This window comes from Bos indicus x Bos taurus, chromosome 15 (assembly GCF_003369695.1).
Source record: "Bos indicus x Bos taurus breed Angus x Brahman F1 hybrid chromosome 15, Bos_hybrid_MaternalHap_v2.0, whole genome shotgun sequence".
Classification (NCBI taxonomy): domain Eukaryota; kingdom Metazoa; phylum Chordata; class Mammalia; order Artiodactyla; family Bovidae; genus Bos; species Bos indicus x Bos taurus.
Window position 1 is genome coordinate 33,086,892 of NC_040090.1, and position 63,828 is coordinate 33,150,719.

Below are 63,828 nucleotides of genomic sequence, written 5' to 3' on the forward strand. Positions count from 1 at the left end.
TTGAGGGGAGGGCAGAAGCCAGTAGGGTAGGACCTAGGGCACAGGGTTGCCTGCCAGATGAAGCACCAATCCTGATGCTTGCTCTCTCGGCTATTTGAGTTGCAATTTAAAAATCTTTAAATTATTATTATTTCTTTTAAATATTTTAAACGGTAAGACCCGGGTTTGATCCCCAGGTCGGGAAGGTCCCCTGGAGAAGAAAATGGCAACCCACTCCAGTACTCTTGCCTAGAAAATTCCATGGATGGAGGAGCCTGGTGGGCTACAGTCCTGCTGCTGCTGCTAAGTTGCTTCAGTCGTGTCCGACTCTGTGCGACCCCATGGACTGCAGCCTACCAGGCTTCTCCGTCCATGGGATTCTCCAGGCAAGAACACTGGAGTGGGTTGCCATTTCCTTCTCCAGGGCTACAGTCCATGGGGTCGCAAAGAGTCGGACATGACTGAGCGACTTCACTCACTCAATATTTTAAAAAGAAATTTTAAATAATAATATTGTAATATTTCTTTACCATGTTGTGTTTCTGCTGTACAACGAAGTGAATTAACTGTATGTATACATATATCCCTCCCTCTTGGACACCCTCCTCCCTCACAATCCCACCCATCCAGGTCATCAGAAAGTGTCCAGCTGAGCCTCCTCTGCTTTATAGCAGGGTCCCACTAGCTAAGAGCAACTCTGAGGGCTTGAGGCCACTGTCTGAGGCTGGTGGCACTAAAGAAGGTCTTGGCTTTAAGATTTGTGGATGCCTCACTTGAATTTTTCCACCTTATTACCCGGCAGTAGTTTATTTTTCTCAACGACTATTTTTTTCTATGGAAAAGACTCTGATGCTGGGAGGGATTGGGGGCAGGAGGAGAAGGGGACGACAGAGGATGAGATGGTTGGATGGCATCACTGACTCAATGGACGTGAGTCTCAGTGAACTCCGGGAGTTGGTGATGGACAGGGAGGCCTGGCGTGCTGCGATTCATGGGGTCGCAAGGAGTCAGACACGACTGAGGGACTGATCTGATCTGAACCTTAAATCCAGTTAATCTCCACCTCTTACCAAAGGGAAAATAACAAAATCAATCTAGGATGTCTAAGCCTCATTTTAAAGCCTGTACTTTTACTTGTTAGCCTTTATCGGTGAAAATATCCTGGGTCTCAGGATGTGCATAGCTCCCCAAGTAGCATGACTGTCTTGGGGAGCACAGTCTGTGGCCACAGGGCCTGCGTGGACTCTCAGGAACATGTGCCCATCACTTACTAGACCAGGGCTCTGCTTGTGATCCTCTGTTTGGCCTCAGGCATTCAGAGTGGGGGCCTAGTGCTGCCTGTCTCCCTTTTTGCTGCATGCATCCTTGTTCCGTTGGTCCAGAAAGCTATAACACTATCCCTCTGCAAATAGCTCATCTTTCCTAATACCCACTTCATGCTGTGCTGCCTCTGGACTGTGCTGCCTGCTGTCTGTATTGGCACCTCCTGGTGTATATTTGCAGATGGCTTCCTAACAATAGTAGCCTGCATACCATGCACTACTCCACTCTTCCTTCCCACCCCAGCCCCACCCCCAGACTGCTGCTCTTGGTCAGGGTCATGTTTGACTGGGGTGGGATAGGGAAGCTTTGGCTGCTATGTAGAAGAGGTCAAGAAGTCCAGTCCTGGCTAACAATGAAATTTGGTCAAGAAGTTACCTCTTTGGGGACTTCCCTGGTGGTCCAGTGGCAAAGACTCTGTGCTCCCAGTGCAGGGGACCCTGGTTTGATCCCTAGTCAGGGAACTAGATCCCATATACTGCAACTAAGAGTTTTCACGCACAACTGAAAAAAGATCCCACATGCCGCAACTAAGACCTGGTGCAGCCAAATAAATAAGTAAATAAATGCTAAAAAAAAAGGAGTTACCGCTCTAACTCTTTAACATCTCGTATTTTATAAAATGATTTTTATTTTCCTTTCAAATGTGCAGGCCAACATTAAGGTGTGAGTTCATGGATCGCAAAGGAAATTTACCTCCTTTTTAAGGACCCACATCATCATCTAAGATTGAAGTTGGCTGCTTGAGGACCTCTTCTGAGATTATGATGAGGGTGGTAACTCTGAAGGAGGGAGTTCTCAGGAAAGGCCTGGCTTTGGGGGCCGGCTAGCCTTTTGGGAATTAGGGATTGGATGTGGTGTATTAGAATGGATGGCGGTGCTGTTGTGGCTCCCAGGCAGAATTTGCATGGGGCAGGGGAGGCAGCTCTCTAGGCCCTCTGTTGCCCTCTGCACGTGGCCTAGCCTCTAAGGTTACAACCGACATCGTACCTTTTGACTCAGTTGTGATGAAAGTCACTTGACCGCTTTGGGTGGCAATTATGGCCACTCTGTTCCTGAAGGTACAAAGCTGGCACTGGAGGCAGGTTCTGTCTGGAGTCTGGGGAGACCCACCCCAGTGGTACTGTTCTGACAACTCCTCCCCACCCGCACAAACAAAACCCCTGCATGGAGCCTGGTGTACTTTTAGCTCTGCCCAGAATGATCCTGTCTTTATTTTTTTTTAATATCAGTTTTATGGGTAATGATTAAACTCTCTCTTTTTTCAAATTTTTATTTAGTTAGTTAATATCATTTATTTTTGGCTGTGCTGGGTCTTCGTTGCTGTGTGGGATTTTCTCCAGTTTGGGTGAGCAGGGGCTACCCTTCGTTGCGGTGCACGTACTTCTCATTGCGGTGGCTTCTCTTGTTGGAGCATGGGCTCTAGGGAATGCGGGCTTCAGTAGCTGCGGCTTCCAGGCTCTAGAGTGCAGGCTCAGTAGCTGCGGTGGGTGAGCTTGGTTGCTCTGCAGCGTGTGGGATCTTCCCAGACCAGGGATCAAACCTGTGTCTCCTGCATTGACACTTGGATCCTTTACCACTGAGCCACCAGGGAAGACCTTGATCCTCTCTTTAGCCTGTATTGGTTCCCAAGGGCTTCGGCAGGCCTAATGCTTGGTCAGGACCCACATCTTGGCAGGAACTGAGGAGAGACACTTCTTTTCTGCTCAGAGGGAAGAGGGCCCTCTCCTGGGTCTGCAGGGCTGTACCTCCACCTGTGCTAGGAGGAAAAATGCACCAGCCAGGAGTCAGATATGCTTGGTCTCCCACTCACCAGGGCCTTGGACAAGTCAGTTCTTCATCCTTACCCACATCTTGGGCAGAATAGTCCTTCAGGGATCTTTCATCTCATGAGTCTCCTTCCACATTCAGGTGTAGATTGTATAGTGTACTTCACAGCAGAACCTGCATGAGGAGGGCTCGGAGAAGAAGGGTTGAGTAAGACCCGGGTATGGGATTGAAGAGTTAGTGATTCTTGGCTGACAGAGAACCTTCAGGTTCTTTCAAGATTTATATAAATGACAGCTGGGGGGGGGGTTGGCAAGCTCTGTGTCCCCCCCCCGCCCCACCATTCTTATCTGGCACCAAACTCTTTATCACAAGACTCACATCTAATTGTGACCATGAAGGTATAAAGCTGGGTAGAAATACAAAGACAGAGACCTGCTTTGTCATGGGCAAGGCTGGGGTGTCATTAGTATTTAGGATCTGGGGAAAGAGATTGCAGCATGGGTGGAGGGTTCACGCTCCAGTCCTCTGCCTTGGGGGGGCTCCCCATGTGGGGGGACCAGCAGTAGGGTGTCAGGAAGAGCTCGAGCTGGGGAAGGGCAGGCTGGATATTCAGCCTCTGTACCATGTACGGCAGTACCAGTTACTACTATTAGATACTGTTTGGAAATGGCTGGAGCCCCTAGGTCCCAGAGAACCCCCAGCCACCTTGGGCCCCATCATTGGTCAACCTGGGGCCCGCTGGCTCACACACGGTCAGCACTGCTGTCCCTTGGCTGACCCTGTCTCTGTGTGTCCACTGACTGGGGTGTGCACCTGGACCTTGATGGGAAGACCGCTTCCCCAGAGATGGTGCTGGAGTTCCCAGATGCACTCGTGGGCCCCCGAGGCTGTGGCTGCGGGGTGGTGCCAGAGTCACTCTCATTTGGCAGTTTGTGGGAACTCCTGCCTCCGCTGTGAACTGTATCTGTTGTTAAGCTTGTTTGTTTTTGCTTTTGTAAAAGGTGCTATATCTTCTGTCCTTGGAGAATTCCTATTCTTGGAGTATAGTTGGTTTACAATGTTGTATTGTATAACAAAATGAATCTGTCATATATATATATATATATACACACATATATATATGTATGTGTGTATATATATATATATATATATATATATATATATATATACATTTCACTCTTTTTTGGATTATTTTCCTATATAGTTCAGCAAGGTGGGAGACCTGGGTTTGATCCCTGGGTTGGGAAGATCCCCTGGAGGAGAGAATGGCTACCCATTCCAGTATTCTGGCCTGGAAAATTCCATGGACTGTATGGTCCATAGGGTCGCAAAGAGTTGGATGTGACTAAGTGGCTTTCGTAGGTCATTAAAGAGTATTGAGTAGAGTTCCCTGTGCTATGCAGTAGGTCCTTATTAGCTACCTATTTTGTATGCAGGGGTGTGTATGTGTCAGTCCTAGTCTCCCAAGTTATCACTCCCCCGATTACCCTCTGGTCGGAGAAGGCAATGGCACCCCACTCCAGTACTCTTGCCTGGAGAATCCCATGGATAGAGGAGCCTGGAAGGCTGCAGTCCATAGGGTCGATGAGGGTCGGACACGACTGAGCGACTTCACTTTCACTTTTCACTTTCATGCACTGGAGAAGGAAATGGCAACCCATTCCAGTGTTCTTGCCTAGAGAATCCCAGGGACGGAGGAGCCTGGTGGGCTGCCATCTGTAGGGTCGCACAGAGTTGGACACAACTGAAGCGACTTAGCAGCAGTAGCAGCAGCAACCATGTTTGTTTCCTACATGTGACTCTATTTCTGTTTTGTAGATTCCACATATGAGTGATATCGTATGAGGTTTTATCTTTCTCTGTTTGACTTACTTCACTCAGTATGATAATCTTCAGGTCGATCCATGTTGCTGCAAATGTCATTATTTCATTTTTTTCCCTAATTTTTGGCCACACTGCAAAGCATGCAGGATCTTTCCCAACCAGAAATGGAACCCATACTCCTTACATTGGAAGTATAGTTTTCCAACCACTGGAACACCAGGGAAGTCCCAATTTCATTCTTTTTTATTTGGAAGAGATGATGCTAAAGCTGAAACTCCAATACTTTGGCCACCTCATTCGAAGAGTTGACTCATTGGAAAAGACTCTGATGCTGGGAGGGATTGGGGGCAGGAGGAGAAGGGGACGACATGGCTGATGGCATGTGGCTGAATGGCATCACTGACTTGATGGACGTGAGTCTGAGTGACCTCCGGGAGTTGGTGATGGACAGGGAGGCCTGGCGTGCTGCAATTCATGGGGTTGCAAAGAGTCAGACACGACTGAGCGACCGAACTGAACTGAATTGAATATCCCATTGTATATATGTACAATCACATCTTTATCCATTCCTTTGTTGAGGGACATTTAGGTTGCTTCCACATGTTGGCCATTGTAAAGTGCTGCATCCAATACATGCATTGGAATGCATGCATCTTTTTGATTTATGGTTTTCTCTGGATATATGCCCAGAAGTGGGATTGCAGGACCAGGTGTGTGTATGTGCTAAGTCGCTTCAGGTGTGTCTGACTCTTTTCAACCACATGGACTGTGGCTACCCAGGCTCCTCTCCATGAAGTTCTCCAGGCAAGAATACTGGAGTGGGTTGCCATGCCCTCCTCCAGGGGATCTTCCTGACCCAGAGTCTTCCATGATTCCTTCATTGCAGGCAGATTCTTTACTGTCTGAGCCACCAGGGAAGACCTGCAGGATCATATGGTATTTCTATTTTTAGTTTTTTAAGGAAACTCCACACTGTTCTTCATAGTGGCTGTACAATTTTACATTCCCACCAACAATGTAGGAGGGTTCCCCTTTCTCCACACTCTCTCCAGCATTTATTGTTTGTAGACGTTTTGGTGATGGCCATTCTGACTGGTGTGATACCTCATTGTGGTTTGATTTGCATCTGTATGATCAGTAGTGATGTCTCCCATCTTTCCATGCACCGTTAAGTCTTTTAACAATCACTGATAGATAAGGGTGGGGACAGCAGGGTGAGGAACTCTGTTCTGAGTGTCTGGTCTGTCCACTGTGGGGACAGAGTGGCAAAACCTGGCAGGTCCTCAGCTGTAGTAAAGGGGTTGTGAGTGCCAAGTCCAGCCCACTGGGGTTCCCATAGGCTCTGGCATCTCCTCTCCTGGGCAGGGCCATCTGTTTGGCAAAGCACACCCCAGTTGCCTGGGTTCCCTGCTTGCTGTCCCTGGCACAAGCCCCAGGCTGCAGTCCTGGGAGCCTAGTCCTGCTGGGAGCTGGTGCCTCCTGGAGGCGGTGGGCCATTTCTTCCTCTGCCCTCTGCGGGTGGAGCAGTTGGCAGGCTGAGTCCCTGCTTCTCTTGGCCAGTTCCTGCCACAGCTAATATACTCCCCGTGGCCCGCTCCTGGCAATGAGCCCTCTAGGGCAGAGCTGCACATGGGGTATCTTTATGAGGGAAGCCTGCTTCCATCACTGGCAGGGACCCATTTTTCTGGAATCTTTCCTGGGTGGTCCCATTCCCTGTAGTATTTCCCTGGGGGCCTCCAGAGCACCTCTCTTGCTAGTCCAGCACCTGGTCACTTTCCTGGATTTTTCCCCTTAAACTCTCCTGGTGTTGGCAGGGTGCTTTAACTGTTCACAAAGCACTTTCTTTTTTTTTTTTTTTTAAACATTTATTTATCTATATCTTTGGCATATGGGATCTTCCTCACTTCAGGTGGAATCTTTTGTTGTGGGGCGTGGGCTCTCTGGTTGTTTTGTGTAGGCTCCAGAGAACATAAGCTTTGGTAGTTGCCACGCTTGGGTTTAGTTGCCCCACACCATGTGGGATCTTAGATCCTAGACCAGAGATCGAACCTGAGTCCCCTGCCGTGCAAGGTGAATTCTTAACCACAGGGCCACCAGGGAAGTGCCTCACAAAGCACTTTTGTAGTTTATCTCATCAGATGCTCAGTTCAGTTCAGTTCAGTTCATTTCAGTCACTCAGTCATGTAGGACTCTTTGTGAGCCCATGGACTGCAGCATGCCAGCCTTCCCTGTCCATCACCAACTCTCGGAGTTTAATCAAACTCATGTCCATTGAGTCAGTGATGCCATCCAACCATCTCAATCCTCTGTCATCCCCTTCTCCTGCTCTCAATCTTTCCCATTATCAGGGTCTTTTCAAATAAATCAGTTATTTGCATCAGCTGGCCAAAGGATTGGAGTTTCAGCTTCAGCATCAGTCCTTCCAATGCATATTCAGGACTGATTTCCTTTAGGATGGACTCGTGGGATCTCCTTGCTGTCCAAGGGATCCTCAAGAGTCTTCTCCAATACCACAGTTCAAAAGCATCAATTCTTCAGCACTCAGCTTTATGGTCCAACTCTCACATCCATACATGACTATTGGAAAAACCATAGCTTTGATGTGACAGATCTTTGTTGGCAAAGTAATGTCTCTGCTTTTTATATGCTGTCTAGGTTGGTCATAACTTTTCTTTCAAGGAGCAAGCGTCTTTTAATTTCATGGCTGCAGTCACCATCTGCAGCGATTTTGGAGCCCCCCAAATAAAGTCTGTTACTGTTTCCACTCTTTCCCCATCTATTTACCCTGGAGTGATGGGCCTGGATGCCATGATCTTCGTTTTCTGAATATTGAGTTTTAAGCCAACTTTTTCACTCTCCTTTTTCACTTGCATCAAGAGGTGCTTTAGTTCTTTGCTTTTTGCCATAAGGGTGGTGTCATCTGCACATCTGAGGTGATTGATATTTCTCCCAGCAATATTCATTACAGCTTGTGCTTCATACAGCCCGGCATTTCACACAATGTATTCTGCATATAAGTTAAATAAGCACTCTGACAGTACACAGCCTGGACGTACTCCTTTCCTGATTTGGAACCAGTCTGTTGTTCCATATCCAGTTCTAACTATATACAGATTTCTTGACCTGCATGAAGATTTCTCAGGAGGCAGGTGAGGTGGTCTGATATTCCCATCTCTTGAAGAATTTTCCACAGGTTTTTGTGCTCCACTCAGTCAAAGGCTTTGGCATTGTCAATAAAGCAGAAATAGATGTTTTTCTGGAACTCTTTTGTTCTTCGATGATCCAACGAATGTTGGCCATTTGATCTCTGGTTCCTCTGCCTTTTCTAAATCCAGCTTGAACATCTGAAAGTTCATGGTTCACATACTGTTGAAGCCTGGCTTGGAAAATTTTGAACATTATTTTACTAGCATATGAGATGATTGCAATTGTGCAGTAGTTTGAGCATTCTTTGGCATTGCCTTTCTTTGGGATTGGAATGAAAACGGACCTTTTCCAGTCCTGTGGCCACTGCTGAGTTTTCCAAATTTGCTGGCATATTGAGTGCAGCACATTCACAGCATCATCTTTCAGGATTTGAAATAGCTCAACTGGAATTCCATCACCTCCACCAGCTTTGTTCATGGTGAGGCTTCCTAAGGCCCACTTGACTTCACATTCCAGGATGTCTGGCTCTAGTTGAGTGTTCACACCATCGTGATTATCTGGGTCATGAAGATCTTTTTTGTACAGTTCTTCTGTGTATTCTTGCCACCTCTTCTTAATATCTTCTGCTTCTGTTAGGTCCATACCATTTCCATCCTTTATCAAGCCCATCTTTGCATGAAATGTTCCCTTAATATCTCTACTTTTCTTGAAGAGATCTGTAGTCTTTCCCATTCTATTTTTCCCTCTATTTCTTTGCACTGATATGTGAGGAAAGCTTTCTTATCTCTCCTTGCTATTCTTTGGAACTCTGCATTCAAATGGGTATGTCTTTCCTTTTCTTCTTTGCCTTTTCACTTCTCAGATGATCAGAAGCCCCTCAAAGAGGAAGTGATGCTGTAAGATCGAAGGCCCAGGTTTCCTGACTGATTTGTTCTGACTCTGCCTTTAGGCCCTCAGCCAGGGCTTCGTGGGAGCCTGTGTCCTGAGGGTCTTGATGGGGCACATGTGTGGCTGTCTATTAAGGGTGTCCATGGGGCCTCTTCTTTCGGAGAAGGTATCAGAGGGGTGAGAAGAAGCTGCAGCTGCTGTGGGGCCCACTGGGTGGATATGAAACTGACAGGGAAATTCTCTTACAAGAGCAGCAGCTTGGCAGTTGATCTATAGGGTCCGTGAGAAAGTGCAGTCAGGCTGGCCTCCTGGATCTTAGGCCTCATGGGACATTCGGGGCTGGGAGTGGCTGGGAAGCTGCCAGATGAGGGGCACTCATAGACACAGGTGAAGGTGGTGCTGGGGTGGGCTAGCTGACCCAACAGTTGGTTCTGCACCACATTCTTAGTGCCAAAATTTGGGGAAATGCTGTTTCCCCAAACTAAAGGAGGCAAACTGAAGTTTGCAGGACTTGGTGAACTAGCTAATCCTTCTTGGGTGGTTTGTTAGCAGGCTGCTGCCAAGACCGTTTCAACCAGATTCTGTGATGATTCAGCGATGACCTTGGCTCCCTAACCTGACCCTCCCATCCTTCAGTGGGTCTGCCTGGCCCCAGGGCTGATGGGGGCTTTGTGGTGTGGGGGTTCTTCCTCTGGTGTGCCCTGAGGATTTGGGCCATCCTCTACCAGGCCTCCCACAGCGGGACTGCATTCCATCAGGGCTGCCCTAGTGGCTCAGAAGGTAAAGAATCTGCCTGCAATGCAGGAGACCTGGGTTCAATTCTTGGGCTGGGAAGATGCCCTGGAGAAGGGAATGGCTAGCCATTCCAGTATTCTTGCCTGGAGGATCCCATGGACAGAGGAGCCTGGTAGGCTAAAGTCCATGGGGTCAAAAAGAGTTGGACATGACTGAGTGACTAACACTAACACTTCTACCAGGCCTCCCACGGTGGGACTGGTTCCAGCAGATCAATTTGTGGACTCCGGGGCTTACTTCCTCCCATCCACCCTGCTCCGCCACTGCATCAGGACCTGAGAAGAACTTCTCCTCCACCAGAAGAGGAGAGTGGTGTATTTGTCGCCTGAGGTTAGCTGCTGAGAGGCCAATGGGTGTGGCTGAGGCAGGTGCTGCCATCCAGGCTGAGAGGAAGATGCCAAGGTCCAGAGGACCCTTATGAAGGTGGTGGGGGGCAGTGTGGAATTGACAACTCAAGGAGGGAGCTGGGACCCTAAGGATGCAACTGTTCACTGGGAGAAGCTTCCTTTCCTTGGGGGTGGTGGGTCCAAGGGGGACCCTTGGTGCTCTCCTTGGGCAGAACTCAGGCCCCAGTCCTCACTGAGGTCACCCTGAAAAGCCACAGTCCAGGTGCAGTCCTGCAGCCACTGCAGGCAGCTCTCAGCTCCTACTCGTCCTGTTCCCCTCGTCTCTACTCCCCTCTCCCCCTACCGGTGTAGGTGTGTGTGTGTGTGTGTGTGTGCTTGCTCAGGTTTGGGGTGGGTCCCTATCCCATTGCTATGGGAGACACGAGGCACTTTGGTTCACGGTGGTTTACACTGAAACCCAAAATCTCTAGCAAATGGTTAGATCTTTAAATAAGACTTGTTTGGTGGGTGAATGAGATGACAGGGAGGTTTGGGACCCACCTGGGGATGAGGCCACCCTGCAGTGGTCCTGGCGCAGTGGAATCTTGGCTGATGCTGGCTCTAAGTTCTCACTTACACAAAGGTGAAACCTGGGAAAGCTGATGATTCCTCTGACACCAGCTATGTGCCTATTGATGCTGCGAGTGTGTGTGTGTGTGTATTAGTCACTCAGTTGTGTCTGACTCTTTGTGACCTCATGGACTGTAGACCGCTAAGCTCCTCTGTCCATGGGATCATCCAGGTCAGAATAGTGGAGTGGATAGCCATGCCCTTCTCCAGTGGATCTTCCCGACCCAGGGATCAAACCCAGGTCTCCCACATTGCCGGCAGACTCTTCAGAATCTAAGCCACCAGGGAAGCCCATTGGAGCTACAAAGAGGAAGATAATTAAAACTCTCTGCCTTCCATAGTCCTGAAGTCTGTGCATTGCCCTGGCCTGTGTTCCTAAACAGAGGAGCAAAAAGTCCTGTCCCAGGTCCATGATTCAGGGGCTCCTAGAGGTGTGCGAGTTTGTGGGGTAGGAGATTTGCTGCTTATACAAACATCTGGACGAGCTGTGGTCCCACCTTGTCACCCTTCCCCCCACATCTAGGCAGGCACTGCAGAGTTGAGTGGGTTGGTGGTGCTGGCCAGCGGTCAGCGTCTGTGCTGTGAGCATGGGGCAGGTGTTAAAGAAGGAGATGGATGTGATCAGCTGCCCCAGAGTTGGGGGTTTACCAGAGCTGTCTGGTGGTCAAAAACCCTCCCTGCTGTGTGTTTTGTTTCCTGAGATCATACTCTTCTTTTTCCTTACGCATTGTATTTATTATTATTATTTGGCCATGCTGGGTCTTAGCTGCAGCACTCAGGATCTTTGTGGCCATGGGCAGGATCTTTAGTTGCGGCATACGAGATCCAGTTCCCCAAGCAGGAATTGAACCCAGGAGCCCTGCATTGGGAGTGTGGAGTCTTAACCACTGGACCACCAAGGAAGTCCATATCCTCTGATTTTTCCTTCCAGTGTTGATACCCACAGTCTGAATCCAGGGCTGCTCCCACCACTGCCAGCCTGGAGACAGAGAAGGCAGGGGCTCCCCTCCCAGTAGCTCCATGGGCATTCCTTTGTCTCCCAAGAGTGGGAAAGTGAGATGGAGGAGGACTGTTGTTTTTGAAATGTCACAGTTAATCACATATGGTCTGTGCCCCTTCTAAGGGGTTTCTGGAAGCCACCTTCCCCCCATCTGCCCAGGTCTTACCCCTGAGTTTGAGCTCCTCTAGGCGGGCTTCTGTGTCCTTGTGTCATGGCTCCATCCTTCTCTAAGCACTTCCCTACTTTAAGGCATAGCAAGCTATTCCAGGGTCATCTTGTACTTTCTCTGCCCAAGCTCTTTAAAAAGGAATTTTTCTAAATAATGCTGTTGCTTGTTAGTAGAAAATTAATGTTTACATATGTGTATGTGATCTATTAATATATTTAAACTCTATATATTCTGGAGAAGGAAATGGCAACCCACTCCAGTATTCTTGCTTGGAAAATTCCATGGATGGAGGAGCCTGGTAGGCTATAGTCCATGGGGTTGCAAAGAGTCACACACAACTGAGCGACTTCACTCTCTCTCTCTATCTATATACACAAATATATAGTTAAATATACACACACAAACACAGTTACCCACATTGATCAATCATCTTATCTATTTTTCTGTGTATCTTCTCTCTATCCATCTTAACAAGAGGAGTCCATACCTCCAGGTCCAATCAAACAACTAAGATTCATTTTAACCTCCTCTCTTCCCACTTATGTCTTTTCTTTCTCTAACAGTGAAAAATCAGACTCCAGTTATCTACAATATATTTCCATGTTTGCTTAATCCTAGAATATACAGGCGGAGAAGGCAATGGCACCCGACTCCAATACTCTTGCCTGGAAAATCCCATGGATGGAGGAGCCTGGTGGGCTACAGTACATGGGGTCGCTGAGGGTCAGACACGACTGAGCGACTTCACTTTTACTCTTCGCTTTCATGCATTGGAGAAGGAAATGGCAACCCACTCTAGTGTTCTTGCCTTGAGAATCCCGGGGACAGGGAAGCCTTGTTGGGCTGCTGTCTATGGGGTTGCACAGAGTCGGACACGACTGAAGCAACTTAACAGCAGCAGCAGCAGCAGAATATACAGGATGTAGTTTCAGACTTGCTTACTCATTGTGCTGTTGAAACAAAATCTACTACCTAGAACCCAGTATTTGTTAGAACCTGGAGGTTTCAAGGCAAAATGTTGGTTCAAAACTTACTTTTTCGTCCCTTTTATTGTAAATAAAGTTAGGTTCACTTGTCCCCATTTGTATTCTACATTAGGGTTTCTCCGTTTTCTCTTTGATTTTTATTCATTGAAAATTAGAGTATGTGAAATATTTGCATAAACTCTAAGAACATAAAACCATACATTCTACTAACTGTCACCCTTCCACCTTTCTTACCCTGTGTTACCATCTTATTCTTTTCACCCATTTCTACCCACTCCCTGGATAAGATCAATCTCAGTAGTTTCTGGGTTACGCCCCCCCCTTTTTTTTTTTACACTTGTGCAGATTGCAAATACATTTTCTTTTTTTCTCCCTTCTATCTTTCATAAAAAGTGAGCACACCATAATATTTTTCTACTTCTGTATGTTTTTCAAAACCAAGCATACTTTCACATATTAGTTTTTAAAAATTTATTCGTGTATTTATACATTTTTTGGCTGTGCTGGGTCTTTATTGCTGTGTGTGGGCTTTCTTTAGTTGCAGTGCATCTGGGTTTCTCATTGAGGTGGCTTCTTTTGCTGTGGTGCACAGGCTTAGCTACCCTGAGGCATGCAGAATCTTCCCAGACCAGGGATTGAACCCGTGTCCCCTGGCAGGTGGATTCTTAATCACTGGGCCACCAAGGAAGCCCCACATATCACTTTGATAGTGGCCAATGAAATATAACATGAAATAAAAAAGAGCTAGGAGGCCTGCTAAGCATTTATTCAAGAAATTAAATTTTATGAATGTGTAAATCAATATGAGTACTGAGCCAGGAATCTTTCATGCACCATTTCAGATCCTCCTGGCTCATCCACTTCTTTTTCCACCTTCTTTGACAGTGGCTGCTGAGGCCGGCACCTCTGTCCAGCTTCACACAGCCTGGTAGCGCCTCTCCAGCCTGTGCTGTGAGCCTTTGAGTTCCACCTGGGGGCCTCTTTATTGAGGCTGTTGCTGGACTGCCCTTACAGTTCAGTTCAGTTCAGTTACTCAGTCGTGTTCGACTCTTTGAGACTCCATGGACTGCAGCACGCCATGCCTCCCTGTCCATCACCAACTTCTGGAGTTTACTAAAATCCATGTCCATTGAGTTGGTGATGCCATCCAGCCATCTCATCCTCTGTCCATCCACTTCTTCTCCTGCCTTCAATCTTTCCCAGAATCAGGGTCTTTTCCAATGAGTCAGTTCTTCACATCAGGTGGCCAAAGTATTGGACTTTCAGTTTCAGCATCAGTCCTTCCAATGAATGTTCAGGACTGACTTCCTTTAGGATGGACTTGTTGGATCTCCTTGCACTCTCAAGAGTCTTCTTCAACACCACAGTTCAAAAACATCAATTCTTCAGCTCTCAGCTTTCTTTATAGGCTAACTCTCACATCCATACATGACTATTGAAAAAACCATAGCTTTGAGTTGATGGACCTTTGTTGGCAAAGTAATGTCTCTGCTTTTTGGTATGCTGTCTAAGTTGGTCATAACTTTTCTTCCAAGGAGTAAGCATCTTTTAATTTCATGGCTGTAGTCATCAACTGCAGTGATTTTGGAGCCCAAAGAAATAAAGTCTGTCACTGTTTCCACTGTTTCCCATCTATTTGCCACCAAGTGATGGGACCAGATACCATGATCCTAGTTTTCTGAATGTTGAGTTTTAAGCCAACTGTCTCACTCTCCTCTTTCACTTTCTTCAAAATGCTCTTTAGTTCTTCTTCACTTTCTGCCATAAGGATGGTGTCATCTGCATATGTGAGGTTATACAAGGACTGCCTTTGGTGCTTGTATATAAACAACCTGCGATGCAAAACTTTCATGCCCCATGCAGTAAACCTCTGAGCAGTGAGGGATGAAGCCTGTGGGTGCACTCTTCACTGTTTCACCCGTGGATGGTCTGGAGATGCAATTTAGAAAGATTATGTAACCCTCACCCTTGCTTACTCTAACAGCTACAACTGCCTCCCTGCTCTCTCTCTCTCTCTTTAGAAGTCTTTATTGATTTTGTTACAACATTGCTTATGTTTTATGTTTTGTTTTTTGGCCAGGAGATAAATGGGATCTTAGCTTCTTGACCAGGGATCAAACCTGTGTTCCTGGTATTAGAGGGGGAGGTCTTAACCACTGGACCACCAGGGAAGTCCCCTCCTTGCTGGTTTTTGAATAATTCAGAGATGATTTCTCCCCAAGACAGTTGGTATGACTGGTCTTTCTTCCTGAAACTATGTTCCCCAGGACCGACTTGGCTCTCTCTCTTCCCTCTAGTCTTACCTTAAATCTCATATTCTCAGGATATTGACTCTGACCCTTATTTATTTATTTTTTAAATTTTATTTTATTTTTTAACTTTACAATATTGTATTGGTTTTGCCATATATCAAAATGAATCCGCCACAGGTATACATGTGTTCCCCATTCTGAACCCTCTTCCCTCCTCCCTCCCCATACCATCCCTCTGGGTCGTCCCAGTGCACCAGCCCCAAGCATCCAGTACTGTGCATTGAACCTGGACTGGTGACTCGTTTCATATAAGATATTATACATGTTTAAATGCCATTCTCCCAAATCATACCACCCTCTCCCTCTTCCACAGAGTCCAAAAGACTGTTCTATACATCAGTGTCTCTTTTGCTGTCTCGTATACAGGGTTATTGTTACCATCTTTCTAAATTCCATATATACGCGTTAGTATACTGTATTGGTATTTTTCTTTCTGGCTTACTTCACTCTGTATAATAGGCTCCAGTTTCATCCACCTCGTTAGAACTGATTCAAATGTATTCTTTTTAATGGCTGAGTAATACTCTATTGTGTATATATACCACTGCTTTCTTATCCATTCATCTGCTGATGGACATCTAGGTTGCTTCCATGTCCTGGCTATTATAAACAGTGCTGCAATGAACATTGGGGTACACGTGTCTCTTTCCCTTCTGGTTTCCTCAGTGTGTATGCCCAGCAGTGGGATTGCTGGATCATAAGGCAGTTCTATTTCTAGTTTTTTAAGGAATCTCCACACTGTTCTCCATAGTGGCTGTACTAGTTTGCATTCCCACCAACAGTGTAAGAGGGTTCCCTTTTCTCCACACCCTCTCCAGCATTTATTGCTTGTAGACTTTTGGATTGCAGCCATTCTGACTGGTGTGAAATGGTACCTCATAATGGTTTTGATTTGCATTTCTCTGATAATGAGTGATGTTGAGCATCTTTTCATGTGTTTGTTAGCCATCTGTATGTCTTCTTTGGAGAAATGTCTATTTAGTTCTTTGGCCCATTTTTAAAAAATAAGTTAGCTTTTAAAAATTATATGTTTACATGTCTATTTAAAAGAAAAAAATGGAATAGAAGGGTATAAAATGTAAAGCAAAAATCCTTTTCTCTTCAAATACCACTTCTTGGGCATTTTGCTAAAAACAATTTAAGAAAATTTTCAGAAATTTTCTACATTATTTCTATTGTTTGTTATAAACAAACATTTATCAGAGGTGCTCTATGCTTTAAATTTTTTCTTTCCTTTCTCCCTCCCACCTTCCCTCTCTTACTTCTTCCTTCCTACCTTCCTCACTTTCACAAGAAGACTCTTATTTTATGACTTCAAAAATTTTTGGACACAGAATTAGGTAGATTTGAAGCAACTGACAAACAACTAATCTCAAAATGGGCCATTGGCCCATTTTTTGATCGGGTCACTTATTTTTCTGGAATTGAGCTGTAGGAGTTGCTTGTATATTTTTGAGATTAGTTGTTTGTCAGTTGCTTCATTTGCTATTATTTTCTCCCATTCTGAAGGCTGTCTTTTCACCTTGCTTATAGTTTTCCTTTGTTGTGCAGAAGGTTTTAAGTTTAATTAGGTCCCATTTGTTTATTTTTGCTTTTATTTCCAATATTCTGGGAGGTGGGTCATAGAGGATCCTGCTGTGATGTATGTCAGAGAGTGTTTTGCCTATGTTCTCCTCTAGGAGTTTTATAGTTTCTGGTCTTACGTTTAGATCTTTAATCCATTTTGAGTTTATTTTTGTGTATGGTGTTAGAAAGTGTTCTAGTTTCATTCTTTTAAAGTGGTTGACCAGTTTTCCCACTACCACTTGTTAAAGAGATTGCCTTTAATCCATTGTATATTCTTGCCTCCTTTGTCAAAGATAAGGTGTCCATAGGTGCATGGATTTATCTCTGGGCTTTCTATTTTGTTCCATTGATCTATATTTCTGTCTTTGTGCCAGTATCATACTGTCTTGATGACTGTGGATTTGTAGTAGAGCCTGAAGTCAGGCAGGTTGATTCCTCCAGTTCCATTCTTCTTTCTCAAGATTGCTTTGGCTATTCGAGGTTTTTTGTATTTCCATACAAATTGTGAAATTATTTGTTCTAGCTCTGTGAAGAATACCACTGGTAGCTTGACAGGGATTGCACTGAATCTATAAATTGCTTTGGGTAGTATACTCATTTTCACTATATTGATTCTTCCAATCCATGAACATGGTATATTTCTCCATCTATTAGTGTCCTCTTTGATTTCTTTCACCAGTGTTTTATAGTTTTCTATTTATAGGTCTTAAGTTTCTTTAGGTAGATATATTCCTAAGTATTTTATTCGTTTGCAATGGTGAATGGAATTGTTTCCTTAATTTCTCTTTCTATTTTATCATTATTAGTGTATAGGAATGCAAGGGATTTCTGTGTATTGATTTTATATCCTGCAACTTTACTATAATCATTGATTAGTTCTAGTAATTTTCTGGTGGTCTTTAGGGTTTTCTATGTAGAGGATCATGTCATCTGCAAACAGTGAGAGTTTTACTTCTTCTTTTCCAGTTTGGATTCCTTTTATTTCTTTTTCTGCTCTGATTGCTGTGGCCAAAACTTCCAAAACTATGTTGAATAGTAATGGTGAAAGTGGGCACCCTTGTCTTGTTCCTGACTTTAGGAGAAATGCTTTCAATTTTTCACCATTGAGGATAATGTTTGCTGTGGGTTTGTCATATATAGCTTTTATTATGTTGAGGTATGTTCCTTCTATTCCTGCTTTCTGGAGAGTTTTTATCATAAATGGATGTTGAATTTTGTCAAAGGATTTCTCTGCATCTATTGAGATAATCATATGGTTTTTATTTTTGAATTTGTTAATGTGATGACCCTTATTTAATACCCCCAATCCTCTTACCCTCTATTCTATTTCCATAGCTCTTATTATCTTCGAACACTTGACACAAGTTGCTTATTTTTGTTTTATTGTTTATTCCTCTGTCAACATGATAAGCATCACAAAGGCAGGATTTTTTTCCCCCAAAATGCCCCGTTTCCACTGATAACCTCCAAAATGCTTAGAATAGTGTTTTGATCACAGCATGGGCTAAATTAATTTTTGTCAAGTGAATCACATTTGTAAAGTGATTAGAATAGTTGCTGGTGGAAATCAAATAGTTTCTTAAACAAATTCAATGTATACTGTAAGAAAACTGTGTGCTTCAAAGCTCAGTCTCTTGAGCTCTCTGCAGGCATGCCTATGTAAGTCACTGTCGTAGAAGCTCAATAAATATCACTTAGGAACTGTATCCATCTCATGTGGTGAAACAACCTCCTGTTCTTTGAAAGATCATCTCGGTGGCACAAATTTCGGTTCAGTGAAGGGCTCCTTTCATTTCCCCCTCAGGGCCTCTCACTGATAACTTCTGCAGCCCCATGATGCCAGCTGCACCCCGCCCACCCCCTCCGCCCACCCCCGCCCACCAATAGAATTGACCAATTGCCAAGAAGTCCTCTAGTCTCAGAATGGAGGTGGTGGTGGGGTGTGATCTTCAAAAAATTGTTCATGAGAGCACCCTGAAGAGGGGGAAAATTGGAAAGAACAGACAGTGCTTGGAGAACACATTTTCTGGACTCGCTGGTCCCAGGGCCTTGGCTGTGATGGTCATGCCTCACCAAAGCACAGGTCCCATTGCATGTGGAGCCTTTGCCAGTATCTGCAGTGCTCACATTCACTTCAGGGGCCCCAGAGGGAGACCAACACACAGCCCCCATATTTATTCCTTTTAAGCTTCTCCCTTTCAAGGCACCAACTGGATGCTGAAAACTGATGAGCCCCAAACACTTTAATACATCCTTGGTTAAAAATTCAATTCAAGATGGAGAATACAAAATAAAATAATATTTTATGAAAAGCATGAAAAGGAGAGATAGTAACATAAGCAGATTTGAAATTCAGTCCTCTGGGAAAACTTATCCTTTTTTTGTGACAGAGAGTTACAGATTATTTAAAAAGTCATAAAAACAGCTATGGGCTTCCCTGGTGGCTCACTGATAACGAATCTGCTTGTAATGCAGGTGCCATAGGAGACTCATATTCAACCCCTGGATTGGGATGATCCCATGAAGGAGGGCATGACAACCCACTCCAGTATTCTTGCCTGGAGAATCCCATGGACAGAGGAGCCTGGCAGACTCCTGGTAGTCCAGTGGGTTGAAAAGAGTCGGACACAACTGTGCTACTGAGCCTGCAGGCACAAAAACAACTATAACATTATTGAGGTGGGAGTGGGACAAAGTTCCATTTATATTAGATACATGCATATTCTCTCCCTTGTCATCATAAAATTGATTCCCAAATTAATCCTTTTGCAAGAAGTTTTCTTGTAATAAATTTTTATTAAATTAAAAAATGCATTCATTGTGAAATGTAACCCTTCATACTAGGATTCAAAGATTATATGGATGCTTATAGTAGGAAACTGCATTTATGAAAATTACATATTAGAGAAAATAAACTATAGAGAAAGGATCTTGCTCACTTGTACTGAGCTTCACTGGTGGCTCAGTGGTAAAGAATCTGCCTGCCGATGCAAGAGATACAGGTTCGATCCCTGGGTCGGCAAGATCCCCTGGAGAAGGAAATGGCAACCCACTCCAGTATTCTTGCCTGGAAAATCCCATGGACAGAGGAGCCTGTTGGGCTACAGTCCAATGGGCCTGCAAAGGAGTCAGGCATGACTTAGCAACTTAACAACAACAACATATACATCCTTATTTATTTATTTATTTATTTAACATTCTCTTTCTTTATGGGTGATTACAAGATATTGAGTATATTTTCCTGTGCTATATAGTAGGTCCTTATTGATTATTTGTTTTATATATAGCACTGTGTATATTTTAACCCCAAACTTCTCATTTATTCCTTCCCCCGCCTTGTAATCATGTTTGTTTTCTATGTCTGTGAATCTATGTCAGTTTTTTCAAACAAATTTATCTGTATTCCTTTTTTAGATCCCATATATAAGCAGTATTACATGATATTTGTCTTCGACTTACTTCACTTAGTATCATAATCTCTAGGTCCATTCATGTTGTTACAAATGGCATTATTTCACCTTTTTATGTCTGAGTAATATTCCATGGTATATATGTCCCGTCTTCTTTATCCAGTCCTCTGTTGATGGACATTTAGGTTGCTTCCACATCTTGACTATTGTAAACAGTACTGCAATAAACACTGGGGTGCATGTATCCTTTCAGATTACGGTTTTCTCTGGATATATGCACAGGAGTGGGCTGGCTGGGTCATGTGGTAGCTCTATTCTTAGTTTCTTTAGGAATCTCCATACTGTTCTCCATAGTGGCTGTACCTATTTACATTCCTGCCAACAGTGTAGGAGGGTTCCCTTTCCTCCACACTCTTTCCAGCATTTACTGTTTGTAGACTTTTTGAGGATGGTCATTCTGACTGATGTAAGGTGATACCTCATTGTAGTTTTGATTTGCATTTCTCTAATAATCAGCAATATTGAGCATCTTTTCATGTGCTTTGGGGTCACCTGTATGTCTTCTTTGGAGAAATGTTTATTTAGACCTTTTGCCCATTGTTTGATTTATTTTTTTTCATATTGAGCTGTATGAGCTGTTTTTATGTTTTAGAGGTTAATCCCTTGTGGGTAACTTCATTTGCAAATATTTTCTCCCATTGTGTGGGTTGTCTTTTTGTTTTATTTATGGTTTTCTTTGCTGTGAAGAAGGTTTTGAGCTTAGTTAGGTCCCATTTATTTATTTTTGCTTTCATTTTCATTACTCTAGGCGATGGATTCAAAAAAATATTGCTGAGATTTATATCACAGAGTCTTCTGCCTATGTTTATCCCTGGAATAAGTTCTACTTGATCATAGTGTATGATCTTTTTATTTATTTATTTATTTCAGTGGAAACAGTGGCAGACTTTATTTTTTGGGGCTCCCAAATCACTGCAGATGGTGACTGCAGCCATGAAATTAAAAAATGCTTACTCCTTGGAAGAAAAGTTATGACCAACCTAGACAGAATTTTAAAAAGTAGAGACATTACTTTGCCAACAAAGGTCCGTCTAGCCAAGGCTTTGGTTTTCCCAGTAGTTATGTATGGATGTGAGAGTTGGACTATAAAGAAAGCTGAGCGCCAAAGAATTTATGCTTTTTTTTTTGTTGTTGTTCATCGCAGCACTGTTTATAATAGCCAGGACATGGAAGCAACCTAGATGTCCATCAGCAGATGAATGGATAAGAAAGCTATGGTACATATACACAATGGAGTATTACTCAGCCATTAAAAAGAATACATTTGAATCAGTTCTAATGAGGTGGATGAAACTGGAGCCTATTATACAGAGTGAAGTAAGCCAGAAGGAAAAACATAAATACAGCATACTAACGCATATATATGGAATTTAGAAAGATGGTAACGATAACCTGGTGTACGAGACAGCAATGGAGCATAATTACTTTTATTTCATTTTTTAAAATATAAATTTATTTATTTTAATTGGAGGCTAATTACTTTACAATAATGTATTGGTTTTCCATACATCAACATGAATTCGTCATGGGTGTACACGTGTTCCCTATCCTGAACCCCCCTCCCACCTCCCTCCCCGTACCATCCCTCTGCATCATCCCAGTGCACCAGCCCCGAGCATCCTGTATCCTGCATTGAACCTGGACTGGTGATTCGTTTCATATATGATATTATACATGTTTCAATGCCATTCTCCCAAATCATCCCACCCTCTCCCTCTCCCACAGAGTCCAAAAGCTGTTCTATACATCTGTGTCTCCTTTGCTGTCTTGCATACAGGGTTATCATTACCATCTTTCTAAATTCCATATATATGCATTAGTATGCTGTATTTGTGTTGTTCTTTCTGGCTTCTTTCATTCTGTGTAATAGGCTCCAGTTTCATCCACCTCATTAGAACTGATTCAAATGTATTTTTTTAATGGCTGAGTAATACTCCATTGTGTATATGTACCACAGCTTTCTTATCCATTCATCTGCTGATGGACACCTAGGTTGCTTCCATGTCCTGGCTATTATAAACAGTGCTGCGATGAATATTGGGGTACACGTGTCTCTTTCAATTCTGGTTTCTTCAGTGTGTATGCCCAGCAGAGGGATTGCTGGGTCATATGGTAGTTCTATTTCCAGTTTTTGAAAGCATCTCCACACTGTTCTCCATAGTGGCTGTACTAGTTTGCATTCCCACCAACAGTGTAAGAGGGTTCCCTTTTTGTATGATCTTTTTAATGTTTTGCTCGCTTGATTGATTTTGATAGTATTTTGTTGAGGATTTTTGCATTTATGTTCATCAGTGATACTGGCCTGTAATTTTATTTGTTTTTATGATATCTTTGTCTGGATTTGGTATCGGGATGATGGTGTCCTCGTAGACTGAGTTTGGAAGTGTTTCTTCCTCTGCAATTTTTTGGAATAGTTTAAGAAGAATAGGTGCTAACTCTTATTTAAATGTTTGATAGAATTTGCCTGTGAATCCTTCTGGTCCTGGACTTCTGTTTGTTGGGAATTTTTAAATTGCAGACTCAATTGTAGTACTTATAATCGGTCTCTTCACATATTCTATTTCTTCCTGGTTCAGTCTTGGGAGATTGTACCTTTTTTTTTTTTTTTTTCTTTTTTAAAAATTTTATTTTATTTTTAAATAAATAAATTGTACCTTTTTAAGAATGTGTCCATTTCTTCTAGGTTGTCCATTTTATTGGCATATAGTGGTTTGTAGTAGTCTCTTTTGGTTCTTTGTATTTCTGTGATGTAGATTGTAACTTCCTCATTTTTATTTTCCACTCTTATTGATTTGAGCCCTCTCCCCCTTTTTTTCCTTGATGGATCTGGCTAAAGATTTATCAGTTTTATTTATTTTCTCAAAGAACCATCTTTAAGTTTATTGATTTTTTCTATTGTTTGTTTTAAATTTCTATTTCATGTATTTTGCTTCTGATTTTTATGATTTCTTTCCTTCTGATAACTGTAGGCTTTATTTGTTATTATTCTCTACTTGAAGTAGATGTATGATTATTTGTTTGAGATTTTTCTATAGCCATTTTAAATAGAAATAGAAAAATAATCCTAAAATTCATATGGAACCTGAAAAGACCCTGAATAGCCAAACAATACTGCATGAGAAGAACACAACTGGAGACATAACACTTCCTGATTTCAAAATATATAGAAAGCTACAGTATGGCACTGGCAGGTACTCATCTTTAACAAGGGTGCTAAGAACACACAATGGGGAAAGGATAGTCTGTCTTCAATAGTTTTGCGAAGACTGGATATCAACATCCAAAAACATAAAATTGGACCCTTATCTTGAGTCAACTATTAACTGGGAAAAGTCAAACAACTGCACTACAAAACTTTCTGTAAGAAATTCAAAGAATTCACATGAACACGTGTAGCTTTAAAAAATTTCAGTTCACTGATGTCCCAAAGTACATGAGGCATAAACTGTGGTCTGTGTTCTTGAAGTAATTTGGACATAAACTATTCAGCCACAGAAATACTAATACAAGAGAGTGTCTACTGACTTCACATAAAAAAGTGTTTGGAGAATATGGATTTTTTTGTAGGAGTAATTACAGAAAGATATAAGGATTGTGAGGGCAATGTACTTTTTCCAGAATAGACTTTGAAAAATTGAAAAAAAAAAAGTAATAATAAAGACACTTATAACATTCAAAACTTACTGGCTATAGGGAAAAAAAAAAGCTTTAAAAATTCGAAGTCTGGTTGATGTACAATATTGTGTAAGTTTTCAGGTGTACAGCAAAGTGATGCAGTTGTATACATACAAATACATGTTTCCAGATTATTTTCTGTTTTGGGTTATTTCAAGTTATTGAATATAGTTCCCTGTGGCATACACTCGGAGAAGGCAATGGCACCCCACTCCAGTACTCTTGCCCAGAAAATCCCCTGGACGGAGGAACCTGGTAGGCTGCAGTCCATGGGGTCGCTAGGAGTCAGACATGACTGAGCGACTTCACTTTCACTTTTCACTTTCATGCACTGGAGAAGGAAATGGCAACCCATTCCAGTGTTCTTGCCTGGGGAATCCCAAAGATGGCGGAGCCTGGTGGGCTGCCATCTCTGGGGTCGCACAGAGTCGGACACGACTGAAGCGACTTAGCAGCAGCAGCAGCAGGGGCATATATTAAATTTTTGTTGCTTATCTATTTTCTGTATAGTAGTTTGTATCTGTTAATCCCATACTCCTAATTTATACTCCCCCCTCTTTTCCCTTTGGGAAACATAGATTCAGGTAGAGGAAACCCAAGCCTTCTCATGCCCAAAGACGTTGTTTTTTCAGGTGGCTGCTTATCATTCAGATCTGAGGGACCATGAACAGTAGTAACATACAATGGCTACTGTTCCTCATTCTTTTACTTCAAGACTGTCTTCCAGCCAGATCTGGGCTTATTTCTGAGGTTAAAATCTGAACTATGGCCTAGAACCCATTTTAGTGTCTCAAGGATCTTTTCAGGGATAAGAGTGTTTGGAACTCAGGAAGCTGAGGAGAAAGCTGACAGAAAAAAATAATTCTGAATACTTGTGGTCAATTTAGATTAATTCCTTGTACAAAATGACAGTGTTTAATGTGGAAGGAAAAATTAGAAAAAAAAATTAAATGTTGGTATGCTGGTGCATCCATTGGTATATCTATGTTGTTTCAGAAATTCTGCATTTGGGGCCTCAAACAAGTGGGGAAATGTTTTTATTGCAAGAAAACAATGATTTTCTTGTATTTCTACTCACTGCAATATTCCAGCTCTATACTGGATGACATCCTAACATGTGAGCTTTTCTTTCAACTCTCTGACTGTCCTTCAACTTAGGAGGTTGAACAAGAAATTATGGTTAAAGTTGAAAACCTGGGCTTTCCAAGGTTTGAAGTAGATTTTTCGGAGCTCCAAAGGAAGATATATATGATGAATTCCTGTTTAGTTTCTCAAAGTTCAGTTCAGTTCAGTCACTCAGTCATGTCCGACTCTTTGAGACCCCATGAACGGCAGCACGCGAGGCCTCCCTGTCCATCACCAACTCCCGGAGTCCACCCAAACCTATGTTCATTGAATTGGTGATGCCATCCAACCATCTCATCCTCTGTCCACTTTTCCTCCTGCCCTCAATCTTTCCCAGCATCAGGTTCTTTTCAAATGAGTCAGCTCTTCGCATGAGGTGGCCAAAGTACTGGAGTTTCAGCTTCAGCATCAGTCCTTCCAATGAATATTCAGGACTGATTTCCTTTAGGATGGACTGGTTGGATCTCCTTGCAGTCCAAGGGATTCTCAAGAGTTTTCTCCAACACCACAGTTCAAAAGCATCAATTCTTCAGCATTCAGCTTTCTTTATAGTTCAATTCTCACATCCATACATGACTATTGAAAAAACCATAGCTTTGAGTAGATGGACCTTTGTTGGCAAAGTAATGTCTCTGCTTTTTGATATGCTGTATAGGTTAGTCATAGCTTTTCTTCCAAGGAGTAGGTGTCTTTTAATTTCATGGCTGAAGTCACCATCTGCAGTGATTTTGGAGCCCAAGAAAATAAAGGCTCTCACTATTTCCATTGTTTCCCCATCTATTTGCCATGGAGTGATGGAACTGGATGCCATGATCATAGTTTTCTGAATATTGAGTTTTAAGCCAGCTTTTCCCCTCTCCTCTTTTACCTTCCTCAAGAGGCTCTTTAATTCCTCTTTGCTTTCTGCCATAAGGGTGGTGTCATCAGCATATCTGGGGGTATTGATATTTCTCCAGGCAACCTTGATTCCATCTTGTGTTTCATCCAGTTTGGCATTTCGCATGATGTACTCTTCACAGAAGCTAAATAAGCAGGGTGACACTATACAGTCTTGACATACTCCTTTCCCAAATTGGAACCAGTCTGTTGTTCCATGTCTGGCTCTAACTGTTGCTTCTTGACCTGCATAGAGGTTTCTCAGGAGGCAGTAACTGTCTGGTATTCCCATCTCTTTAGGAATTTTCCACAGTTTGTTGTGATCCACACAGTCAAAGGCTTTATTTGTAGTTAATGAAGCAGAAGTAGATGTTTTAATACTTAATGATTCAACTATTATTATTTAGTTTTGTTAGATGGTTTGTTCTCCTTTATTTCTGCATTCTCTTGCTTCATTGATTAAGCTTATCTTTTAGCTAATTTTTTTTTCACAGACAAAGGCAGGCCGAGGACATAGTGGGGAAAGACCATAGGGTCCTGTTCTGTTTCACTTTGAGCCCAAGATCTTGCTATACAAGGTTTGTTAGACCCCTTCAGGTTTGTGTCACTACTCTAATACAATTTCATGCTGTATGTACCTTCTGACTACCTTTTCATTTATGCCTCGTGTTTCTTTGACAAGATTTTTCTCTTTTGAATGTCCTGCTTCCCTTGTATTCTTGATGCCCTGTTTTGAACAAATTCTCACAGCTTCCAAGTCCAATCGAGGCTCAGAAACCCCTGCTTTGGATCAGTTGTTCTCACACCTTGGTGTACATTGTGATCATCTGACGGGCTTTGTACATCCCAGATCTCTGGGCTTCACTCCCAGATTTTCCGATTTGGTGGCCTGGGGTCCAAAGTTACCTTACCCATCATTCTGGGTCAATGTTAATGTCCTGGCTTTGGGATTCATACTTGGAGAAGATCAAGTGTGTTCACTGAGGTAGGACTCCTTCAATGTGACAATTACTACAATTGACAGAGGCACAGAGACCAAAATCTGTGAGTTTCTAAATGGGTGTTACTCCTGAACCATTTTGAAGGAATAAGACTGTCTCTCCTTATTGTTTGGTGTATGGTTCATAATTTTTAAGTCTATATCCTGGCTAGGTAAACTCTGTAAATTGACAAAAGAAATGGAAATGAAAATTACTATATTTCATTATAGAGTGTTTGGACAGAGCTGTACTTGAAAACTGGAGAAGGCAATGGCACCCCACTCCAGTACTTTTGCCTGGAAAATCCCATGGATGGAGGAGCCTGGTTGGCTGCAGTCCATGGGGTCACTAGAGTTGGACACGATTGAGCGACTTCCCTTTCACTTTTCACTTTCATGCATTGGAGAATGAAATGGCAACCCACTCCAGTGTTCTTGCCTGGAGAATCCCAGGGATGGGGGAGCCTGGTGGGCTGCCGTCCATGGGGTGGCACAGAGTCGGACATGACTGAAGCGACTTAGCAGCAGCAGCAGCAGTACTTGAAAACATGGGAAAGCCATGGAGGTGACTTGAGTCCCTGGAGAAGCATCATGAATTGAAGAAAATCAAATGCAGGATGTGTGTGTTCTTGAAACTCCTGCCACACTAACAGGAGGGATGTTTTCCAAACAGTTGCTTTGAACACTGGTGAATCTTCTTATTTGTGGCCAAAATTATGTGTTTCTGCTGTAATTTAACAAAATTACAATTCTAGATTATCAACTGAGGGAAATAAATGTGAAAAAACTATTGCAATTCTATGTATAATGAATTAACTGTAAGTTTGAAAACTTCAAACATACTTTCCACATGCATGTTCTCAGGTCACTAGAGAGATGGATGACAAACCTGAAAGTAGTCTGGACAAGTCTAAAATGCTTAGTAGCCTCTTGCAAATGTGACCCAGAGGACAAAGCGGAGACTATAAAACACTCCCACATGGGAGGAGGCCAGGGTGGAGAGCAGATATTCAGGTGATTGAATTGCCAATCTTAGCCTCATACACACAGGCACGTACAGGGTTAACTGTACCTGGCAAAGGACTCTGGGGTGGCAAGGGAGCCAGATGGACACCTACTGGCAGTTGAATTGGGTGATTGGATCACTGGGTTGTCCTGGTCACCCCATTGGGTCCACTGTCTAAATCCAATCACTCAAGAGTTAAGCCAATCACCAGTCAAGAGGTCTCCGCCCACCTTGGGCCCATGCCCCCATATAAAGGCCTTCTCTCTTCTCTGATTCAAATGCTCATTTCAAAACTGGACCCAGCCGGTCATCTCTCTGGCCTTCAGAGTCCCCCTCAGACCCTGAAGTCCTTCTGTCCAGCTAGAGTCCCAAAAGGCTGCAGCCATGCCCTCCTCCCCACTCAGGGTGGCCGTGGTCTGCATGAGCAATGTCAACAGGAGCATGGAAGCCCACCATGTCCTCAGCAAGAATGGGTTCCATGTCAGGTCTTTTTGGAGCCGGATCCCACGTGAGGCTCCCAGGAGGGGCACGCAAGCCACCCGTGCTCTACGACTTCTCCACGTCCTACAAGAAGATGCACAGCGACCTCTCCTCTAAAGACCAAAAGCGCTACAAAAGGAATGGAGTCTTACACATCCTGAAAAGAAATGAGAGAATCAAGCCTGGCCCAGAAAGGTTTCAAGAGTGCCCAGATCCCTTTGACGTCATCTTCACCTGTGGGCAGAGGGCCTATAACTGGGTGGTAGCCGACCTGTGTGCCAGGGATCAGGAGACCTGGCAGCCTGTGCTGGTCGTCAACGTGGACATAGACGACACCCTGGAGGCAGCCAGCCTTGGAGCCTCGATCATCTGTGAGCTCTGCCAGGGTCTCCAGCAGGCAGATGACACGCAAAGTCGTCTGGCCGAGCTGCTCCAGGCAGCGAAGGAGAAAACAGGAAGGAGCTTTCTGCACACGGTCTGCTTCTACTGAGGAAGCATCTTGGCTGGTTTCAGCTCCTTTGTTGGTAAGAACCCGTGCCTGGACTCTTGAGCTGCTGGGTATTTTCTGGGAGAGGCTTCTTCAAAGCCGTTTCTGCTAAAGGCCATCTCTGTATGATCTGTTGTCAGGTACACCCCACCCAGTGAAGGAGGTGGAGGAGGAGAGCATCACACGGCACGGGGAACATGGAACACTGGTAGACATGCGAACCCTTCCAATGTGGGGAACGACAGTGTGGAACTGGACCTGGAAGGAAGAACTCAGTGCTCACAGGGTTCTGCAAGGAGGTTAATCTCGAGGACTCTCTTTTCTGGATGGACTATCAAGGCTGATCACAGAGCCCAGGACAAGCAATGCATTGAAGGATATTCTGAGAAAAAGGAACAATGTCTATTTTATTGATCTATATGGATACTAATTTCCTTCTGTCCTTTTGGCGTGGTGTAAGTGGGATAGGAATACATTGAGTGGAAATTATATTGAATTGGAAATATTTTTGTTTTTAGAATGTATGTCTTTGATGAATGCCTGCTTTATTAGAAACTCAGGGTAGATCATGTGTAGCTTTTTTGGGGAAAATCCAAGCATGATTTGTTTAATCCAATAGCGTATTTATGAAACAAAATTATAAATTGGTGTATTCCATGGTCGCATTTATTACTAAAATCCAAGCCCTATTTGTTGAACTATGTAGCTTATTTAAACAAAACAAAATGAAATAAATCAAAATAATACTCTTTAATTTAAGAAAAGGTATCCTCTATGACACACTTCCCAGAATATTGGAAATAAAAGCAAAAATAAACAAATGGGACCTAATTAAACTTAAAAGCTTCTGCACAAGAAAGGAAACTCTAAACAAGGTGAAAAGACAGCCTTTAGAATGGGAGAAAATAATAGCAAATGAAGCAACTAATAAACAACTAATCTCAAAAATATACAAGCAACTCCTGCAGCTCAATTCCAGAAAAATAAACAACCCAATCAAAAAATGGGCCAAGGAACTAAACAGACATTTCTCCAAAGAAGACATACAGATGGCTAACAAACAGATGAAAAGATGCTCAACATCACTCCTTATCAGAGAAATGCAAATCAAAACCACAATGAGGTACCATTTCACGCCAGTCAGAATGGCTGCGATCCAAAAGTCTACAAGCAATAAATGCTGGAGAGGGTGTGGAGAAAAGGGAACCCTCTTACACTGTTGGTGGGATGCAAACTAGTACAGCCACTATGGAGAACAGTGTGGAGATTCCTTAAAAAACTAGAAATAGAACTGCCTTATGATCCAGCAATCCCACTGCTGAGCATACACACTGAAACCAGAATTGAAAGAGACACGTGTACCCCAATGTTCATCGCAGCACTGTTTATAATAGCCAGGTTATGGAAGCAACCTAGATGTCCATCAGCAGATGAATGGATAAGAAAGCTGTGGCACATATACACAATGGAGTATTACTCAGCCATTAAAAAGAATACATTTGAATCAGTTCTAATGAGGTGGATGAAACTGGAGCCTATTATACAGAGTGAAGTAAGCCAGAAAGAAAAACACCAATACAGTATACTAATGCATATATATGGAATTTAGAAAGATGGTAACGATAACCCTGTATTCAAGAGTGCAAAAGAGACACAGATGTATAGAACAGTCTTTTGGACTCTGTGGGAGAGGGATACGGTGGGATGATTTGGGAGAATGGCATTGAAACATGTATAATATTATATATGAAACGAATCACCAGTCCAGGTTCGATGCATGATACTGGATGCTTGGGCCTGGTGCACTGGGATGATGCAGAGGGATGGTATGGGGAGGGAGGTGGAAGGGGGGGTTCTGGATGGGGAACATGTGTATACTGTTGTGGATTCATGTTGATGTATGGCAAAACCAATGCAAAATTGTAAAGTAATTAACTTGCAATTAAAATAAATAAATTTATATAAAAAGAAAAAAATAGAAAATGTGTCTTCTCATTTATGGTAGGGGATGGATCTTACCAACTGGGTGTCTTGATTTCCTTTTTTTCAAAGCCTATAAATCCCATGTAGAAAAGCATTCTTTTCTCTTGAGAATTTACTTCTTGCTTCAAACATTTGTTGTTTTGTGTTTTGTGTTCCTCTGAAAATGGATCCTCATTGCTCGGCAGTGAAACATTCTTGGTTCTGAACAGCTGTGCCACCAAGTCCTATATGACTCACAGGAGAAAATAAAGGAGAGGTAGTTGGGATGGTGAAGTAGTTTACTCACTATCAGAAAGTAAGTGCGGACTTTGTTATCCGTGTAGGTGGCATGGAGTGCCATGGTTCTGGAGGGATCAGGGAGTACAGGACATCCTGAGGACAGGAGTGCACTGAGCAGTAGGGAGGTGGCTCTGCATAGGGGGAGAAGCTGTGGGAGCAGAGGCAGGTGCTGGAGTTGAAAAGACTTGATGAAGAGAAGAGAGAGGGATGGATATAGAAGCACTCTCAATTTCTGTCTTTCCCCACATGTGAGCATGTGCATCTATATCTGAAGGGGGCAGTGGTAAGGAGATGACGGTTTTCTTTCCTGGTAGAGTCAGTGTTATTCAAGATCAATCTCTCATCTGAGGATGGAGAGTCACGGTCAGGAATGGAGAGGGAGTAGGAGTCGGCTGAGATCATCTTTTCCAATGATGGGACCACAAAATTGAAGTAGGGAGATTTAGGAGCCCTTTGAAAGAAAGAGAAATGATTTGTCCAGGTGAACTTATTTTGCCAGAAAATCCACATGCAGAAAAGCTGTTGGTTGAATTCCTCGCCCGGAAAGACTTCAAGAGTGCCGAGATCGCTTTGACGTCATCTTCACCTGTGCGGAGAGTGTCTACGACAGGGTGGTGGAGGAGCTGTGGGTCCGAGAGCAGGAGACCTTCCAGCCTGTGCACGTGATCAACGTGGACATGGCCGACAACGCGAAAGACGCCACGCTTGGGTCTTTGATCATCTGTGAGCTCTGCGAACGCCTCCAGCAGGCAGGCAACCTGGAGGACTCTCTGGTTCAGGTGCTCCTGGCAGCCGAGCGGAAAACTGGCAAGAGCTTTCTGCACACGGTCTGCTTCTACTGAGGATCTTGTCTGCTTGCAGCTCCTCTTGGTAAGCACTTGTGTCTGGACTTTGGGCTAGGTGGTTATTTTCTGTCAGAAGCGGCTTCCAAGGCCTTTCTGCTAAAAGCCATCTACATGACTTTTTCCAGGTACACTCCAGCCTGGGAAGGAAGTGGAGAAGGAAATCTTTTTCTGCAAAAGTAACATGAATGCCCTGGAGGCATCCAAGCCCTTCTACGGTGGGGGACGATGGTATGGATTCTTGACCTGGAAGGAACACTTCAGGGCTCACAGGGCTCTTCGAGGAAGTTAACCTAGAGGACTCCATTATCCACATCAAGAGACCAAGGTTTACAATGGACCAGTGATGCACTGAAGGACATTCTGGGAAGAACAAACAAACCCCACACCATTTCCATTCCATCATTTGTTTTTATTTCATCATTTTAATACAATTTCCTTTGTCATTTTTGTATTGTGCATCAGTATAAATGAATTTTTCTTTTTAGTGAGATAGGATTATATTTAATGTTTGAACTTTAGAAATCTATTTTTAGATTGTATGTATTTTGGTAACTGCAAGTTTCATAGAAACTCAGGTTTGATAATAGTAGGCATTGATTGCTAAAATTTCAGCATAATCTGTTCAATTCAATATTCATGGAATGAAATAAAAGCTTCTAGTTTATAGAAAATGGATCTCCTAATTTTTGGTAGGGGTAGGATCTTACAAAAGGAACACTTTTGTTTCTTACTGTTCAAGCTGAATGAATTCTACAGGGTAAAGCGCTCTTTCCTCAAGTGGATTTTCTTCATGCATAAAAGGTTCATTGAGTATTGAACTCCTCTAAACATGGATTCTATCTGTAGGGAAGTGAATCATCTTGGGTCTGACCAGCAATGACACCTAGGCTTGTGTAACTTACAGGAGAAAATACGGGAAAGGGGAGTTGTCCTGGTTGAATGAGGTATCTTGCTATGTCAGAAGGTTGATGTGGACTTTATTTACAGAGCAAAGGCAGGATGGAGCAAGGGTGGACCTGGTGGCATGGGATGAGCTAGTAGAGGATTTCCCGAGGAGAAGTGTGGATTGAGCAGTAAGGTAGAAGCTCTGGACAGGGGGAGAAGCTGTGGGATCATAGGAAGATGGTGGAGTTGAAAGGACAGAACATGCTGAAGAGGAGAGAGAGGGAAGAATTTAGAAACAATGTCAATTTTCTGTCTTTCCACACTGGTGACGGGGTGTACTTATCCACATGGGGCAGTGCTGGCGGTAGGGAGGTGAGGGTTTCTTTCTGGGTAGATTTAATGAGCTTCAAGGTCAGTCTTTCATCTGATGTTGAGTTAGTCAGGGAGGAATGGGAAGGGGATCAGATGGTATGTTGAGATGATCATCTCCAATGATGGGAACACAAAATGGAAATAGGGAATGTTGGAAATTTCTCTCCCTTTATAAGAGAGAGAAATGATCTGTCCAGGAGATCTTACTTTTGTCAGAACATTCACTGGAAGGAATTGAGAAAATATTTTTGGTTGATTTCCTGTCTGTAGGGGTATGGAGGAGGCAAATATGATAAAGCATGTAAAAGTGCAGCTGGTGTTCCAAAGGAGTGACTCCAGTGAGGAAACTCAACATAGAAAGTGTCCATGGAAAAGTTAAAGGGAATGGGACTGGATGAAATGGATGGTGGGACATGGTTTGTCTAAGAGTCCTTAGAGCTGCAAAAATAACAAAAGATTGGAGGGTTGACAGTTGAAGGTTGATGAGTGTCCTGCTTCAGATTTAGATGTAGTGCAGAGATCTGGATGGATCTTGGGAAGTTGCTGTCTTGGGGGAGGGTGTAGATAAAAGCAGTTGGGCAAATGTAACAACACTGAATATCTTTGGTATTGAATGGGTGATCTTTGTGCTGGTTGGGTTTGCTATGAATGGGACCTGTGTCTAGTCACTTCACATAAAGAATTGTCAGGAGAATAGGAATCCTCTCATTGACATATGGACGAAGACCCCCAGGATGCCACCGTTGGGTCTTTTACCATCTGTGAGCTCTGCGAATGCCTCCAGCAGGTGGACTATGTGGAAGACCCTCTGGTTGAGGTGCTCCTGGCAGCCCAGTGGGAAACAGGCAAGAGCTTTCTGCACATGGTCTCCTTCTACTGAAGATCTTGTCTGGCTTCAGCTTCTTAGTCAGTAAGAACCTGTGCCTGGACATTGGGCTAGGCGGTATTTGCTGTGCAAGGATCTCAAAGCCGTTTTTGCTAAAAGCCATCCTTATGATTTTTTTCAGCTGCACCCCACCCAAGCAAGGAAATGCAGGGGAAATGCGTTATATGGATAATGGAACTTGAATCACTGGAAGCCATCAAAAACCTTCGAACATGAGGGATGATGGTGTGGGGACTTGACTTGGAGGGAACAGTTCAGTGCTCACATGGCTCTGCAAGGAAATGAACCTGAAGGACTGTGCTTTTCAGATCAACTAATGAAGGCTTATAATGGAATGGTGGGTGTGTTTTGTTCAGTATAATCAGGAAAGAAACTTGTCTATTTCATCATTTTAAAACAATATCCTTTTTTCTCTTTTGTAGTTTTATATAAATATGTAAATTTTTATTGAGATGTCATTCTAGTGAATTGTTTTTACTTACAAATATATTTATATTTAGATTGTATGTCTTTTACTAATGCCAATCTTAAGAGAAACAGCATAGATTATGGGTGGCATTTACTAAGATCCCATCATGATTTTTTCAATTAAATAGCTCCTGACATTAAGTAAAATGAAATAAAACCCTCTGAATTATAGAAAAAGTGTTGTCTTGTTTGTGGTAGTGCAGGGATCTTACAAAGTGAACCCTCTGGTTTCTTATTGTTGAATCTACGTGAATTCCATGGAGAAAACACCTTCTTTCCTAAAAAGTTCTTTCTTCATGCTAGTTGAGTTCCTATGTGTTTGGGCAAGGGATGGCAAAAATGACAGACAATTAAAATGCTGCAGGTACTGCAATGGAGAGATAACAGTGATTAATTACAAAATATAAAGTGTATATAAAATAGAAAACCAATAAGGACCTTTTCTGGGCTTCCCAGGTGGTACTAGTGGTAAAGAACCCAGTTGCCAATGCAGGAGACATAAGAGATTCAGGTTTGATCCCTGGATCTGGAAGTCCCTGGAAGCGGGCATGGCAACCCACTCCAGTATTTTTGCCTGGAGAATCCCATGGACAGAGGAGCCTAGTGGGCTACAGTCCCTGGGGTTGCAAAGAATCCAATATAACTGAGTGATGGAGCTTGCACGTGCTCAAGGACCTTGTCTATAGCACAAGGAACTCTTCTCCACTCTGTAGTGACCTATATAGATATATATGGATAAAGAAGGTTGAAAAGAGGGGATATGTATGAGTGTGTGTATAACTAATTCACTTTCTTGTACAGTAGAAACTAAAATAACATTCTAAATCACCTATAGACCAAAATATATATTTTTAAAATTTACTTAAAAACATACAATGTGTCTGTGAATAAATTAAAACAAATGGGATGGGGGATAAAGTAGATTGTGGAACATGGTTTGTCTAAGTCGCCTTAAACGTCATAAAAATATAAAAATGTTTGGGGAGTTAGAACTTTAAGGTTGGTGAATTTAGTGTTTCACATTTTGATCTAGTGGTAGATTTCTTGTGGAACTATAGAAGCTGGTGTCTCTTGTAGAGTTAGAAAAATGCAGATGAGGAAGTTGTCAAAACCCTGAACATTGTGGGCATTGAGTGGGTGAACTTTTGGTTGCTGGAGTTTCTGTGAATTATAACAGAAGGTGAGTAAAAGTTTGCTGGGAGGCTGACTGGGTTCATGTTTCCTCCTGAAACCCGCAGCACCTGGGGCTTCCTTGTGTGGAGAGTTGGAGACAGATTAGAGAGGGTGATGGGAACACAGAGATCATTTACGTGGAGTGGTATGTGACCTACAGAATTTGGCCAGGACTATGAACTGCTGGTTGGATAAGGGCATAGCAGCCCACTCCACTGTTCTTGCCTGGAGAATCCCATGGACAGAGGAGCCTGGCAGGCTACAGTCCATAGCGTTGCACAGAGGCAGACATGACTGAAGTGACGTAGCATGCACGCACTCATGAACTGCCGGCAGCATTCCAAAGGTATTTTCCAGACTTCCTCAAGGTGATTGCAGTCCCAGGATGCTGAGTCCTGATCTTTGCCGTTGGATGGTCCTTTTACCAGCCTCTTAGGATGCTCCTCACAGTGGCAAGGTCTTTTCAGCTTCAGATCCACCAAAATCAGCCACAGTTTGGACCAGAGTGCTGGTACATTCTCTGCAGGACTTCTGGCACTCCATTAAAAAAAAAACAACCCAGACTTGGGGGGCTGGGACTAGAACAGGTGTTGTTAAATATGGTGAGAGAATAGTTTCCAGTGGTATTAACACCACTGGTGTTGGTGGTTTTGCTAAAGGGAGGGGAAATTTGTCATTTTTAATGCTGCTGCTACTGCTGCTAAGTCGCTTCAGTCGTGTCCGACTCTGTGCGACCTCAGAGACGGCAGCCCACCAGGCTCCCCTGTCCCTGGGATTCTCCAGGCAAGAATACTGGAGTGGGTTGCCATTTCCTTCTCCAATGCATGAAGGTGAAAAGTGAAAGTGAAGTAGCTCAGTCCTGTCCGACTCTGAGCGACCCCATGGACTGCAGCCTACTGGGCTCCTCCATCCACGGGATTTTCCAGGCAAGAGTACTGGAGTGGGGTGCCATCGCCTTCTCTGCTAACTAACAATAATATGTTTGTAAGTGTGAGGAATGGAAAAATAAAGATTTAGATGTGCTACCAGATACACAGTGATTTCTTGACTAGACAAATGTAATTCCAGTTAAGACACAGAAGCAAATGAAATATTCAGATGGTTGTTGTAGGTGAAGTGGCAGCATTTGAATGCAAATTGTTGAAAGACATGAATGTACATGTAATAAGATATGTTAAGTATGCCAGTGATAGCTTTGGGACTCTTTGACAGGGCACGTGGACATGGCTGTGGGTATGTCAGAGCAAGTTGTATTTCATGCTTTGGGTGATATTGGACTTTGTATCCAAGAGCCAACAGCCTAACAATATGTGTGTCAGTAGCTTCATTCATGGTTAATTTATTTAAAATCCCTCATTTCAGTTGTTTCTTGATGTATATATCCCCCTTCTGATTGTTTTTCCTGCTTCACTTCACTCTGAATCCACAGGGCAGAGGATATAATACTTCCACATTATTCCACTGGCCAAAAAAAGTCATGAGGCGATCACAGGTGCAAGGGAGTGGGGAACAGACTGCACCTCATGAAGGAGGAATTGGCTTGTGTGGACAGTGGAGGGGTTGGGTAGGGAAGGATTATTGGTATTCATCTGTGCAGATAGTCAGCCTTATTGGAAACACTATCCGACTGAAAATGTCTGAAAGCTTGACAATATAGTCTGAAGGCATCGTGTGAGGACTAAGTTACTCTCAAATATTGCTGGGAGGAATGAAAAATAGTATAGGCTGTACAAAGGGAATCTTTCCACATAAGACAAAACTACAAATGCATTACCCCTGGACCAAGGTGCCCCCACTTGCAAAAATAGACCCTAGATCTTTCAACAGAGTTATCCAACTGGAGAAGAGAGAGAAAATACAGAAAAATAGAGAGACCTTTTTTAAAATATATATTTTTAATTGGAGGATAATTGCTTTACAATGTTTTGTTGGTTTCTGCCATACAATGTGAATCAGACATAAGTATACATATATCCCTTCCCTCTTAAGCCTCCCTCCCGCCTCCTCCCTGTTCCACTGCTCTAGGTTATCACAGAGCACCACGCTGACCTCCCTGTGTTATACAGCAGCATCCCACTAGCTATCTATTTTACAAATGGTGGTGCATATATGTCAATGCTACTCTTTCAATTTGTCCTACCCTCTCCTTCTCCTGGGCTTTTCTGGTTACTCAATGATAAAGAATCTGCCTGCAATACAGGAGACACAGGACACCACTACGCATCTTGTTGTGGTTCTTTCATTACATCTTTAGTTGTGGAGATGCTTTTCTGCTGGTCTTAGGGTCATTTTCCTTGATAGCTGTTCTGTAAATGGTTGCAATTTGGGATTGCCCATGGAAGCAGGTGAGCTTAGGGTCTTCCGACTCTGCCACATTGGCTACACCTCTACATATATCAGTGTGTTTTTCATGTGTGCTTGCTCAGTGTACTCTTACATGTTTGTACTGTATTTGCTCTCATGTTGAATACTTTCTTCCAAACAGTTGATAATATAAATAAAATGAAAGAATTAGTAAACATTTGCTATGTTTAATGTTTTGAAAGGATAAAGATTTACTGATACATATGTTCATTATTTATGGTAACATTGCATTAATGGTGAATACATATGAATTTTAAGATATATATGAATTTTATAATTGTCTACAAAGCAAAAATATGAAGAAAGCTACAACATGGGGGCAAATGGCAGGAAAATGTCTGAATGAGAGGAATAAAACAAATGTAGCCATTCAAAGCATAGAATACCCTAATAAATAAGAGTTTAACAATTACCCAGGAAAGGTCACTGTTTCCAGGTCATTACATTCTAACCTCCAGCCTAGGAGTAGGGAGGTGAACTAATCTAGTTATGAATTCTATGTATAAGAAAGTGAACTAAGACCCCAAAGGCACTGATATCTAATGAGTTATTAAAGACATTGCAAGAAACATTTACAAACCCATCCCTGATAAAATTGCTCTATGACAACAAGATACAGATTATTTGATTAGTATTTCCACTGTACCCTTCCACATCTTGATACAAAAGCTAACCTAAAGCATGATGAGCATTACTGAGGAAAGCACAAGGGTAGTTTCCACTATTATAGTCATATCTACTTTGGAAAGAGCAAATGAACTACCAGGTCCCAAATCTGCTTGGTCTTAATCCCATGAACCGTGGGATTGAATGTAGGTGCAATAAGAATATAGACATTGGCCAGAAGAATGTAAATACGGAGTGGAATGTGGTATCCAAACCACTGAGTGAGAACTGAGAAGATCCCAGGTCCATAAAAGAGGATGATGACACAGATATGGGAGCCACACGTGTTGAGAGCTTTGTGAGGAGCATCTTGGGAAGGGATGTGGAGGACAGCTCGGAGAATAGGCATATATGAAACAAAGATTAGCACAACATCTAAGACCAAGGTCGACATTAGGACAAAAAATCAAACCAGATGTTCTGTGTGAAAGTCACTCAGATGTGTTCGACTCTTCATGACCCCATGGACTATACAGTCCATGGAATTCCCCAGGCCAGAATACTGGAATGGATAGCCATTTCCTTCTTCAGCATTTTGTTGGATATCATTGCAGGAAATTTTTGCCAGGACAATGTTTACAAGCAGTGTTTGGGAGGATGTTACTTTTATAAAAAGTCAGTCTTTTCAGAAGAAATACTACAGTAAAACTGTACAATAACTTCTTAGGAAGATGGATATATGAATTTTCCCTATCAGTGTATGTGTAAGAACAGTGGTGTATCACAGGGGGTAGCGTATGGCAGTGTAGCTGTCAAATGCCATCACCAGCAAGATCCCAGACTTGTAAATAAAAGTGGAAGAGAGGAAGAATACCTGACAAATGCAGCGATCCAGGGAGAGCTCTCCAGCATGGAACCAGGGGATTGCCAAGGCCTGAGGGACTCTGCACACAGAGAGGACAAGGTCTGCTCCAGACAGCATGCAGAGGAAGAGGAACATGGGTTCATGGAGGCTGTGCTTGGTGAGGATAATGAAGAGGAACAGGCTGTTTCCAAGCAAGGCAGTGGCATAGGAAATAACAAAGGGGATGGAAATCCACATGTAGTGGTCTTCAAGGACAGGGATGCCCAGCAAGCAGAAGACTGTGTGGCTAGCTCCAGTGTGGTTTAAGGTCCTCATACTTGAGAAGTTCTTCCAGAATCTCATGCCTATTCATGGAGACAGAGGAATTCAAAAATACATACAAATGTTTCTTTCGAATTATCATTTGATTTTGGTTCCTACTTCATCCCATTCCATTCTGATGATGTCAGGAATTTTGGATATATACATAAATAAAGATAAGTAAGGTATGACTTGCTATCTGAATGAAGCCTTAATTTCAGGAGCAAGATAGACTCATAAAGCAGTAGAGAAAATTAAATGAGTATGGTAATGATTAACATCTTGTTGTCCAAAATTAAGCCAATACACAAACAGAATGGAAAGAATAATTTATTCTGTATTTGTGTTGGTTTTAAGAATGAGTTACTTATGAACTTACCTTTGAAAATACTTTTGTGACTATGGGTAGGGAATCAGGGGAGGAGCAGAACAAAGGCTTTCCCTGAGCAGGTAGCTATGTCCTATTGTTTTGACTACAGAATAAGGAGTAGGATAGTATAATATGAGTTTTGAAACCTCATCAATATTTAATGTGTCCCTTGTCAATTTTTTTCTAGGCAACAGTGAAAAAATTCTGGTAAAGACCTAAAAGACTTGTGCACCATGTATCCAGGCCAGCTGAAGGCTGAGGAGTTCATAATATAGTCTCGTTATCTACTGTCGGAGAAGGCAATGGCACCCCACTCCAGTACTCTTGCCTGGAAAATGCCATGGATGGAGGAGCCTGGAAGGCTGCAGTCTATGGGGTTGCTGAGTGTCGGACACGACTGAGCAACTTCCCTTTCACTTTTCACTTTCATGCATTGGAGAAGGAAATGGCAACCCACTCCAGCGTTCTTGCCTGGAGAATCCCAGGGACGGGGGAGCCTGGTGGGCTGCCATCTATGGGGTTGCACAGAGTCGGACACGACTGAAGTGACTTAGCAGTAGCAGTTATCTATTGTACTACATAAGAAAGAGGAGTTGTGAGGTCACATGGAAGGAGGAGCAGTGGTCCCAAATTCTAAGAGCTAATGGAGAAGAAGAAAGAAAGGTTCAATTGTTTCAGTTTCTAGAAGAAACACAGGTGGTTTAGTGGACAAAGGTCTCTTTTTCCCCTGAATCAATATCCAAAATTGCTATTTGTAAAAGAAGTGTTTTTATACTATGAAGGCCAAACTCAAGGGCTTACCCTTTCCTTGCCCTGTCTCACTATGACTGAAGTTGACTCCCAGGTCATCTGCATTCTCAAGAGAGGAGCTTGGTGCAAAACTCAGGGAGTTGCAAATTCAGGAATCTGTGAAATAATGAAGTATTTTGATCAACAACTTTCAAGATCTGCATTTTTTACAGGGAATAAACTGAAGATCCAGCACAAAGTAAGTCACAATGAGTGTTTTCTGCCCTTCCAGGATTGATACTTCTCACCTCTGAATTTATTTAACAGATTGGGAAAACCCTGTCCTATTTTTATTCCTGTACCTTTTAAGCAGTGACTAAAGTTGTCCTAAAAATATAATCGTGAACAGAAACCCAGTAGAGGTGTGTGAAGATGTTCCTGCTGTGGGCAGCTACCAAAGCCAGGTCAGTCTGTGACCAAATAGCCATTCTGAGAATAGATTGTTCCCTGAGGAAGCCCATCCTCCTGAAGGAGGTGGAAGACACCAAAATAGACATGAAAATGCCACTGGGGGGCAGGAGAGTAATGTGTGTGCCATATGCTGAGAAGCTTGTAGCAAGAAAAGGTTATAAAAATGAAGCAACATAAATGTTATGTGATTATTAAGAGGAGCCGATGAGGACCAGCTTAGAGATGATGATGGACACTGGATATTTGGGAATAAAGAGGAATTTTTCTTCTAGGAGCCAGAGGAGAGATGCTGAGGAGCTCAGTGTTTGTGGTGTGGTCTGTGGGTACATTGTGAGTACTTGATAGCTATTTGTTTACTGAATCAAATCTAAAGCAACTTCTCCAAACTGGCCTCATGCTGGTTCCCCCAGACTGGATCCAGAGAGCTTCAGTATCATGGAGAATTTACTTGCTTCTCCCTGCTGTGTTCCCGAGAGAGCTGACCCTATTCAGGATACTGTTCACCATCTGCCCACTATGTCAGCCATGTGCTTGTGAAAGTCTTCTCCCCATATGTCATTTATTTCCTCTGATTTCATAAGGGATCTAATCATCAAAACACATATCTCAAGAATAGGAGAAAATTTGATTACCTGACAATGTTTCTTGTATTGATTTTAAACTTTCTGTGGTCTGGGAATTGTCTTCTTCCTTTGTTCTAGACCTCAGCATATCAAGGCCAAGTGTAGCTTCTCAAAGTGCTTAACAAAGCGAACAAATGACAAATATCAGGTAGGTGTCCTGAAGGATCAGTTCGGGGTGGCCGTGAATAACCCTCTTTAACGCCTCAGATACTGACACCAGTGAGGATATGGGGCCAACATAGAACCTCCTCTGGAAGCTCTTAGGGATCCCTGGCACAGTGCGAGCTAATGATGGTTCCCACTTCTTACACTCTCCTTTCTCAGACAGCACTTTTCATCCTACTGGGACAGCTCATATGTATGACAGTGGTTCAGTGGTGTGCTGGTATCCCAGCTCAAATGCACATATATATACCTAATATGTAGTTAATAAGTAAATGAATAAATAGTCCTGATTTGCAGTGCTTGCCAATTTCTGTGTATGTACTCCCCCAAGGTGTATTTCATGGTACAAGGTGATATCACTGAGTGTGGAGTTGCATGGAATGGGCACAGGGGCAGGTACAAGTGGATCCGGCACACAACTGCTCTTGTCTCTCTAATCTGTTTCCTTTACTCTAGACAATGGTCCTAATATTTTCAACTACTTTCTTTAGGCTGCATAACAAAGATCATCATATAGTCCACTTGTTTTTAAACATGCTTGCTTATTAGAAACACATCTGGTGTTTTGTAGAAGAGCAGCAGTAGCTGGACATTGGTATTTTTTAAAATATTTCAAGATAATCCTGATATGCATCTGGACTTTAAAAAGTGATTACAAGTTTTTCTATTAAATGGTAGTTTTAGTGAAATAGAATTGTATTATTTTCTGTTGACTGCCGGGGTCCAGCCCCGGCTGATCCAGGGTATTCGAAGGAGAGACGGCTTCGGCGACTATTTATTTATTTATTTATCAAAGATATAAAGAGTAATAGAATGAGGATAGCTCAGTAGGAAAATTCAGTGGAGAAAAGAGGCTGAGTAGCTTGGTTTACGCGGAAAATCAATATAACCCGTGACACCAGGTTAGCTCTGACCATGGAGGCCGCAGGCACCCTCTCGAATAGCGGAAGGTGCCCCACCTTAGACACCTTCTCGAGTGGGTCTTAGAAGCCCAGGCAAATAAATGGTCGCAGAGGATATCCACGCTTCAGATGGAGACTCAGCTGGAATTTGAAGGGAAGAATGACATGGGGAGACCAAGCATTGGTGAGCAAGGCCCATAGCTTTATTTTCAACAGGGGCTTATACACCCTGAGTTACACATAGAGGATAATAGGGGATGCAAAGTCAGCAGTTTTTGATCATTATCAAAAACCAGGGTTTCTTTCCTGCAAATTTATCGTATACAAATGGTTTAGGTGATTTACATCATCTTCTGGCCAGAAGGCCTATTAACATTTTATGACTCTTGACAAGGACTTATCAACCGTAAGACTTATTTTCTCTAAGAGTAATTATTTTAAGGTTTGGCGCCATCTTCCGAAGATAAAATTGCATTCCTATAGGGCAGATGTGTAATGGGTTTACAACAAAGGAAAGAATTTATTACCTTAAGGGTCTAAAGTTACTAACACCAAGGCCACTACTTATTTTTTCTACATACCAACTATTAATTAGTACATATTCAAGGATACAATTCAGGGGATGTGAAAACTTGGCAACAAACATTGGCTCATCAATGAAATCCTTTACTAGTTTTATTCTGACAGTTTCTAACTCTCTGAGAGGCTCTAAGCTATTTGAATATCTTAAGCTTCCTTTGCCTCTCGAGGCTGGGAGACTGTAAACAATCGTATGCATAGCTGTAGGAGTCCGGGTAAACTTGTCAGGCGAGTTAGAGAGCCATCTGAGGGGTTTGGATTTAAACACTCCTAAATGCCCAGGAACTTTTATTAATTGGAGCTGTAAGTTAACTCTTTGTCAGAGAGAGCGAGATGGTGGTGGGGGACAGCCCCCAGTAAAGTCAGAGGTGAGAGCACAAAGCAATAAAGTAGGCAGACTCTGGTTTTTGGGGGTAGATGCTCGAGAATATCCGGGGGGAGTCCTGAGGCTCGATCCCGCCTTTGTGTATGCCGAGCCTCCTTCCTCATGACCTTTGTCACGAGTGGAATGTCTCTCGCCGGCTCCCGGCAGTTGACCAATCATGATACAATGATATTAAGTGAATAATAGTTGCATAATCACAATAGTAAAGATGTTTATCAGTTTCACAATCAATAGCCAGACCAACACAAAAAAATAGAAGATAATTACAATTGCAAGCCGTAATGGAAACATGATTAATCTAACAATATAAATAATTAGGTACAGTTTGGGGAGTGAAATGGAGTGATGCGGTATGTGGAAGTGCATACATGCACATGTTTTCATCTGCCCAGCCAATCCATCTTTTGGTTGGTGCATTTAATCCATTTACAATTATGATGATTATCAATATGTATAATCCCACTACCATTTTCTTAATTGCTTTGGGTTTATTTTGTGTAGGTCTTTTCCTTCTCTTGTGTTTCCTGCCTAGAGAAGTTCCTTTAGTATTTGTTGTAAAGCTGGTTGGGTGGTGCTGAATTCTCTTAACTTTTGCTTGTCTGGAAAGATTTTAATTTCTCCACCAAACCTAAACATGAGTCTTGCCTGGTAGAGTGTTCTTGGTTGTAGTTCTTTCCTTTCTTCACTTTAAATATATGGTGGCATTTTCTTCTGGCTTGTAGAGTTTCTGTTGGAAATCATCTTTACTTTTGTGCTATAATAAATGAAATGGTTTATAATTTTGCTTTAAACTATTTGCTGCTAGTATTTAAAAATATAGTTTGGTTTTTAAACTTTTATCCTAAAACCTTGCTAAATCTGTTTCAGTGTTGTATGGATTGTTAGCATTTTCTATATACTCAATCATTTCATCTGTTAATAATCTATTAATAAATAGTGGCTTTTTAATAGTGAGTGCCAAAGAAGTGATGCTTTTGAACTGTGGTGTTCGAAAAGACTCTTGATAGTCCCTTGGACTGCAGGGAGATCCAACCAGTCCATCTTAAAAGAAATCAATCCTTAATATTCATTGGAAAGACTAATGCTGAAGCTAAAACTCTAATACTTTGGCCACCTGACACAAAGAACTGACTCATTTGAAAAGAAAGACCCTGATGCTGGGAAAGATTGGAGGCAGGAGGAGAAGGGGATGACAGAGGATGAGATGGTTGGATGGCATCACTGCCTCAATGGACTTGAGTTCGAGTAAACCCTGGGAGTTGGTGATGGACAGGGAGGACTGGCGTGCTACAGTCATTGGGGTTGCAAAGAGTTGGACATGACTGAGTGACTGAACTGAAATAGTGGTTTAATTGTCCCTTTCCAACCTGAATATCTTTTGTTTATTTCATTTTTAATAGTGCATTTTCCATTCACTCAGTGAAGGACACCTTGATTGCTTCCAGGTTTTGGCAGTTATAACTAAAGCTGCTATAAATGACCATGCACCAGTTTTAGTGTGGATATACATTTTTAGTTCATGTGGGTAAATACCAAGATGTGCAACTGCTGGACTGTGTGGTAAGAGGATGTTTAGTTTTGTAAGAACCTGTTTGTCTTCCTAAGTGGCTGTACCATTTTGAATTCCCACCAGCATTGAATGAGAATTCCTGTTACTATACACCCATGCTGGCATTTGCTGCTGTCAACGTTTTGGATTTTCGCCATCTCATTAGGTGTGCAATGGCATCTCATTGTTGTTTTAATTTGCAGTTCTGCATTGATTATTATATCATTTTATCCCAAAAGAAAGTGAAAGTGAAGTCGCTCAGTCGTGTCCGACTCTTTGCGATCCCATGGACTTTTGCCTACAACGCTTCTCCGTCCATGGGATTTTCCAGGCAAGAATGCTGGGGTGGGTTACCATTTCCTTCTCCGGAGGATCTTCCCAACCCAGGGATCAAACCTGGCTCTCCCGCATTGTAGGCAGATGCTTTACCATCTGAGCCACCCAAATCCAACGTCATCTGGATTTTCTCTTCTGTTGTCCTTTAGGAGTTTTAGAATTTTGTATTTTCTATATAGTTTTTATATAGAAAATCCTAATGGCTCCACTAAAAAACTATTAGAACTTACCAATGAATTTGGATACAAAGTCAACTTATAAAAGACAGTTGCATTTTTATACATTAAGAATGAACTATTTGAAAAAGAAATAAAACAATCATGCTTGCAATAGAAAAACAGTAAAATACTTAGGAATAGATCTCTCTAGGGATGTGAATATCTCTACACTGAAAACTCCCAAACTGTGGTAAAATAAATTGAAGGAGACAAACAAATGGAAAGCTATCCTTGTTCATGGACCAGAAGAACTGATATAGTTAAAATGTCCATACTACATAATGCCATCCACAGTTTCTTTTCAATGCATTAAAATATTCCAGTCACATTTTCCATGGAAACAGAAAAAAGCCCTAGAATTTGTATAAAACAAATAAAAAACAAAAGACACAACATTTGAAACAGTTATTAACCAATTTAAAAAATAAGTTTAAAGAAAGATAATATCAGGAAAAAAAGGATGCTGACTATCCATAGCAATCCTGAGGGGGGAAAAAAGACAAATAATTGTGGCGAGTCAATTCAATGGAGGAAACAATAGCCCCTTTTCATGAACCATGCTAGGAAAACTAGATAGCCACAGACAGAAGAAGAGAAACCCCTACTTTTCACTATATATAAAAGTTTGGTCAAAATGGATCAAAAACATAAATATAAGAGTTAAACCTATAGAAATCTTACAAGAAAGCAGTTATAAATCTGTTATCGAGTCCTAGCTCACTCTGCTTGCTGCACGACAAGCCAATAAATCTAAGAAATTTGTTGAGGCAAGGAATAACAACTTTATTCAGAAAGCCAGAAGACTGAGAAGATAGCAGACTAATATCTCAAAGTAATCATTTTATTTGGGGTCTGGATGCCAGGTTCTTTTATAAAACAGAGCAGGAGCAGAGCAGAGGAAGTAAAGAAAAAAGGCCATTTTCCTTGCAACTGTCTCCTGGAATGGTCAGCCTCCAGGAAGGGATGGTGTTCAGGCAGAGGGGCACGGTTCCTTGAGGCAGGCCATTATGTGTAGACAGTATCCTTTTAGTAAACAAAAGCAATGGGAAGCAAAGTAAAAAAATTAGGTATGATACCAAAGCACAAACAACACAACATAAAATTAGATAAATTCGACTTTATTAAAAGTGAAAACTTTTCTACTTAAAAGCACATTACCAAGAAAGTGAAGAGACAGTCCCTTGAATAGGAGAAAATATTTTCAAATTACCTATCTGCTAAAGGTCTAGTATCTAGAATATATTAATAACCATTATGATTCAACAACTAAAACAAATAGCTCAGTTAAAAACTCTATGATTCCATTTGTGAGGCATTTTGGAAAAGGCAAATGTAAGCATAGAAAACAGATAAAAGGCTCCCAGGGTTAGTGGGAATAGTTGACTAGGAAGGGGAACCTGGATGTGTTTTGGTAGGATGATGGAACTGAATATCTTAACTGCTAAGTCACTTCAGTTGTGTGTGACTCTGTGATCCTGTGGGCCATAGGCCACCAGGCTCCTCTGTCCATGGGATTCTCCAGGCAAGAATACTGTAGTAGGCTGCTGTGCCCTCCTCCAGGAGATCTTCCCGACCCAGGAATCAAACCTGGTCTCTTACATCTCCTGCATTGGCAGGCAGGTTCTTGACCACTAGCGCCACCTGGGAAGCCCCTCACACAGCTGAGGTGCATATCAAGGGAATGATTTCAGTGAGCTCAGACTTTTGCATCTTCCCTTACATAGAAAAGAACTAAATTCCTTACCTCGAGGTACCTGTTTTGTTTTGTTGTTTAATCAACAGTAATCTTTGAGGTTCCTGACTACCTACCTACCCTTAGTTGCAAAACTTCTATATACCCTGGTTCCTCCACTCGCTTCCTTGGAGGAGTTTCTCAAAACTATCTGGAAACCTGCCTCCTGGGTTGCAGTCCTCATTTTGCCTCAAATAAAGCTTAACTCCAAACGTTGTACAAATATTTTTCAACATTTAAAGCCAATAAAAATGTAATTTAGTTGAAAATGGTATCTTACCTTTGCATATTGCTATTGGATTTTATTCAATTTTTGGAAATGATGGATTATCTTACAATTTATAAGATGTATATTTAAAATTTTTTTTGTGCATAAAAAACATATTCAACCTGACTGTGATCCAGTTGCTCATATATGCAATAAAAATGTTCAGAATCTATTTTTTACAGTGTACATTAAGGACACAAAATATAGCAGATGTTTATTAATGCTTAATTTCATAACATTTTATTTATACTGTCAGTTACACAGATGTAAATATTCAAAAAGAATCCACTAGTTTACTAGAACACAGTATGCCATGTAGCAGAATATTATACAAAGATTCATATAAACCTTAACATTCAACATTCAAAACATTCAAAAATTTTTTGGGATCCAAATGGTGACTGCAGCCATGAAATTAAAAGATGCTTTCTCTTTGGAAGAAAAGTTATGACCAACCTAGACAGCATATTAAAAAGCAGAGACATTATTTTGCCAACAAAGGTCTGTCTCATCCAAGCTATGGTTTTTCCACTAGTCGTGTATGGATGTGAGAATTGGACTATAAAGAAAGCTGAGCACCAAAGAAGTGGTGCTTTTGAACTATGATGTTGGAGAAGACTCTTGAGAGTCCCTTGGACTGCAAGGAGATCCAACCAGTCCATCCTAAAGGAAATCAGTCCTGAATATTCGTTGGAAGGACTGATGCTGAAGCTGAAACTCCAATACTTTGGCCACCTGATGTGAAGATCTGACTCCTTGGAAAAGATCCTAATGCTGGGAAAGATAGAAGGCAGTATGAGACAGGGACAAAGGAGGATGAGATGGTTGGATGGCATCACGGACTCAACAGACATGAGTTTGAGCAAGCTCTGGGAGTTAGTGATGGACAGGGAGGCCTGGTGTGCTGCAGTCCATGGGGTTGCAGAGTCAGATATGACTGAGCGAATGAACTGAACTAACATTTATATAATGTCCTTGATGTCAAAGGAACACACTTGTTATATAACATTGAATAAAAAAGTAAGGCATAGAGTATTCACAAAAATCATATGTGAAAATATGCTTAAATGACAAAATATTTTGTAGTTATTAACTATTTTGTTTAGTGAGTATAATTAGTGATCACAGATGATCTATGATGAACTATGGATGGAGGTTCGTGATATTGTACAGGAGATGGGGGTCAGGACCATCCCCAAGAAAAGAAATGCAAAAAAGCAAAATGGCTGTCTGAGGAGACCTTACAAATAGCTATGAAAAGAAGGGAAGCAAAAAGCAAAGGAGAAAAGAAAAGATATACCCATTTAAATGCAGAGTTCCAAAGAGTAGCAAGGAGAGATAAGACAGCCTTCCTCAGTGATCATTGCAAAGAAATAGAGGGAAAAAATAGAATGGGAAAGACTAGAGATCTCTTCAAGAAAATTAGAGATAACAAGGGAATATTTCCTGCAAAGATGGGCTCAATAAAGGACAGAAATGGTAGGGACCTAACAAAAGCAGAAGACATTAAGAAGAGGTGGCAAGAATACACAGAAGAACTGTACAAAAAAGATCTTCATGATCAAGATAATCACAATGGTGTGATCATTCATCTAGAGCCAGACATCCTGGAATGTGAAGTCAAGTGGGCCTTAGGAAGCATCATCATGAACAGAGCTAGTGGAGGTGATGGAATTCCAGTTGAGCGATTTCAAATCCTGAAAGATGATGCTGTGAAAGTGCTTCACTCAATATGCCAGCAAATTTGGAAAACTCAGCAGTGGCCACAGGACTGGAAAAGGTCTGTTTTCATTCCAATCCCAAAGAAAGGCAATGCCAAAGAATGCTCAAACTACCGCACAATTGCACTCATCTCATACACTAGTAAAGTAATGCTCAAAATTCTCCAAGCCAGGCTTCAGCAATATGTGAAACGTGAATTTCCAAATGTTCAAGCTGGTTTTAGAAAACGCAGAGGAACCAGAGATCAAGTTGCCAACATCTGCTGGATCATGGAAAAAGCAAAAGAATTCCAGAAAAACATCTATTTCTGCTTTATTGACTATGCCAAAGCCTTTGGCTGTGGGGATCACAATCAAGTGTGTGAAATTCTGAAAGAGATGGGAATACCAGACCACCTGACCTGCCTCTTGAGAAACCTGTATGCAGGTCAGGGAGCAACAGTTAGAACTGGACATGGAACAACAGACTAGTTCCAAATAGGAAAAGGAGTATGTCAAGGCTATATGTGGTCATCCTGCTTATTTAACTTCTATGCAGAGTACATCATGAGAAACGCTGGGCTGGAAGAAGCACAAGCTGGAATCAAGATTGCCGGGAGAAATATCAATAACCTCAGATATGCAGATGACACCACCCTTATGGCAGAAAGTGAAGAAGAACTAAAGAGCCTTTTGATGAAAGTGAAAAAGGAGAGTGAAAAAGTTGGCTTAAAGCTCAACATTCAGAAAACGAAGATCATGGCATCCGATCCCATCACTTCATGGCAAATAGACGGGGAAACAGTGGAAGCAGTGGCTGACTTTATTTTGGGGGGCTCCAAAATCACTGCAGATGGTGATTGCAGCCATGAAATTAAAAGACACTTACTCCTTGGAAGGAAAGTTATGACCAACCTAGACAGCATATTAAAAAGCAGATATATTACTTTGCCAACAAAAGTCCGTCTAGTCAAGGCTATGGTTTTTCTAGTTCTCATTTATGGATGTGAGAGTTGGATTATAAAGGTGAGCGCCTAAAAATTGATGCTTTTGAACTATGGTGTTGGAGAAGATTGTTGAAAGTCCCTTGGACTGAAAGGAGATCCAACCAGTCCATCCTAAAGGAGATCAGTCCTGGGTATTCTTTGGAGGGACTGATGTTGAAGCTGATACTCCAATACTTTGGCCACCTGATGCAAAGAGCTGACTCATTTGAAAAGACTCTGATGCTGGGAAAGATTGAGGGCAGGAGGAGACGGGGTAACAGAAGATGAGATGGTTGGATGACATCACTGACTTGATGGACATGGGTTTGGGTGGACTCCAGGAGTTGGTGATGGAGAGGGAGGCCTGGCGTGCTGCAGTTCACGGGGTCTCAAAGAGTCAGACACAACTGAGCAACTGAACTGAACTGAACTGAAAGTGGTTCTTTGTCATTTTGTCTTTTAAAATCAGCAGACATTTTAAAAACACTGACCATAATTGTTCAAATGCTAAATTAAGTAGAAACCAAATATTAAAATAATGTTAGTTTTGTTTGATTTTTAAACACTTCTGAGGCACATTAGGAAAACAACGGGAAAAGAAAAATCAAAGGAAAAGAGTCATAATTCAACCACTTAAGGAAGCATGTGTAAACTAAAAATAATGGATAGGAAAAATGAGGAAATGTTTTAATAAGCATTACTTTCTCAGACAACAGAAAATTTGAAATATACTGCGTGTTAATAATAGTCAAATGGCTAGGTGAATTATGGTTCTTTCATGAACTGGTTTATTATATAACCAGCTAAAATTATGTTAAAACTATGTTGTAAATATTTATAAATATATGTATTTAAAATGTATGTAAAGTATAAATAGATTTCACATAGATCATGTTTGTAGTCTATATGAAATATAGTTTCGGCTATGTAAGTTCAGTTCAGTCATTCAGTCGTGTCTGACGCTTTGTGATCCCATGGACTGCAGCACGCCAGGCTTCCCTGTCCATCATATCTTTTTGCTTTTTCATACTGTTCATGGGGTTCTCAAGGCAATAATACTGAAGTTGTTTGCCATTCCCTTCTCCAGTGTTTCATCAGAACTCTCCACCATGACCTGTCCAACTTGGGTGGCCATACATGGCATGGCTCATAGTTTCATTGAGTTAGACATGTAAAAATAAGTGTAAAAATCAAAGGAAAAAAGGTGAACCACAGTGGCAGATGCAATATGTGTAACTTCTTTATGCATTTCATTATCTATGATCATTTATCTATTTCAGATGATATAATGGACACTTAGGAAGTAATATTTAGAGAATGCTGAGCCTGCTCTTGATTGGGAAATGAACAGTAAATAAAAAGTTACATATGAGAAATGCTTTTTGAAAAGAGTATGGCTTTTTAAAATGCTTTTTGACAAGACTACTGGCTAAATTATAGTACATCTTTGTATAAAAACAATGGAAAGATGATAAAAATGCCTGCAGATGTGTACAGTTGGTTGTTTTTTTTTTTTTTTTTTACAGTTGTTTTTAAAGAATTTTTTTGAGAGTTATATTTATTTGGCAGGAATTTTTAGGACTTCAAGCCTGGGGAAGCAGTGTGTCAAATAACCCTGAGAGAACTGCTCTGAGGAGGCAAGGTAGGAGGAAGCCAGGTTATATAGAAGTTTTGCAACCAAGGGCAGGTGGTCTGAATGACAAAAGATTATTGTTAATTTAAAAAACCCAGATATACCAAGTTAAGGAATTTAGTGCTTATCTATGTATGGGAAGATGCAAGAGTCTGGGCCCACTGAAATCATTTCTTTGATATGCAGCTCAGTTATCTGCAGACACTATCCTGTGTTTTCATATCCTGAGTTTTCTCAGGGCTCATTGGCTCACCATCCTTGGTGGCTGCAATTGCTAATGACTAGAGGTGTACAATTTTAGCATGGGCATATGTCTACATTACTTTGCTAAGTGAGAAAGGTGCATTCTGGAATAGTACGTGGAATATAGTTTAAATTAAAAAAAATTATTTACCTGCACACAAATACACCATAGAAAACATACAGCAATCTTTTGTAAGACATTAGCAGTTAATATCTCCATTTGATAAGAAATAAGTAACTTTATACAGCTTTTATTTCTAATATATTGTCTGATGTCAGATGAGGGAGAATTTTCGAGAATGAGAGCTGTTTGGCTGTGTGAAATATTTCTCATGTGTCATGTAGAATGAATATTGACCACTGAATTCGACAGGGTAGAGGTCACTGTAACATGCGTGCAACATGAAGGGAAAATGATTGGTATGAGATTAAAAAACAGAAAAGTATCGAAACCGGAATATATAGAGAGCTCTTTCAGGTATTTTTCTGTGATGGAAACAGAGAAAGAAGAAGGAACAGAGGAGGAGGAAAAGGAGACAAGAAAGAGGAGGAGGAGCAAGAGAAGGAAAAGAAGGGATACAGAGGAAAAGCAATGGGCAAATATATGGATGCCAGAGGTTTTTGCGTGCTTGTTTCCCTCCATCCCTCCCTCTGAAACTTTCCTTTCCTTCCTCCCTTCTTTCTCTGTCCTTTGTCCCTCCCTCCTCCGAACCTGGCTTCCTCCCTCCCTTCCTTTTGATAGAGCAAGGAAAAGAATGAATGTCGGTAGAGGTGAGCCTGTGAAAATTAAAACTTTGTGAGAGCAGACAAAGGGAAGAATATATACAGCCATGCCCCAATATATAGGAGGAATAAGAACTGCATAACTATGTCACGACATGCAACAAACCAGGAAAGTATAATCTAGCGATTATCCATGAAGTGAAGTGAAGTCGCTCAGTCGTGTCCGACTCTTTGCGACCCCATGGACTGTAGCCTACCAGGCTCCTCCGTCCATGGGATTTTCCAGGCAAAAGTACTGGATATTTCCTTCTCCAGGGGGGTCTTTCCGACCCAGGGATCGAACCCGGGTCTCCCGCATTGTAGGCAGACTCTTTACCATCTGAGCCACTAGGGAAGCCCAAGCGATTATCCATAATTTGTCTTTTTCCAAATACCTATCTAGAGTAAGAATGAATTAAGAAGGTGAGCTGGTTTATTTTTCGGACTCTGAGTGAAAAATGTTGAGAATACAGTAGTTTTGCTTCCATTTCCAAAGTCATATCTTTTTTTGACACAAAACCTGAGATACCTGGTCCCGGATCTGTTTAGTTTTGATCCCATAAATGATGGGATTCAGCATAGTAGGAGCCAGAATGCAAACATTGGCCAGTAAGATATGGACATGGGGTAAGATATGATGTGCAAATCGAGGAGTGAAAGCTGAGAAGATCCCAGGTCCATAAAAGAGTATGATGACACAGACATGGGAGCCACATGTATTGAGAGTTTTGTGGCGAGCATCTCGAGAAGGGATGCGGAAGACAGCACGGAGAATAAGCATATATGATACAAATATTAGCACAACATCTAAGGTCACTGTTGACAACAGGACAAAAAATCCATACCAGAAGTTTACTCGTATGTCATCACAGGAAAATTTGGCCACGGCGATGTGCTCACAAACAGTGGTTGGAAAAATGTTACTTTTACAAAAAGTTAGCCTTTTCAGAAGAAATATTATTGGGAAAATTGTACCATAACTTCTCAAAAAGATAGTCACACCGATTTTCCCTATCAGTGTTTGTGTAAGAATAGTGGTGTATCTCAGTGGGTAGCATATGGCAATGTAGCGGTCAAATGCCATCACCAGCAAGATGCCTGACTCTGAGATGAAGGTGGAATGGATAAAGAAGAGTTGAGTGATGCAGCAATCCAGGGAGATCTCCCTCGCATTGAACCAGAAGATGGCCAAAGCCTGAGGGACTGTGCATGTGGAGAGGACAAGGTCTGCTCCCGACAGCATGCAGAGGAAGAGGTACATAGGTTCGTGGAGGCTGCGCTTGGTGAGGATAATGAAGATGAGCAGGCTGTTCCCAAGCAGGGCGATGACATAGGAAATGAAGAAGGGGATGGAGATCCACACATGCTGGTCCTCAAGGCCAGGGATGCCCACAAAGTAGAAGACTGTGTGGCTAACACCAGTATGGTTAAAGACAGTCATACCTGGAGCAGATGACTAGGACCTCACCCCCTGTTAACAGACACAATCAAAATTTCAGACTCTACTCAGAGCTCATGGCATCTATCTGATTCTTTTCCACAGCGAGTGAGCCAGGAACAATATAGGATGGGAAGATGAACAAGATATTATCTGTAAAATGAGGTAATAATCTCACAGAGAAAATGAATGTTTATATAGTTAAAGAAAACTATATGGTAAAGAAAGATAATAGTAGTACCAAGAAAAAATACTATGGGAACCAGATGGAATGAATAATTCAGTCTATTTGGCTATGGGATGTCATTGGATGGAGATGAATTAGGTGGGGAATGACATGAAGTCTTTTGGGAGTTTAAGGATAAGCTTCTGTCATAGAAATATTTAATGCATTTAAATATTTTTAAAAGCATTAAATATTTTAAACAGTTTGCAACCCTGTATGGTTGTGTGATCAATCACATCTACATGCAATGGTGAAAAGATAGAAGCAAAAGTATTTTGGCTGTGATTACAAGTTAAGGAGTTTTGATGCTATCCTGGGAGGAGTTAATTATTATGAGTTTTTAAATTGGAGAACATTAGATATCACTCTGCTTACTTAACACCAGACAAAGGTCTTAATATTTTCAAATGTCTGCTTTGGTTCCCCTAAACAGTTTAGTCTTGATACTGTAATTTTCTTCCCTTTCCTAAAGTTTATACAATATCAGTAAATAACCTACTTAGGTGCTTCAAACGCAGACTTCATAGAATACAATGTGATGAATCAAGGAGGACTCTGAGAGCTGGGCATCAGGGAGCAGAGATTTTTATGCATTTGCCTGAAGACTCCGGGGAAGGCTGTTGCTCCAAGGAACCCAGTTTTAAAGCTGTATTTCTAACAACACCCTTTCCATTGTATCCACATGAGTAAAGGTATTATGGTTCTCTGTATTTGTCAAAACCAACCCCTCCTCCACAACTTTTCATCCTTGAATTGGGTGTGTACATACATTATTTTCAATAAATGAGATATTTACGTCATTATGAAATGGAGCAGGATCATATTGTCCTTGCCCCTTCCCATGTCCTCTGCCTGCCTTTTGCCTGAGGGAAACCTTAATCAAAAAATACATTTAATCAGAGAAATGCTAAAACAAAGGAAAACTGTCTAAGGAGACTAATAATAATGTAGTCATCAAGCATAGTCAAGGACCTTCAGTTCTTTCTCAAGGGCTGTAGATAATCTGAGCCATATCCTGTGAGCTCTCTTAGAGATACTAAAACCCGAGGTGGAGAAATTACCTACATGATGAGCAGACTGTACCTAGGACATGAGCTTCCACAATTCTGAGAATTGACCTCAAACGAATTGAAACTAATGGACCCCAGAACTGAAGATTAACTGTACCTAAAACATTCAAGAAGATGCTGGTCAGACCATTGTGACTATGCTGTTTTTGCATGTAGCGCCACACCCCCACACCCCCATCCCCTGCGCCTGCCTCTCTATGAATTCTCTCACCCCCTGCTTGTCAGTGGGGGGAGCTGGCCTTTGGACAGATATCTGCCACCCCTCTCCCCCAGTTGCAGGCATCTGAAATAAAGCAACTTTCCTTTCCATCAACCTGGCCTGTTTACTGGCTTTTGAGCAGCAAGCAGTCAGACCCCACACACCATATACTCCTTTTGGTAACAATTACTTTAACTATTCCTGTTTCTATTTTAATGAGAATTAGTAAATATTAATCCTATCTTAATCAGCACAAAAAGACTATCAAATATTCAGGTTATTTTAAGATCACTTATTCCTTAGAGTTTTTCTTTGTAATTTTGACAAAATTAATGTGAAATCTGTACCTTACTTTCATATCATTTTCTATTCTAGAAACTGAAATAATGAATTTTAATTGCTAATGTGAGATAATTTAATGGCCTTATTAAAATTTTCATGTCTTTTATGTACTTAAGTGTTAGGCTATAATGAAGAAATAATCTTCACCCCCCTCTCTTTTGGCTGTCTTCAAATCTATAATGAAGACTCAGTTACCACATTTTCCTGTATCTTTTTCTCTGGTAATGTATCTCAACTTTCAACATATTCTCTGTTTTATCTTTATTAAATTATCCCAAGTAAGTAGTTATGTTTATATTTGTAAAGAAGAGACTACTGTGTATGTGCATGTATAGGATTATAAATTCATAGATTTCAACTTAACATGGTGGATTGAGCTTATACAAGAAGACTCCACGCCTACTTAACTTACAGAAATATTTGATAAAATATACGTATTTTATTAAGTGGCTTTTAGATATTATTAAAACACATAAAAGCTACATTAATTAATTATTTTTGTTGTCAGTTGCTCAATCTTGTGTGATTCTGTGATCCCATGGACTGCAGCACACCAGGCTTTCCTGTCCTTCCCTATCTCCCAGAATTTGCTCAAACTCATGTCCATTGAGTTGATGTGCCATCCAACCATCTTGTCCTCTACTGCCCCCTTCTCCTGCCCTCAATCTTTCCCAGCATCAGGGTCTTTTCCAATGTGTTGGATCTTCGCATCAGGTGGCCAAAGTATTGGAGCTTCAGCTTCAGCACCAGTCCTTCCAGTGAATATTCACAGTTGATTTCCTTCAGGATTGACTGCTTTGACCTCCTTGCTGTCCAAGGGACTCTCTAGAGTCTTCTCCAGCACCACAGTTTGAAAGCATCAGTCCTTCAGTGATCAGCCTTATTTATGGTCAAAATTATTAAAACATATAAAAGCTACATTAATAAATTATAAATTCCAGTAAAACTTTCATTTAGATTCAGCCACTATTAGTATTTGGCCACATTTCCCTACCTCCTTGCCTCCTCCCCAAACCCCCACCCCCTCTGCTCCTGGCCCTGTCTCTCTCTCATTCTTAGTCTGATTTTTTTGTTGTGCCATTTAGCAAAATATGCAGTGTCATGACCCTATATTTAGCTGTAACTTCTTAAGGATAATCTCTTACATATACAGCAGTGCAATGACCAAGTCACAATATTTCACATTGATACAACACTATAATCCAAAATATAGAACATAGTCAAAATTCACCAATTGTCCACAAATTCTTCTTCAGAGTGATGATGATTATTTTTTTTATCAGATTTACATATCACATCAAATTGTCACATACTTATTTTCCTTCCTGAAGAAGGAGAGTCCAGTCAAGTGACATCCCAGGGACTGTCAATGTCCAGTCAAGTTTCAGAAACCTCTGCCATGAGTAAGTCTTTGGTGGACATCACACCATCCAAAGGGCTTTGTATGTCACAAATCTCTGGGCTCCACTCCTAGATTTTCTCATTTTGTGGTGTGGAGTCCAAAGTTGCCTTTTTCATATATTCCAGGTTGATGTTAATGCTCTGGGTCTGGGATTCACACTTTGAAAAGGCTGAGTGTGTTTACTGAGATTGCAGTGTGACAATCACTATGCTGATGGAGACACAAGGATATAAAATCTTTGGCTTTCTAAGTGGATGTTTTTCCTGCACCATTTTGAAGGGACGGGACTGTCCCTCCTTACTGTTTCGTGTCCCATTTATAATTTTAAAGTCTATATTCTTTGCTAGGTCAATGGTGCAAAGTAACAAAAGAAATGGAACAAAAAATTGCTATATTTCAGCATAGAGTGGTCAGACAGAGCTCTCCCCGAAGACATGGGAAAGCCAGTGGAGGCTACTCTAGTTCTTGGAGAATCATCATGAATTCAAGAAAATCAAATGGAGGATGTGTAATGTTGTAACTCCTGCACACACTATCAGGAGGGATGTTTTATAGGAATCACTTTTTACACTGGTGAATCATTTTATTACTTACGGGTAAAACTATCTGTATCCTGTCATGATCGACAGTTACAATTCTAAAGTATCAATTATAGGGAAGAAATAAAAACAACGCTTGTAATTTTATGTATAATTGAATTAAGTGTAAGCTTGGACATTTCAAACATGTTTTTCACATGCATGTTCTCAGGTCATTGGAGGGGGCTGGTGACAAGCTTGGGAGTAGTCTAGGTATTCTGCCTAATATCAATAGTAGCCCAACCCACAATTGAACCCAAGGGCTAAGTGGAGATTTCGAAACACACCCATGGTGTAGCCACACTCTTTTGGAAAATAAGATTTGTAGGTGATAATCACCAGATTGTTCTGATGCCTGGACTGAGCCTCTGGTCAGAGCCCACTATTCAAATCCAATTACTCAAGAGTTAACCCAATTATCAATCAAAAGTTCCCTTCCCACCTGGGGTAGGTGACAATCTGTTCTTTGACACTAGATTAGTCTGAAGAACTTGACCTAGGCTGACTTCTCCCTGGGTTCTGCCCTTAAGAGACTCTAAGCCCATCCATCAGCCTGGAGTTCCAAGTGGCCAACATAATGTCATCCTCCACACTCAGGGTGGCTGTGGTCTGTATGAGCAACATGAACAGGAGCATGGAAGCCCACAGCATCCTCAAGAAGAAAGGATTCAACGTTAGGTCTTTTGGAGTGGGATCCCATGTGACACTGCCAGGACTGGCACCCAACCTCCCTGTGGTATATGATTTCTCCACCACATATGAGCAGATGCGCAAGGACCTTCTCTGCAAAAACAGAATGCACCACAAGAGCAATGGGGTGTTACAGATCTTGGGGAGAAATGAGAGAATCAAATCTGGCCCTGAAAGATTTCAAGAGTGCAGAGATCCCTTCGATGCCATCTTCACCTGTACTGAGAGAGTGTATAAAGTGGTGGTGAAAGATCTGTGTGCTAGAGAACAGAAGACCTGGCAGCCTGTGCATGTGATCAACGTGGAAATAGAGGACACCCTGGAGGCAGCCACACTTGGAGCTCTGATCATCTGTGAGCTCTGCCAGGGTCTCCAGCAGGAGGACGATATGCAAAGCAGTCTGCCTAAGCTGCTCCAGGCAGCGAAGAAGAAAACAGGCAAGAGCTTTCTGCACACTATCTGCTTCTACTGAAGATCTTGGCTGGATTCATTTCCTTTGTTGGTAAGAACTTATGCCTGGACTTTTGGGCTAGCTGGTATTTTCTGTGAGAAGAGTCTTCAAAGCCATTTTAACTCAAAACCCTCTGCATGATTTTTTTCAGGTATACCCCACCCAGGGAAGGAAGTGGAAGAGAACATCATTGCATGGCGCGCAACCGTGCGTTGTTTTTGCTTTGGCTCTGTCTCTTCATCTTTCAGAGAAGGAAATGGCAACCCACTCGTATTCTTGCCTAGAGAATCCTGTGGACAGAGGAGCCTGTTGGGCTGCTGTCCATAGGGTCACAAAGAGTCGGACATGACTGAAGAGATTTAGCATGCATGCATGCACTGGAGAAGGAAATGGCAACCCACTCCAGTATTCTTGCCTGGACAATCCCAGGGACGGGCTGCCATCTATGGGGTCACACAGAGTCAGACACGACTGAAGTGACTTACCAGGAGCATTACTTACTTCATTCTTTCTGGAGTTATTTCTCCACTGATCTCCACTAGCATATTGGGTACCTACCGACCTGGGGAGTTCATCTTTCGGTCTATCTTTTTGCCTTTTCATACTGTTCATGGGGTTCTCAAGGCAAGAATACTGAAGTGGTTTGCCATTCCCTTTTCCAGTGGACCACATTTTGTCAGAGTTCTCCACCATGACCTATCCATCTTGGGTGGCCCCATATGGCAGGGCTCATAGTTTCATTGAGTTAGCCAAGGCTGTGGTCCATGTGATCAGTTTGATTAGTTTTCCATGACTGTGGTTTCCATTCTGTCTGCCCTCTGATGGAGAAGGATAAGAGGCTTATGGAAGCTTCCTGTTGGGAGAGACTGACTGTGGGGGAAACTGGGTCTTGTTCTGTTGGGTGAGACCATGCTCAGTAAATCTTTAATCCAATTTTCTGTTGATGGGTGGGGCTATTTTCCCTCCCTGTTGTTTGACCTGAGATCAAACTATGGTGGAGGTAATGGAGATAATGGCAACCTCCTTCAAAAGGTCCCATGCACACACTGCCACACTCAGTGCTCCCGACTCTGCAGAGGGTCACAACTGATCCACACTTCCAGCAGAAACTCTTGGACACTCACAGGCAAGTCAGGGTCAGTCTCTGTGGGGTCATAGCTCCTTTCCCCTGGGTCCTGGTGCACACAAGGCTTTGTTTGTGCCCTCCAAGAGTCTGTTTGCCCAGTCCTGTGTAAGTTCTGGGGGCTCTATGTTGGGGTTAATGGCGACCTCCTCCAAGAGAGCTTATGCCATACCCAGGTCTGCTACACCCAGAGCCCCTGCCCCTGTGGCAGGCCACTGCAGGAGACAAACACTCAAAGGCAGGTCTGGCTCAGCCTCTGTGGGTTCTCCTGGTTGCACAAGGTTTTGTTTGAGCCCTCCAAGGATCTCTGGTGGGTATGGGATTTGAGTCTAAATGGGATTTTGCCCCTCCTACTGTCTTGTTGGGGCTTCTCCCTTGCCCTTGGATGTGGGGTATCTTTTTTGGTGGGATCCAACATTCTCCTGTAAATGGTTATTCAGAAGTGAGCTGTAATTTTCAAGTTCTCACAGGAGAAGATGAGTGCAAGTGGGCCCAAAAGCCCACTTTTAGTCAACAAAAGAGTCTGAAATGTAGGACTTGGATGCAATCCCCAAAATGACAGTGTGATCTCCGTTTGTTTCCAAGGCAAACTGTTCAATATCACAGTGATCTAAGTCTATGCCTCAACCAGGAATGCTGAAGAAGTTGAAGTTGAACGGTTTTATGAAGATCTACAAGACCTTCTAGAACTAACCCCCAAAAGATGTCCTTTTCATTATAGGGGACTGGAATGCAAAAGTAGGTAGTCAAGAGATACCTGGAGTAACAGGCAAATTTGGCCTTGGAGTACAAAATGAAGCAGGGCAAAGGTTAATAGAGTTTTCCCAAGAGAACACACTGATCATAGCAAAGCAAAGATGTTCTCCCCTCCTCACTTGTTCTTTGATTATAAAACTATAGGCCAGTAAGTTTCAGGGTTGTGGATTTTTGAGTTTTACCAAGAGAATGCACTGGTTATAGCAAACATCCTCTTCCAACAACACAAGAGAAGACTCTACACATGGTCATTACCAGATGCTCAATACTGAAATCAGATTGATTGTATTCTTCACAGCCGACTCTGGGGAAGCTCTATACAGTCAGCAAAAACAAGACTGGGAGCGGACTGTGGCTCAGATCATGAACTCCTTATTGTCAAATTCAGACTTAAACTGAAGTAGGGAAAACCAAAAGACCATTCTGGTATGACCTGAATCAAATCCCTTATGATTATACAGTGGAAGTGACAAATAGATTCAAGGGATTAGATATGATAGACGGAGCACCTGAAGAATTATGGACAGAGGTTTGTGACATTGTACAGGAGGCAGTGATCAAGACCATTGCCAGGAAAAAGAAATGCAAAAGGGCAAAATGGTGTTCTGAGGAAGCCTTACAAATAACTGAGAAAAGAAGAGAAGCTAAAGGCAAAGGAGAAAGGAAAGATATACCCATTTGAATGCATAGTTCCAAAGAATAGCAAGGAGAGATAAGAAAGCTTTCCTCAGTTATCAATGCAAAGAAATAGAGGAAAACAATAAAACGGGAAAGACTAGAGATTTCTTCAAGAAAACTAAAGATACCAAGGGAACATTTCATGCAAAGATGGGCACAATAAAGGACAGAAATGGTATGAACCTAACAGAAGCAGAAGATATTAAGAAGAATTGGCAATAATACACAGAAGAACTATCCAAAAAAGATCTTCGCAACCCAGATAATGAAAATTAAATAGAAAATGCAAAATTCTAAAACTCCTAAATGACAACAGAAGAGAAAATCCAGATGACGTTGGATTTGGTAGTAACTTTTGTGATAAGACAATATCATAATCACTGTAGAACTGAACACTAAAACAACAATGAGATGCCATTGCACACCTAATGAGATGGAGAAAATCCAAAACGTTGACAGCAGCAAATGCCAGCATGGGTGTATAGTAACAGGAATTCTCATTCATTGCTGGTGGGAATTCAAAATGGTACAACCACTTAGGAAGATAAGCAGTTTCTTACAAAACTAAGCATACTCTTACCATACAGTCTAGCAGTTGCACATCCTGGTATTTACCACATGAACTAAAATGTATATACACAAAAAAACTGGTTCATGGTTATTTATAGCAGCTTTAGTTATAACTGCCAAAACTTTGAAGCAATCAAGTTGTCCTTCACCGAGTGAATGGAAAATACACTATTAAAAATGAAATAAAAGATATTCAGGTTGGAAAAGGACACTTAAACCACTATTTCAGTTCAGTCGCTCAGTCACGTCTGACTCTTTGGGACCCCAGTGACCACACTGGGGTGTGGCCTCCCTGTCCATCACCAACCCCTGGAGTTTACTCAAATCCATGTCCATTGAGTCAGTGATGCCATTCAACCATCTCATCCTCTGTTGTCCCCTTCTCCTCCTGCCTTCAATCTTTCCCAACATGGAGATCTTTTCAAATGAGTCAGTTCTTCCCATCAGGTGGCCCAAGTATTGGAGTTTCAGCTTCAGCATCAGTCCTTCCAATGAATATTCAGGATTGAGTTCTTTAGGATGGACTGGTTGGATCTCCTTGCAGTCCAAAGGACTCTCAAGAGTCTTCTCCAACACCACAGTTCAAAATCATCACTTCTTTGGCGCTCACTATTAATAAGCCACTATTTGTTAATAGATTATTAACAGATAGAATGATTGAGTATATAGAAAATGCTAACAATCCATACAACACTGAAACAGATTTAGCAAGGTTTTAGGATAAAAGTTTAGAAAACAAACTATATTTTTAAATACTAGTAGCAAATAGTTTCGGAGAAGGCAATGGCAACCCACTCCAGTACTCTTGCCTGGAAAAT

General features: G+C 41.9%; 1 protein-coding gene and 4 pseudogenes across 1 annotated transcript; 3 read left to right on the forward strand and 2 right to left on the reverse strand.

Annotated features, from left to right (window-relative positions):
• Positions 1–28,227: 28,227 nt before the first annotated feature.
• On the forward strand, positions 28,228–28,813 carry LOC113904727 (annotated as a pseudogene).
• A 2,792-nt stretch (positions 28,814–31,605) lies between these two features.
• Positions 31,606–31,914, forward strand: LOC113904893 (annotated as a pseudogene).
• Positions 31,915–38,801: 6,887 nt separating this feature from the next.
• LOC113904894 lies at positions 38,802–39,851 on the reverse strand (annotated as a pseudogene).
• A 14,132-nt stretch (positions 39,852–53,983) lies between these two features.
• Positions 53,984–54,928, reverse strand: LOC113904895 (olfactory receptor 52B4-like). Its single transcript, XM_027561971.1, has one exon. The coding sequence runs from the start codon at positions 54,926–54,928 to the stop codon at positions 53,984–53,986; it is 945 nt and encodes a 314-aa protein (XP_027417772.1).
• A 4,391-nt stretch (positions 54,929–59,319) lies between these two features.
• On the forward strand, positions 59,320–59,904 carry LOC113904728 (annotated as a pseudogene).
• The last annotated feature ends 3,924 nt before the right edge of the window (positions 59,905–63,828 follow it).

Bases quoted from the DNA above. Each gene is read 5' to 3' on its own strand.
- LOC113904895 (XM_027561971.1), bottom strand. From the start codon at position 54,928: ATGACTGTCTTTAACCATACTGGTGTTAGCCACACAGTCTTCTACTTT.